Below are 72,089 nucleotides of genomic sequence, written 5' to 3' on the forward strand. Positions count from 1 at the left end.
CTGTTTTTATGCTGTTTTATACTGTCCTGGTGATCACAGCTTTGTACTGTAGCTTGAAATCTGGCAACATGATGCCCCCAATTTTGTTTTCCTTTTTCAACATTTCCTTAGCAATTTGGGGTCTCTTCTGATATTACTTTTTGTTTCTTTAATACTAATGGTCCACTTGTCTTCACTTGTTCTACATTATGCTGTGGTCTATTTACTAATAAGGAATCATATAGTGATTCATTAAGTATCTATCAGATTTGTTGCCACTTTGTCCAGTGAAAATTTTTCAGTAATTTTTGAAAATATGAAGGAGATATAGAAAAACTTTGGTTAAAGGATGCAAAAAACTATAATAATAATAATAATAATAATAATAATAGATAGAAGACATCATGAGAGTTTTTAAAAAATACTTCCATTGTAACCATCCGTAGTTTAGCCTCCATAATATCTGAAAATTCAGTTATATGATTTCAAATATTAAGTCAATTTAGATGAGATAATATCTAATTTATGAACGGAACTAAGAAAACAGTGTAGTGGCCTTATACTTTCTTAAGATAATAATAAATAACAAAACTTTTCATAGAATATGTTATTATATTTTTCTCCACACTTTTGTAAAGTCACTCTTTGGCCTTAGGCTTCTCTCTTCAAATTTCTCTCTTTTTTTCTCTCTCTCTCTCCATCTCTGTCTCTGTCCCTCTATCTCTCTCTTATGAGGAAAAGGAAACAACCTGATCAAAATGCTACAAAATTTCTTCATGATAGGACTGAAAGAGCTTTTAAAGTTATTCTTGTAAAATAAACATGCCAAGTTTCAATCATTCTATAACTTTTTCACAAATTATAACATACTTCTTAATAGATGAATAAAAAGTTGTTTCAGATTTTTTCTCACATTATGCCTTCACTGTACATAGAGAAGGTTCCCCAAAAGTTGCAATTTAGTTCTTTTTTTTTTTTTCTGTAGTATAGATCCTTAGGAATGTCAAAAAAAACATGAAGGTGGGCATCTGGGTGGCTCAGTGGGTTAAAGTCTCTACCTTCAGCTCAGGTCATGATCCCAGGGTCCTGGGATCGAGCCCTGCATTGGGCTCTCTGCACAGGAGGGAGCCTGCTTCCTCCTTCTCTCTCCTTGCCTGCCTCTCAGCCTACAAGTAATCTCTGACTGTCAAATAAATAAATAAAATCTTTAAAAAAACCATGAAGGTTATGAATTTTAATAAGGCAAAAATTTGATCAAACTTGATGTACACTACAGTAAAGTTTTTCATTAAGTAGGAAAAAATATACATATGTTTGATTTTGGCTTACTTGATATATTAAAAACTGAAACAGATGTATTAGAATATCTATTGTGATTTGGATTGCCAGTATCTTACTGTACTGTCAATTTGATTTGGATATCTTGGAGGTATATTAAAAGGTGAACAATGATTAATATTTGTAACACTTTCTTTAGTTGAACTGTTTATTAGCCTCTTTAAAGCCTCTTTAGTTAGGTTTATTCCTAGGTATCTTATGGTTTGGGGTGCAATTGTAAATGGGATTGACCCCTTAACTTCTCTTTCTTCTGTCTTGTTGTTGGTGTAGAGAAATGCAACTGATTTCTATGCATTAATTTTATATCCTGACACTTTACTGAATTCCTGTACAAGTTCTAGCAGTTTTGGAGTGGAGTCTTTTGGGTTTTCCACATATAGTATAATATCATCTGCGAAGAGTGATAATTTGACTTCTTCTTTGCCGATTTGGATGCCTTTAATTTCCTTTTGTTGTCTGATTGCTGAGGCTAGGACTTCTAGTACTATGTTGAATAGCAGTGGTGATAATGGACATCCCTACCAGGTTCCTGACCTTAGCGGAAAAGCTTTCAGTTTTTCTCCATTGAGAATGATATTTGCGGTGGGTTTTTCATAGATGGCTTTGATGATATTGAGGTATGTGTCCTCTATCCCTACACTTTGAAGAGTTTTGATCAGGAAGGGATGCTGTACTTTGTCAAATGCTTTTTCAGCATCTATTGAGAGTATCATATGGTTCTTGTTCTTTCTTTTATTGATGTGTTGTATCACATTGACTGATTTGCAGATGTTGAACCAACCTTGCAGCCCTGGAATAAATCCCACTTGGTCGTGGTGAATAATCATTTTAATGTACTGTTGAATCCTATTGGCTAGTATTTTGGTGAGTATTTTCGCATCTGTGTTCATCAAGGATATTGGTCTATAGCTCTCTTTTTTGATGGGATCCTTGTCTGGTTTTGGGATCAAGGTGATGCTGGCCTCATAAAATGAGTTTGGAAGTTTTCCTTCCATTTCTATTTTTTGGAACAGTTTCAGGAGAATAGGAATTAGTTCTTCTTTAAATGTTTGGTAGAATTCCCCCGGGAAGCCGTCTGGCCCTGGGCTTCTGTTTTTTTGGGATTTTTAATGACTTTTTCAATCTCCTTACTGGTTATCGGTCTGTTCAGGCTTTCCATTTCTTCCTGGTTCAGTTTTAGTAGTTTATATGTTTCTAGGAATGCATCCATACCTTCCCAATTGTCCAATTTGTTGGCGTAGAGTTGCTCATAGTATGTTCTTATAATAGTTTGTATTTCTTTGGTGTTAGTTGTGATCTCTCCTCTTTCATTCATGATTTTATTTATTTGGGTCCTTTCTCTTTTCTTTTTGATAAGTCTGGCCAGTGGTTTATCAATTTTATTAATTTTTTCAAAGAACCAGCTCCTAGTTTCGTTGATTTGTTCTAGTTTTGTTTTTTTTTTTTTTTTTTTGGTTTCTATTTCATTGATTTCTGCTCTGATCTTTATGATTTCTCTTCTCCTACTGGGCTTAGGGTTTCTTTCTTTTTCTTTCTCCAGCTCCTTCAGGTGTAGGGTTAGGTTGTGTACCTGAGACCATTGTTGTTTCTTGAGAAAGGCTTGTACCACTTTCTATTTTCCTCACAGGACTGCCTTTGTTGTGTCCCACAGATTTTGAACCGTTGTATTTTCATTATCATTTGTTTCCATGATTTTTTTTCAATTCTTCTTTAATTTCCCGGTTGACCCATTCATTCTTTAGAAGGGTGCTGTTTAGTATCCATGTATTTGGGTTCTTTCCAAACTTCCTTTTGTGGTTGAGTTCTAGCTTCAGTGCATTGTGGTCTGAAAATATGCAGGGAATGATCCCAATCTTTTGATACCGGTTGAGTCCTGATTTAGGACTGAGGAAGTGATCTATTCTGGAGAATGTTCCATGTGCTCTAGAGAAGAATGTGTATTCTGTTGCTTTGGGATGAAATGTTCTGAATATATCTGTGATGTCCATCTGGTCCAGTGTGTCGTTTAAGGCCTTTATTTCTTTGTTGATCTTTTGCTTGGATGATCTGTCCATTTCAGTGAGGGGAGTGTTAAAGTCCCCTACTATTATTGTATTATTGTCTATGTGTTTCTTTGATTTTGTTATTAATTGGTTTATGTAGTTGGCTGTTCCCACATTGGGGGCATAGATATTTGAAATTGTTAGATCTTCTTGTTGGAAAGACCCTTTGAGTATGATATAGTGTCTTTCCTCATCTCTTATTATAGTCTTCAGCTTAAAATCTAATTGATCTGTTATAAGGATTGCCACTCCTGCTTTCTTCTGATGTCCATTAGCATGGTAAATTCTTTTCCACCCCCTCATTTTAAATCTGGAGGTGTCTTCGGGCTTAAAATGAGTTTCTTGGAGGCAATATATAGATGAGTTTTGTTTTTTTATCCATTTTGATACCCTGTGTCTTTTGATTGGGCATTTAGCCCATTAACATTCAGGGTAACTATTGAGAGATATGAATTTAGTGCCATTGTATTGCCTGTAAGGTGACAGTTACTGTATATTGTCTCTGTTTCTTTCTGATCTACCACTTGTAGGCTCTCTCTTTGCTTAGAGGACCCCTTTCAATATTTCCTGTAGAGCTGGTTTGGTGTTTGCAAATTCTTTCAGTTTTTGTTTGTCCTGGAAGCTTTTAATCTCTCCTTCTATTTTCAATGATAGCCTAGCTGGATATAGTATTCTTGGCTGCTTGTTTTTCTCGTTTAGTGCTCTGAAAATATCATGCCAGCTCTTTCTGGCCTGCCAGGTCTCTGTGGATAAGTTAGCTGCCAATCTAATATTTTTACCCTTGTATGTTACAGACTTTTTTTCCCAGGCTGCTTTCAGGATTTTCTGTTTGTCACTAAGACTTGTAAGTTTTATTATTAGGTTATGGGGTGTGGGCCTATTCTCTTTGATTTTGAAGGTCATTCTCTGAACCTCCTGAATTTTGATGCTCGTTTCCTTTGCCATATTGGGGAAATTCTCCCCAATAATTCTCTCCAGTACACCTTCTTCTCCCCTCTCTCTTTCTTCTTGTTCTGGAATCCCAATTATTCTAATGTTGTTTCATCTTATGGTGTCACTTATCTCTCAAATTCTCCCCTCGTGGTCCAGTAGCTGTTTGTCCCTCATTTGCACAGCTTCTTTATTTTCTGTCATTTCTTCTATATCACTAATTCTTTCTTTTGACTCATTTATCCTAGCAGTGAGAGGCTCCATTTTTTATTGCACCTCATTAATAGCTTTTTTTTAATTTCAACTTGGTTATATTTTAGTTCTTTTATTTCTCCAGAAAAGGCTTTTATATCTCCCGAGAGGGTTTCTCTAATATCTTCCATGCCTTTTTTGACCCCGGCTAGAACCTTGAGAATTGTCATTCTGAACTCTAGTATATAAGATCTAGTATATAAGATCAAGAATTCAGAATGACAATTTCCAAGGTGCTAGCTGGGGTCAAAAAAGTCATTGAAGATAGTAGAGAAATCCTGTCTGGAGAAATAAAATCCCTTTCTGGAGAAATAAAAGAAATAAAATCTAACCGAGCTGAAATCAAAAAAGCTATTAATGAGGTATAATAAAAAATGGAGGCTCTTACTGCTAGGATAAATGAGACAGAAGAGAGAATTAGTGGTATAAAAGACCAAATGATGAAGAATAAAGAAGGTGAGCAAAAGAGAAACAAACAACTACTGGACCATGAGGGGAGAATTTGAGAAATAAGTGATACCATAAGACTAAACAATATTAGAAAAATTGGGATTCCAGAAGAAGAAGAGAGAGAAAGGGGGGCAGAATGTATATTGGAGTTAATTATTGTAGAGAATTTCCCTAGTATGGCAAAGGGAATAGGCATCAAAATCCAGAAAGAACAGAGAATCCCCCTCAAAATCAATAAAATTAGGTCCACACCCCATATTCTAATAATAAAACTTACAAGTCTTAGTGACAAAGAGAAAATCCTGAAAGCAGCCTGGGAAAAAAAGTCTGTAACATACAATGGTAAAAATATTAGATTGGCAGCTGACTTATCCACAGAGACCTGGCAGGTAAGAAAGAGTTGGCATGATATTTTCAGAGCACTAAACAAGAAAAACATGCAGCCAAGAATACTATATCCAGCTAGGCTATCATTGAAAATAGAAGGAGAGATTAAAAGCTTCCAGGACAAACAAAAACTGAAAGAATTTGCAAACACCAAACCAGCTCTACAGGAAATATTGAAAGGGGTCCTCTAAGCAAAGAGAGAGCCTACAAGTGGTAGATCAGAAAGAAACAGAGACAATATACTGTAACTGTCACCTTACAGGCAATACAATGACACTAAATTCATATCTCTCAATAGTTACCCTGAATGTTAATGGGCTAAATGCCCAATCAAAAGACACAGGGTATCAGAATGGAAAAAAGCAAAACCCATCTATATGCTGTCTGCAAGAAACTCATTTTAGACCCTAAGTCACCTCTAGATTTAAAGTGAGGGGGTGCAAAACCATTTATCATGCTAATGGCCATCAAAAGAAAGCTGGGGTGGCAATCCTTATATCAGATCATTTAGATTTTAAGCCAAAGACTATAATAAGAGATAAGGAAAGATGCTATATCATACTTAAAGGGTCTATCCAACAAGAAGATCAAACAATTTTAACCTCTAACATGGGAAGAGGCAACCATATTAACCAATTCATAACAAAATCAAAGAAACACATCAACAATAATACAATAATTGTAGGGGACTTCAACAACCTCCTCTCTGAAATGGACAGATCATCCAAGCAAAAGGTCAACAAGGAAATAAGGCCTTAAATGACACACTGGACCAGATGGACATCACAAATATATTCAGAACATTTCACCCCAAAGCCGCAGAACACACATTCTTCTCTAGTGCACATGGAACATTCTCCAGAAGAGATCACATCCTGGATCATATCATGTCTCAACTGGTACTAAAAGTTTGGGATCATTCCCTGCATATTTTCAAAACACAATGCTCCGAAGCTAGAAATTAATCACAAGAGGAAAGTTGGGAAGAACTCAAATACATTGGGGCTACAGAGCATCTTACTAAAGAATGAAGGGGTCCACCAGGAAACTAAAGAAGAATTGAAAAAAAATATGAAAATAAAAACACAACTGTTCATAGTCTTTGGATCACAGCAAAGGCTGTCCTGAGAGGAGATTATATAGTGATACAACCCTTTCTTAAGAAACAGGAAAGGTCTCAAGTACACAACCTAACAGTACACCTAATGGAGCTGGAGAAAGAACAACAAAGAAAGCCTAAACCCATCAGGAGAATAGAAATAATAAAGATCATAATAAAGAATAGAAATAATAATAATGAAATAGAAACCGAAAAAGCAATGGAACAAATCAATGAAACAAGGAGCTGGCTCTTTGAAAGAATTAATAGGATCAATAAGCCTCTGGCCCGACTTATCAAAAAGAAAAGAGAAAGGACCCAAACTAATAAAACCATGACTGAAAGAGGATAGATCACAACCAACACCAAAGAAATACAAGCAATTATAAAAACATATTATGAGCAACTATACGCCAGTAAATTTGACAATCTGGAAGAAATGGATGCATTCCTAGAGACCTATAAACTACTACAACTGAAGCAGGATGCAATAGAAAACCTGAACAGACCTATCACCAGTAAGGATATTGAAGCAGTCATCAAAAATCTCCCAACAAACCAGAGCCCAGGGCCAGATGGCATCCCAGGGTAATTCTACCAAGCGGTTAAAGAAGAATTATTTCCTATTCTCCAGAAATGGTTCCAAAAAATAATAATGGAAGGAAAACTCCTAAATTCATTTTTTGAGGGCAGCATTACCTTGATCCCCAAACCAGAAAAAGACCCTATCAAAAACAGAATTACAGACCAATATCCTTGATGAACACAGATGCAAAAATTCTCACTGACATACTAGCCAATAGAATCCAACACATTAAAAGGATTATTCACCACAACCAAGTGGGATTTATTCCAGGGCTGCAAACCTGATTCAACATCCACAAGTCAATCAAGGTGTTTTAATACATTAATAAAACAAGGAACAAGAACTATATGATACTCTCAATAGGTGCTGAAAAAGTATTTGATGAAGTACAGCATCCTTTCTGGATTAAAACTCTGCAAAGTGTAGGCATAGAGGGTACATACCTCAATATCATCAAAGCCATCTATGAAAAACCTACCGCAAATATAATTCAATGGAGAAAACCTGAGAGCTTTTCCACTAAGGTCAGGAACACAACAGGGATGTCCATTATCACCACTGCTATTCAACATAGTACTAGAAGTCCTAGCCTCAGCAATCAGACAACAAAAAGAAATTAAAGCATCCAAATTGGCACAGAAGAAGTCAAACTATGACTCTTTGTAGATGATATGATACTGTATGCAGAAAACCCAAACAACACCATTCCAAATCTGCTAGAACTTGTACAGGGATTCAGTGAAGTGTCAGGATATAAAATAAATGGACAGAAATCAGTTGCATTTGTGTACACCAACAACTAGACAGAAGAAAGAGAAATTAAGAAGTTAATCCCATTTACAGTTGTACCCAAAACTGTAAGGTTGCTCGAATAAACCTAACCAAAGAGGTAAAGAAGCTATGCTCAGAAAACTATAAATTACTCATGAAATAATTTGAGGAAGACACAAAGAAATGGAAAAATGTTCTATGCTCATGGACTGGAAGAAGAAATATTGTGAAAATGTCTATAATACCTATGCAATCTATATGTTTAATGCAATTCCTGTCTATATACCATCATTTTTTTTAAAGAAATGGAACAAATAATCCTAAAACTTATATGGAACCATAAAATACCCCAAATAGCCATAGGAATGTTAATAAAGAAAGCCAAAGTTGGTGGCATCACAATTCCAGACTTCAAGCTCTGTTACAAAGCTGTCATCCTCAAGACAGTGTGGTACAGCAAAAAACCAACACATAGATCAGTGAAACAGAATAGAGAGCCCACAAATAGACCCTCAACTGTATGGTCAACTAATCTTTGACAAAGCAGGAAAGAATGTCCACTGGAAAAAAGACAGGTCTATTCAAAAAATGTTTTTGGGAAATTGAACAGCCACATGAAGAAGAATGAAAATGGACCATTTCCCTTACACCACACACAAAAATAGACTCCAAATGGATGGAAGACCTCAATGTGAGAGAGTAATCCTTCAAAATCCTTGAGGAGAACATAGGCAGCAACCTCTTCGACCTCAGCCACAGCAACTTCTTCCTAGAAACATCACCAAAGGCAAGGGAAGCAAGGGCAAAAATGAACTATTGGGACTTCATCAAGATTAAAAGTTTTGCACAGGGAAAAAAAAAAGTTAATAAAACCAAAAGTCAACTGACAGAATGGGAGAAAATATTTGCAAATGACATATCAGATAACAGGCTAGCATCCAAAGTCTATAAAGAACTTAACAAACTCAACACCCCAAGAACAAATAATCCAGTCAAGAAATGGGTAGACAACATGAAAGATATTTCTGCAAAGAAGACATTCAGATTGCCAACAGACACATGAAAAAGTGCTCCATATTGCTCAACATCAGGGACATACAAATCAAAATCACAGTGAGATACCACCTCACACTAGTCAGATTGGCTAAAATGAACAAGTCAGGAAATGACAGATGCTAGCCCTTTAAAAAAAAGGGCTATTTATTTAATCAGCATAACAGGAATCTAGGGACATGTATGACTGCTATTTTCAAATATTTGCAGGGCTGGGATGGAGACGAGACAGCATTTAAAATTCTATGGAACAGCTACAGGCTCCCCATCACTGAACATGCTTAAGCAGGAGACTGGTGACCAGGTGTAAAGATGCTGAGAGACCAGCGGGAGCAACGTCTGCTCCACAGAACGAGTTTTGATCTCCAGTCCCCAGTTGAAGGCGAAGCCGGCCAGGCTGGTGCCACTGACGCCCGGCAGGGCCTGAAGAGGCAGCAATGGCCCTCGGCCCCTTGCGCAAGCAGGACGCCGCGCCACTGCGGGCCTGCCACCGGCCAGCCAGCACGCCCTCGCGGGGACAATGCACCCGCTATGCCCCGCCCCCACCCGGGCCATGCCCCCGGGGCAGCCACGCCCCCACGTGCTCGGGTCTACAGTGGGTCCTGCAGCCCCGCTAGCTCTGTATCGCTCCAACTCCCCCCCACCCCAGGGATCAAACCCTTTTTTTTTTTTAATATTTATTAATGATTGGGTATGTTTTGCCAAGGTGTTTCCCCTTGTGATATAAAGAATCCCAAGGCATTAAAGCCTTTTTTTTTTTTTTTTTAGATTTTATTTTTATTTATTTGACAGAGAGAGATCACAAGTAGGCAGAGAGGCAGGCAGAGAGAGAGGAGGAAGCAGCCTCCCTGCTGAGCAGAGAGCCCGATCTGGGACTTGATCCCAGGACCCTGAGACCATGGAAACCACTCTGGAAAGCAGTATGGAGGTTCCTCGAAAAGTTGAAAATAGAGCTACCCTATGACCCAGCAATTGCACTACTGTGATTTACCCTAAAGATACAAACATAGTGATCCAAAGGGGCATGTTCACATAAATGTTTATAGCAGTAAAGTCCACAATAGCCAAACTATGGAAAGAACCTGGATGTCCATCAACATAGGAATGGCTAAAGAAGAAGTGGTATGTATATACATACATGTATACACACACATACAGACAAACACACACACACACACACACACAATGGAATACTATGCAGCCATCAAAAGAAATGAAATCTTGCCATTTATGATGCCGTGGATGGAACTAGAAGGTATTATGCCGAGCGAAGTAAGTCAATCAGAGAAAGACAATTATCATATGATCTCCCTGATATGAGTAAGTTGAGAGGCAAAGTGGGGGGTTGGGGGTAGGGAAGGATAAAATGAAACAAGATGGGATTGGTAGGGAGACAAACCATAAGAGACTCTTAAACTCACAAAACAAACAGAGGGTTGCCAGGTGGAGGGGGTAGGGATAGGGTGGTTGGGTTATGGATGTTGGGGAAGGTATGTGCTATGGTGAGTACTGTAAAGTGTATAAACCTGGTGATTCACAGACCTGTACCCCTGGGGTGATAATACTTTATATGTTAATAAAAAAATGAAAAATTAAAGAAAGACCTGCTATCTATCTATATATATATATATGAATATATATATATATATATATAATTGAAATTAAGAAACTGATAGTCTGATAGTAAATGGTATCATTTTTAGATTTGTCTTGCTAATTTTTGAAATTATCTTTTGTACTAAGATCAGGTATTCTCCCCAACAACTTCATTAGGGTAAAAGCTGTAACTTGCTCAAAATAAAATGGTTAAGGGTGCTGGGTAGTTCAGTCCTTAAGTGTCTGCCTTTGGCTCAGGTCATGATCCCATGGTTCTGGGATTGAGTCCCACATCAGGTTCCCTGCTCAGAGGGGAGCCTGCTTCTCCCTCTCCCACTCCCCCTGCTTGTGTTCCCTCTCTGTCTCTCTCTCTCTCTCTGTCAAATAAAAAATAAAATCCTTAAAAACATAAATAAAGTGGTGACACTTCCTGGAAATTACTCATCAGCTTGGAGTCCTATACACACACACACACAAACACACACACATATAATTTAGATCTATAATTGAAAATTCATCTTCAAGTTCAAATGCAATATTTATTTTTAATAATAACTGTTTACAGGACAAATAAATTTACATGTGGATGTAAATTTGACAGTGAAAAAAATGAGACAAGGGATAGCATGTTAATCCAATAAAATGCACATTTAATAGAAAAAATCTTAATTTTTTGGTCAAAATTCATTGGTTTTATTGCAAATGAACTTTGCAAGTTATAAAGCTGCAAATTTTCTAACAGAGTTGTTTATACACTTTTATATGATGGAAAATGTAAGGAAAATGAGTTATTGGATTTTTCATGGTTAAATTTGTAAGGTGAGATTTTATTTCACAGCCTAAAAGGCTGTGAAAATCTCAGAAGAATGATGATCTGGATATACTATCCTTTTAAATATTTACCTTTTACAATAAATGATCATTTATCTTATAATATTTTTTCTTTTTACAAATCAATATCAAATTTAGAAGCCTAATTTTATGACTCGTTTCTTTTATTTATCTTACAAAGCAAAAATAGGCAAACACAAGTAAAACTCTTGTTTTGAAAAAAGGTTAACATCAAAGTTATTCATTAATTTATTAATAATAGAAAACAATTTGTTTATAATAAATAAGTGATAAATATAGAAGTAAGGTTTATTACTAATGTGACCATTTTTAAAGTATATTTGCTATGATGTAAATATGTGCAGATATGTATGAATATACAGGTGTATGAATTTTTTTACATTTAGTTTAATATAATTTTATTTTTTTGTGTTCCAAAATTCATTGTTTATGCACCATACTCAGTGCTCCATGCAATACGTCCTCTCCTGAATACCCACCACCAGGCTCACTCAAATCCCCATCCTTTTCCCCTCCAAAATCCTCACTTTGTTTCTTACAGTCCACAGTCTCTCATGGTTTGTCTCCCCCTCCAGTTTCCCCCAACTCATTTCTCCTCTCCATTTCCCCATGTCATCTGTGTTATTTCTTAGGCTCCATAAGTAAGTGAAACCATATGATAATTGTTAAATTATTTCCTCTGTTCAAAATCAATCATAAAATTAGTCCTAACATCTTTTGTTCTCTTACATTTTTTATTCCTTTAACAGAGTCACTTAAACATGTTTGAATGTTATCTTCTTCAGTAAAGATCAAAATTGCTTATCCCAACGTTTTCTGCTAATATACAGTTTCTACAATATCTTAACTCATATGTTTCCTTTACAAGCTTTATATACCTTTGTAAAACATTTTGCTATTTTTATGTACTCCTAAATTTTTCAATTTAATGTTACTGTGCATTAGTAACATAAATTTACAAGGGAGAAGATGTCAGAGAAATTATACAAGCATAAACACCATAACTCTAGGCAAATGATGAATGCCATGGTGTTCAAATTAGTGGACAATTACATTGAACAATTAGAAAATTTTAAGTCAAAACAAGATTTAAGTTAGCTTTGAAGATTAGTCATTTTTTGACTTGCCATACTTCAATTATTGGGACAATTGCGGGGCTAAGTAATGTGGATTTCAAAAACAGATAACAATAAGTTATCATGTATTATATTATTATTCAAAGGATTTGACATATATTTAAAATATCAGTATTGTGTGTTTCAAATTTCAAATAAAATAACTAGGAAAAAAAGCAGATTTATAGTTTTATAACATTTTGAATATGACATTGGAAATTATATTCTTCAGATTTTATGCATGAAACAATTGTATACATTAAAATAGGATATGATGTATTTTCCTAGTCCTGAAAAATAGAAATTCATTCATTCATTCATTTAATGCTATTTTATATCAACTTAAATTTTATTTTATTTCATTACAGTCAAATATGCACCAGAAGAAACAAAGAGTTAAGTCTTTGGAATAAAGCTCTTTTATTCAGTGATTAGATATATAATTTGCTCTGAAATATCTATTCACAAAAATCACAAGTTACTATAATTGTACTTTCAGACTACACACACATGCCTGTGAGAAAAATTAACCAAATTAACTAAACTGTGTCATAAATTTATATTCAGTTTCAGAAAGACATTAAGATTTATAAAATGGATATTTGATGTAATTTTGGGTAGTTAACTTACAGCTACTACAGAAAATAGTGAAACAGTGTTCTGTAATTAGTGACTTCATGAGGAGTTTACAACAATTTTAACATGATGCCAACCTTTAAAATAACCAGGGGCTGGGCACCTGGGTTGCTCAGTGGGTTAAAGCCTCTGCCTTCAGCTCAGGTCGTGAGCCCAGGGTCCTGGGATGGAGCCCCACATGGGGCTCTCTCCTCAGTGGGGAGGATGTCTCCCCCTCTCTCTGCCTGCTTGTGATCTCTGTCTGTCAAATAAATAAAATCTTAAATAAATAAATAAATAAATAAATAAGTGAAATGAAATAAAATAACCAGGGGCACTTGGGTGGCTCTGTTGGTTAAGTGACCAACTGGACTCTCAGTTTCTGCTCAGGTCATGATCTCATGGGTTGTGAGATCCAGCCCCATTTCAGGCTCTGCACTTAGTGGGGAGTCTGCTGAAGATTCTTGCCCTCTGCCTCTATAACATTCTTTCTTTATTCATGTACAACAGATGGTATTGTTATTACACACAAAAAAATTCTTCCTCAAAAAGTAGATAATCTTGGGCTATGTTGTTATGCAAAATTACTTTAGCGAAGGAGACAAGTGATAGTTGTTAGGCTGTCACAGTTTTGGCTGTGGAATGGGCTAGCTCTCCCGATGTTAGGGAGAGATTTCTTCTCATGCATTTCATTGACATTTAAGTCCAATCAATAGGAGAAAGGCTTTGCCTAGAGAGGCAAATCCAGTCATGTATGCTTCCTGGAAGTTTCTGTTTAAAGTGGCCAGAGAGGTTCAACAGAGTGGACCAATGGGAAGTTTCTAATTTGGTATGGGTGTTAACAGAGACAGTTAAGCCCCAGTAGGCATAGACCTCTGATTTTTCAGTTATCTTAACATTCCTATGACCTTGAAATGCTATCTACCTCAAACAAAAGTGAAACCAGGTGGAGTGTAAGGACTCTAGCCAACGTCTGGTTATTGATAGATTCATTAGCTTGAATTTCCTGATTGATCATTTCAAACCATGGGTCAGAGGAATTGAGATAACATTCTGAGAACTTTTCCCTTCTTAAGGAGGCCTTTTCTAAAAATCTCACAAAAAGAAAAATTTAAAAAAAAATAAAAACCTCACAAAGAGATATAAACTTATTTGTATCTCCCTTGGGTGCAGGGAAACAGACCATATCTAGATAAATGTGGAGGAACAAGGGTCATATAGCAGAAGTGAAAGTGTTTAGTTGAGCTAGTGTGGTTATGACTGCGGAAAGGTTGAAACAAGATATGGTAACAGCTGGTTGTAACAACCTAACCTAAGAGGTAACACCCATAAGCATGCAAGTAAACTTGTCAGTGGCATTTGGGATTAAAGAGACATTAGCTGCAGGTAAAACCAAAGGGTCTGTAACATTGTGAACAAATCAGAGTTTATGGTGACAGATCCAACAGTCAGAGATGTTTCTCTCTTTTGGAATGGACTGAAAATTTTATATCAGACCATTGTCTCTCCAAGAGAAAGAAGGGAAAAACAAAATAAGAAGCATCAGCAAGAAAACAGCAAGAGAATCATGGTTTGGTCATCTTGGGAAAGCCATCACCTTCTGCTGATGTATGCTTCAGTTACTAGAAGTCTTTACTTTCAGGTCACCAGTTGGTGTGCAGGACCAGTCTAGATTTGATACTTTCTTTAGATATGACATGTGAACCCAAAAGTTTATCCCCTGGAGTTTGGCAGTATAAGGATTGGTTAACAGTAATTGATAGAGGTCTTTCCAACCAGGTAGATGGAAGTTTTTCTAGAGATGTCTTTTCCAAGAGATGAAGTCTCAGAGTTGCAAAAAATGATATTTAAGGTCTCTGTTTACCAGGATCACACTGTAAAAATATTTCTCTATCAAAGCATGGTTATTTTCAACAGAAACAATTAGGTCTTTATGGTATTGAAATATGTATTCTTTTTTTCAGCTGTGGATTAAAAGAAACAAGGTCTATGTGAATTGAGCATCCTATTAGAAAAGATTTTTATTCAATTTATGTAAATAGACATTTGTCATGAAAAATAAGAATATTTGATAAGAGTTCCAGAATTTTTGAGGAATCTAGTAGGAAGAGGTAAGTGCTTCAAACTTTTTTGTAGAGATAAACTTTACCAAACTGTAGTAGTTATAGATGGCTTAAAGAAGAGGAAAAGGGCTCCTTTAAATTTGGAAAACAACACAGTAAAGCAATCAGTTTTCTGTTAGAGGTTGGGAAATTCTTACTTAGTTCAGTGTTATGACCTTAAATTTATCAAAACCTGTGTTCTAGAGTACTTGTCAAAGTCTTTTTCATGAATCTCTTTGAAAAGAAAACACTTAAAACAATCACCTTCAGGGCTGCCCGATTCCATTTTAAATGAGGTTTCCTTTATTTATGTTCAAAACAGGAATAGCTAGAGCCAAAAAGACAGATCCCAAAATAAAAACGGATAAATCAAAACGGAGCCTATAAACTTACTGTCCTTCCCCAGATTTTTATCACTTGAATAAGAAAAGTCATAGGGGAAAGAAGTGAGATAAATCAAGTTTTCTTTTGCTTTTTCTTCTTTTTCCTTTCCTTTTCTTTTTTCTTTTTTAAGATTTTACTTATTTATTTGACAGACAGAGATCACAAGTAGGCAGAGAGGCAGGCAGAGAGAGAGAGAGAGGGAAGCAGGCTCCCTGCTGAGCAGAGAGCCCAATGTGGGGCTCGATCCCAGGACCCTGAGATCATGACCTGAGCCGAAGGCAGCTGCTTAACCCACTGAGCCACCCAGGAGCCCATTCTTTTTCCTTTTCTTTTCTTCTTCTTCCTCCTCTTTTCCTTTGTTCTCTGGATAACACTTGAAGACCATTTGGATTTGGATTTGGTATTGACAGAGCTAGAAAAAAGTCCAACTTCACCAAAAGATGCAATATCTAAGTAATTTACCAATGTAGCAAGTGTATCACTTACAAGTAACTAATATTTATTTGAAAAGTTTATGCTGATTTTTCATATTGATTTCTTTTCTTAATTTCTTTGTATTCTCTCCCCTTTATTCCGGTAAGTGCTTCTTTTTTTGTAAGAAACAGCTTTGTCACAGGTGGTTCTGATGCTCATCATATTACCTCTTTCACCAAAGCCCAGAATTTGACGTGGGTGTTAAGCTAAGCAATTGTTTCTCTCCAGTATTTTTTTTTCCAAACAAAGAACATTAAAAAAATGTAATTTATTAATTTATATTAACAACTAATAGTTTACTTAATACTACACAAGCTTGCAAAATATTAACTTATCAAATACTCATAATTTCTAGTGTTCATTAAAACAAAAAATTTGATATATGAAATTGGAATATTTATACAGTTCTAAGATTATGCTTGCAAGTCTCCAGTTTACAGTATTTTATAAGTATAAATGAAAAAAAATTGTTGAGAGGAGAAGTCAGTTTCCTTTCATGCCTGTTTTATGTTGGGGGAAAATTGTCTAGTCCCAATTGTTTCCTTATATATAGGAATATAGTTACTTAGACTGTTATAATATAAGTGGGTTTGTAAATTTTACAGCTGTCCAATAATATCAGACAAAACTATATAATTCAGTTGTTGTCACTCCTAGTTCAATTCTCTCCTCTCTCCTGTTTATCTTTGAACACAGATATAGTAAAGTACTTATATATGTTTATAATCAATGACCCTTCCATCAAGGGTCACCTTTTACAGGACTGATACATTTTGAGACAAAATGGTCACTGCTACAGATCGCTAATTGAATTTCTAATCAGTCACCCAGGAGATTGAATAATTTAGTACAAAACTGTAACTTAACATGGTGATTTCTATGTTATGAAAATAAATATGCGAACCACTGGGGGGAGACAAGATGGTGGGGAAGTAAGAGGAGGCGCTGTTTCAACCTGTACCCTAAAGTGAGCTGATTATCTACCAAAGAACTCTGATCACCCATGAAATCAGCCTGAGATCAGAATTATACATGTCTGGATCTCTACAGGGGCAGAAGACCCAGTGGGCAGGTAAAGTGGAGTGGGAACATTAGACTGATATCGGAAGATAAACAAAAGGGGGAGGAAGCCACCAGAGGCACTGATTGGAAAGTAATACCTCAATACTAGAGTTCCCTGCCTCTGGGGACCAGCATTAACTTGGAGTCTGGTTGAAAGCACTCAAAAAGAGCAAAGGATTGTGGGGGGAAATTGTGGGAATTGGGGTGGTTAGGGAAAAGGGCTTAAGTTTCCTGACCCAGGACAGCCTCCCCTGGCGCTGAGCCAGAGAGAGTGTGGCAGAGAAACCAGGTCTTGGTCCCTGAGCCACCAGCACACCTGAGAATGCAAGGGATCTGCCTCCAGTGAGGGGCTGGGAGCCTCGCCAGATGGCAGAATGCCGGGCCTTGCTATCAGAGCCTGAGATGTGTACACCCCACACCCTCCCCTGGTAGAGGTGTGCACAAGTACCAGCCGGGAGCTCCCGGACCCAGAAGGACCAGGCACTCCCAGCCTGGCCCAGTGGGAAAATCTCAATGTGTGATCACTGCTTGGAACCTCTCTGGTGGTCTGGAGCTGCCCAGACTGTGCTGCTGCTGTGGTTTTGGATATAAGCAGGAGATCCTGCATCCCCAGGGACCGCGACTTGGAACCTGCTCTGCCAGCAGCCAAGGGTGCTCTCCAGCACCCACAGGGGAGCAGACTAAGGTCTCTTTCTGAAAGGGAGGTCAGGGTGCAGTTTGCTTTCCTCTCAACCTCCAAAAACCATCAAAAGCTGTCAAGGCGAGAGAAAACAGATGAACAAACATAAAAACCTCCAGAGAACAAAAGCCTGAAAAAACCAGTTTCCTCAGAGCCCACCATCTTGAGGGGGGTGGGAGGACTTAACTTAGGGAACATCATTTACTGAAAACCCAAGTGGCAGGCCCCTCCCTCAGAAAATCAACCAGGAAAGGAAAAAAAAAAAAAAGACAACAAGAGAACAACCGCCTCTACTTCAAAGATAGAACTTTTAACTCATTACCACTATTCTGTTTTTTTTCCTATATATAGATAATTTTTTAACCTATTTACCATCACAGTGAGATATCCAGTACATCAAATTCCATAATAACCTTCTAACCTGAAATTTTGTTATATACACCTGTGTTTTTTTTTTTTTTGCTTTTCTATTTTTTTTAACTTTCTTTAAATTTTAGTTGTTTAGTCTAATTTATTCTTTTTTATTTTTATTTTCTAATATTCATATAGAATTAAACTTCAAGGTAATCCCCTTTCCCCAATCAATGTTACCCCTATAGGTAAACAAATTTTTAATCCCCCTTTATCTTAGGAAAGTTGAGTCCTTTAACAAAGATATCAAGATACACCCAGAAAGAATCAAAATAACCTTCCTCACCCACACTGAGAATTTATAACCACTCTCCCATCTTTTTCTTCCACCAGTGTTACTGTGTATTTGTGTTTGTCCTGATAGTATATAAATCTTATACTTGGGGTTCTTTTTGATGGGGTTCTTCCTTTTTTGCTTATATATCTAAGCAAAAAAAATAATATATATATATATATATATATATATATATATATTTCTCTTGTCATATACTTTTATCGGTCTTTTTGTTCATCTGTTTGTGTTTGTATACTTCATAAATCTTACCTTAGGACCCATTTGGGCTGAGCCTTTTCTTTTATCTTCCCTTTTTTTCCTGTCTCTCTCTCTCTAACTTTTTTTTTTAATTTTTATTTTCTTTTTTCTCTCATTTGGGTGGGGAATTCTGATTGCTCAGAAGCGTTCCAGGGTGCACCTTGATTGCACCATGGTCGATACATCCAGCTACATCCATTCAGTCATCTCTCACCAAAATCACTAGGAGGAATGGCCCACAGAAGAAAAATACAGAGGTTGTGCCTTCTACAACAGAGCTAATGGCTATCAACATAGACAATATGTTGGAAAGGGAATTCAGGCTAACAATTATCCAGGCAATATCTAGGTTGGAGAAAGTCATGGTTGACCAAACGGAATTGATTAGGACAGAATTGAAAGCCACCAGGGATGATGTACACAATGTTAGGGCAGAACTGAAAGCCACCAGTGATGATGTTCAAAATGCTCTCAATGAGTTCCAATCTAACCTAAATTCTCTAAAAGCTAGGGTAACTGAGACAGAAGATAGAATTAGTGATCTGGAGGGCAAACAGATAGAAAGGATCGGGAGGAAGCCTGGAACACACAGCTTCAAAGCCATGAAAACAGGATCAGGGAAATAAATGATGCCATGAAACGTTCCAACGTCAGAATTATTGAAATCCCTGAAGGGGAGGAAAAAGAAAGAAGTCTAGAAGATATAGTGGAACAAGTTGTCCATGAAACTTTTTCCAATCTCACGAACGGAACCAGCGTTCATGTACTAGAAGCAGAATGGTTTCCCCCCAAGATTATAGATTCTTGGAAGTCCTCAAGATGCCTCATACTAAGAATGAGGAATTATAATTGTAGGCAGACCCTCTTGAAAGCAGCTAGGACAAAGAAGCTCCTTACATACAGAGGAAAGTCCATCAGAATAATGTCTGATCTGTCCACAGAGACCTGGCAAGCCAGAAAGGGCTGGCAAGATATATTCAGGGCACTAAATGAGAAGAACATGCAGCCAAGAATACTTTATCCATCAAGACTGACATTCAGAGTGGATGGAGAGATAAAGAGTTTCCAAGACCGGCAAGGCTTAAAGACTATGCAACCACCAAGCCGACACTGCAGGAAATATTAAGGGGGGTTCTATAAAAGAGAAAGTATCCTACAAATATCATTGAACAGAAATATAGAGACAATCTACAGAAAAAAAAAACTTCAAAGTAATACGATGTCAATAAAAACATATCTATCAATAATCACTCTCAATATGAGTGGCTTAAATGCATCCATAAAAGGACACAGAGTTGCAAATTGGATAAAATGACAGGACCCATCCATATATTGTCTACAAGAGACCCATTTTGAACTTAAAGATACACCCAGACTGAAAGTGAAGGGATGGAGAAGCATCATTCATGCCAATGGGCCTCAAAAGAAGGCCAGGGTAGTGATTCTCATATCAGATAAATTAGATTTTAAACTAAGGCTGTAGTCAGAGATACAGGATGACACTACATAATCCTTAAAGGGACTATCCACCAAGATGATCTAACAATTGTAAATATCTATGCCCCCAAAATGGGAGCAGCCAATTACATAAGAAAACTATTAATCAAGATAAAGAGTCATATTGATATGAATACATTAATAGTAGGAGATCTTAACATGCCTCTCTCAGTAATAGACATATCATCGAAGCAGAAAATCAATAAAGAAACAAGAGCATTGAATAACACATTGGACCAGATGGACCTCATAGATATATATAGAACATTCTACTCTCAAACAACAGAATAATCATTCTTCTCAAGTGCACATGAAACCTTCTCCAGAATAGACCACATACTGAGCCAAAAATCAGGACTCAACTAATACCAAAAGACTGAGATTATTCCCTGCCTATTCTCAGATCACAATGCTTTGAAACTGGAGCTCAATCACAAGGAAAAGTTCGGAAGGAATTCAAACACCTGGAAGCTAAAGACCACATTGCTTAAGGATGCTTGGATCAACCAGGAGATCAAAGAAGAACTTAAACAGTTCATGGAAATCAATAAGAATGAAGACACTTAGGTCCAAAACCTTTGGGATACAGCAAAGGCAGTCCTAAGGGGGAAATACATAGCCATCGAAGCCTCCCTCAAAAACACTGAAAAATCCAGAATACACCAGCTGTCTCTACACCTTAAAGAACTGTATAATCAACAACAAATAAAACCAACTCCACACATAAGAAGGAAAATAATCAAGATTAGAGCAGAGATCAATGAGGTAGAAACCAAAGATATAGTAGAATGTATCAATGAAAATAGAAGCTGTTTTTTTGAAAGAATCAATAAGATCGATAAGCCACTGGCCACACTAATCAAAAAGAAAAGAGAGAAATCTCAAATTAATAAAATTATGAATCAAAAGGGAGAGATCAAAACTAACACCAAGGAAGTAGAAACAATCATCAGAAATCATTACCAACAGTTATATGCCAATAAGCTAAGCAACCTAGATGAAATGGATGCATTCCTGGAAAACTATAAACTCCCAAAATTGAACCAGGAAGAAATTGACAACCCAAATAGACCCATATCTAGTAATGAGATTGAAGCAGTGATCAAAAAAACTCCCAAAAAACAAGAGCCCAGGAACTGACGGATTCCCTGGGGAATTCTACCAAACTTTCGAAGAAGAAATATCACGTATTCTCCTGAAGCTGTTTCAAAAAATTGAAGCAGAAGGAAAACTTCCAGACTCTTTTTATGAAGCCAGCATTACCCTGATCCCCAAACCAGGCAAAGACCCTACAAAAAGGAGAATTTCAGGCCAATATCACTGATGAATATGGATGCTAAGATTCTCAAAAAGATCCTAGCAAACAGGATCCAACAGCACATTAAAAATATTATCCACCATCACCAAGTGGGATTCATCCCTGGATTACAAGGATGGTTCAACATTTGCAAACCAATCAATGTGATATAACAAATCAATAAGAGAAGAGAGAAGAACCACATAGTCCTCTCAATTGATGCAGAAAAAACATTTGACAAAATCCACCATGCATTCCTGATTAAAATGCTTCAAAGTATAGGAATAGAGAGAACATTCCTCAACTTCATAAAATCTGTCTATGAAAGACCCACAGCAAATAGCATCCTCAATGGGAAAAAGTTCGTAGCCTTCCCGTTGAGATCAGGAGCACAACAAGGCTGCCCACTCTCACCACTCTTGTTCAACATAGTATTAGAAGTCCTAGCAACAGCAATCATACAACAAAGAGAAATAAAATGTATCCAAATTGGCAGTGAAGAAGTCAAAGTCTCTTTCTTCACATATGACATGATTCTTCATATAGAAAACCCAACAGACTCCACCCCCAAACTACTAGAACTCATAGAGCAATTCAGTAACATGGCAGGATACAAAGTCTATGTACAGAAATCAATGGCTTTCTTATACACTAACAATGAAAATACAGAAAGGGAAATTAGAGAATCGATTCCATTTACTATAGCACCAAGAACCATAAAATACCTGGAATAAACCTAACCAAAGAGGTAAAGGATCTGTACTCGAGGAACTACAGAACACTCATGAAAGAAACTGAAGAAGACACAAAAAGATCGAAGACCATTCTATGCTCTTGGATCGGAAGAATAAACATTGTTAAAATGTCTATACTGCCTAGAGCAATCTATACTTCTAATGTCATTCTGATCAAAATTCCACCAGTATTTTTCAAAGAGCTGGAACAAATAATCCTTAAATTTGTATGGAATCAGAAGAGACCCTGAATTGGTAAGGAAATGTTGAAAAACAAAAACAAAACTGGCGGCATCAACTTACCTGATTTCAAGCTTTACTACAAAGCTGTGATCACCAAGACTACATGGTACTGGCATAAAAACTGACACATAGACCAGTGGAACAGAGTAGAAAGCACAGGTATGGACCCTCAACTCTTTGGTCAAATAATCTTCAACAAAACAGGAAAAAATATACAGTGGAAAAAAGACAGTCACTTCTATAAATGGTGCTGCGAAAACTGGACAGCTATATGTAGAATAATGAAACTCGACCATTCTCTTACACCATACACAAAGATAAACTCGAAATGGATAAAATATCTCAAAGTGAGACAGGAATCCATCAGAATCCTAGAGGAGAACATAGGCATAACCTCTTCGATGTCAGCCACAGCAACTTCTTTCAAGATATGTCTCCAAAGGCAAAGGAAACAAAAGAGAAAATGAATTTTTGGGACACACACAAAACAGATAATCATATAAAAAAGTGGACAGAAGATATGAACAGACACTTCTCCAATGAAGACATACAAATAAATGGTTGTCAGATACATGAAAAAATGTTCATCATCACTAGCCATCAGGGAGATTCAAATTAAAACCACATTGAGATACCACCTTATACCAGTTAGAATGGCCAAAATTAGGAAGACAGGAAATAACATGTGTTGGAGAGGATGTGGAGAAAGGGGAACCCTCTTCTACTGTTGGTGGGAATGGAAGTTGGTGCAGTCACTTTGGAGAATAGTGTGGAGATTCCTCAATAAATTAAAAATAGAGCTTCCCTATGACCTTGCAATTGCACTCCTGGGTATTTACCCCAAAGATACAGATGTAGTGAAAAGAAGGGCCATCTGTACCCCAATGTTTATAACAGCAATGGCCATGGCCGCCAAACTGTGGAAATCACCAAGATGCCCTTCAATGGATGAATGGATAAAGAAGATGTGGTCCATATACACGATGGAGTATTATGCCTCCATCAGAAAGGATAAATACCCAACTTTTGTAACAACATGGATGGGACTGGAAGACATTATGCTGAGTGAAATAAGTCAAGCAGAGAGAGTCAATTATCATATGGTTTCACTTATTTGTGGAGCATAACAAATAGCATTGAGGACATGGGGAGATTGAGAGAGTCCCAAGTCAAAGGGAGTTGAGGGAAATTGGAAGGGGAGATGAACTATAAGAGAATATGGACTCTGAAAAACCACCTGAGTGTTTTGAAGGGGCAGGAGGTGGGAGGTTGGGGGAACCAAGTGGTGGGTATTAGAGAGGTGCACATATTGCATGGAGCACTGGGTGTGGTGCAAAAATAATGAATACTGTTACGCTGAAAAGAAATAAAAAGAAAAAAAAAGAAAAGAAATACGCAATTACAGAAAGAGAATCAATTTCAGATAAAGAAAATGAGGAAAACCAAGAACTAAAATACATACAATAGTTAATCCTTTAAAGGAATCATTCAAGAGAAGAAAATATATTTTCTGTGTAGAGGAGTAGCAGTTCTAAAATCCTGCACACAGACACAGAAACACACACACACAAAGAGGTGTATTTGAATAATTCTTTTTTGCCTAGAAACTCTTCATGTTTAAGTGAGAGCCATATAATGGAAGTATTGAAAGTGATACAGGGTTTCTCTCTAAGAATATTGAGAAAACACTGAAGAATATTAATAAAGTAAATAGAATATATATATATATACACACACACACGTGCATTTGTACATATATGTACAATATATTTAACAATAACTCAGGACATAACTTGGAGAATGGTTTGAGGGGAAGAAAAATGTCTAACAAGGAAAATGTTGAGCAAAACAAATATAGAGAATAATATTATGATTAGAAAAATATATAAACATTAATACAGGAATGATTAAATTAATATGATACTATTATAAAAATTTTTTGCTAAGTAGCTTTAAAATTTAAATGAAATAAACACACTTTTTTGACAAAGGAATGTACCAACCTGACTAAATAAAGAATGGGAAGACTGAGGCTTCATGTGATACACAGAGAAATGCTCTAATCCTAAACATGTCTACATCCTAATTCTCAAGTTTAACAAAATATGTATAAGATCTATGTGAAGAATACTATAAACTCAGAAAAGCAGAATCAAAAGCAACTAAATAGATGAAGTTATATTCCATGAATATGGATCAGAAGACAATGTTAGCATGATATAAATTCTTCACATTTGATCTATAAATTCAAAGCAATCTCAACAAAAATCCCAGAAATCTTCTCTGTGGATATTGAAAAACTAATTCAAAAGTTCATAGGACAGGCAAAAATCCCAGAATAGCCAACACAATATTAAAAAAGAAGAACAAAATTGGTTGACTGACACTACCCAACTTCAGGACTTAAGACAATGGGATATTGGTGAAAGAATGGACAAATAGATCAATGGAACAGAAAAGGGATCCCAAAAAACAAATCCACATTAATATAGTCAACTGAACTTCGGTAAAGAAACAAAGGCAATTCAAGGGTGCATGGTGCTGCAACAACTGGAGTCCACATGCAATCACAGCAAAACAGTGAATCTAGACACATATCTTATACCCTTCACAAAAATGAACTCCAAATGGATCACAGATATCAAAGTAAAATACAAACCTGTAAAACTTTAGAGGAAAACAGGACAAAATCTAGATGACCTTGGGTATAATAATGAATTTATAGATCAAACACAAAAGGTATGATCATGAGAAAAAATAATAAACTGGACTTATAATTAAAATGAGAACTTTTTCTCTATAAATACAATATCGAGAGAATAAGACAGGGGCACCTAAGTGGTTCAGCAGTTGAGAGTCCGACTCTTGATCTCAGCTGAGGTCTTGATATTGGGGTTGTGGGTTTGCACCCATGCTGGGCTCCATGCTGGGTGTGGAGCCTACTTAAAAAAAAAAAAAAAAGAGAGAGAGAGAGAAAGAGAAAGTCACATACAAGGAGAAAATATTTACAAAAGACATATATGTTTAAAGGACTGTGAAGAAGGACTATTATCCAAAATACATTAAAAATAAATTCTTAAAACTGAAGAATTAGAAAACAGTGTGATTTAAAAATGTTCAAAAACCTTAAAAGACACTCTCCAAAGATACAAAGAAAGCAAATAAACATATGAGAAGATATTTCACATCATATGTCATGAAAAATGCAAATGAAAACAACGAGATACTCCTACACATCTGTTAGAAAGGCTAGATTCAAAATAATGACAACACCGAATGCTGGTAAGAACGTGGAGCATGAATGAAGGAGCCCCCTTCATTGCTGGTAGAGATGCAAAAGGGCGTGGCATTTGAAAAGACAGTTGCAGTTAGTTACAAAACTAAACATTTTATTACCTAATGATTAAAAAATCAGGCATTTTGATATTTATCCAAAGGAATTACAAATGTATTATCCACATCAAAACCTGCACACAGATTTTTATCATGGTCTTATTTGCATTTTGTAAAACGTGGAAATAACAAAGAAGTCTTTTAGTAAGTGAATAAATGAATAAACTATAGTACATCCAGACAATGGAATATTATTAGGTGCTAAAAAGAAATGAGCTTAAAACTTTTGAAAGGCTTGTAGAAACTTTAAGTTCCTATAACTAAGTGAAAGAAGCCAATCTAAAAAGGCTACATTCAGTTTGATTCTGACTATATTACATTTTATAAAAGACAAAACGAAAGAATACACTAAAAGGACAGTTGTGGGTAGGGATTAGAGAGCAGGGAGGGATAAAGGCAGACCATGGAAGACTTTTGGAAACTACTCTGTATGATACAATCATGGTAAATATAGGCCATTATACGTTTTTTTTTTTTTTTTAAATTCATGGGTATCATGAGTTTTGTATAAGCTTGTGTAATACCAAGAGTGAACTATAATATCAACTGTGGCCTTTGGGTGATAATGATGAGTCAGTGTAGGTTCATCAGTTGTAAAAAGTGTACTACTCTGGAAGAGGATGTTGATATGCTGGAGGCTATCCATGTGTGGTGCAGAGGGTATAGGAAATCTCTATACCTTTATTTCAGTTTTTCTGTGAATCTGAAATTGCTCTATAAAGGTAAAGTTCTGAGAAAAAAAAAAGAACATAACAGAAGTGATGCTGCATAATTTCCAAGGTTATATTATAAACAGTTACAGGGTTTCTGCATGGCCTTTTCTCTCTTGGAGTGGTTGTTTTGAATCCAAGTATCACGCTGTAAGGAAATCCAAACCACTCCTTGAGATTTCACAATCTAATGCCTTTGAACAAAGAAACTGAGGTCCCAGTTTGACAGTAACCATCAACAATCAGACAACTGAGTGCATGAGTCTTCAGATGATTCCAGTACCCAATCTTTGGTTCTTCAGCCTGAGGCTACAGAGATCACAGAGCATATATAAGGAATCCCCACTCTGCCTTTTTCAATGTTCTGATCGATAAGAACAATATATAAGTATTTAAGGACAATATATTTGGGGATAATTTCCTACAGTGACTGAAGTATCTCCTTTTGACACTGACAATCATCATTCTTAGTTTTTACTTCTCTAAGAACCTACCTTGGATTCTTGTTCAATGGTAAAGGGATTGACTCACATAAAACCTCAGCATGTTTATCAGTTCCTCAAGTCATTATACAAAATCGGTAAAAATAACTTGGATTCAACTCTGACTACTCACAGTTACACCTCTGTAACTGAGAATATCTGGAAACAAACAAAGAAACCCACCTCAGCTTTGATGACTGGTCTCATCTTTAATTAATGACCACCAAGTCAGGTGGGCCCTTTATATTTGTTCAGAACAATTAAAAAGAAGTCACTTTATTCCATCACAGGGAATAAATAACATGTATGTTGTAGATTCTATCGAACACAGTTAACATTACAATTTATGTTTAGACCTTAGCTGAATTTGTTGTACTTTCTGATCCATTCTTTTTCACAACTCTTCTTGTAGGAATAAAATTTAAATAAATTCTGTTTTGTAAAATGTATCTTGATTTTATAGTATTAGTAGTAACAAGTCTAGAGCACCATTCTATGGTTTCCCTGTGTTTTTCTTTGTTTTTTGTTTTACCCCTTTAAACACATTAAAAGTAAAGCAATGCACTCAATTTATAAATTTTTGTGTGTTTTCATTAAAAGAAAACTATATTGCCCAAAGAAAAATAGATTTGTAAAATCTCACTTAAAGGCTTATATGGCAATATAATATTGTATCAAGTAATCAAACATTGTAGTAAATTATTAGTGCAATTTTTGTAGATGAAACTTCTGCCTCTATGCAGCATGTTAATTCTAATATATTTGAGAATCAAATTATTCAGTGACAATGATGGTTTTTCATAAAAATAAAATAAATAAAGCATCTTCAGTAATGCAGCAAAAGTAAATGACCCACATGATTTAGTAACAAAATAAAACATTAAAGTATAGAAATGATTATTATATATATTTCAAATATAAATATATATATTTTTATATATATATATATATAGTGCTTCCTTATGTAAGTGCCAGATCACATGAAGCATACTGGATCTCTGATATTTGACTGGGGGTTTTCACTTATACCAGAGAATGTTTATATGTATACATTCAGAAATCAATATTTGATCTTCACTTTCTTTGTATTTTATTCTCTATAATAAACCACATGTACTAGAATCCCTTACATTTCCAATTAGAAGACAAATTTTCTGAAAGTCTATATAATAAATTATTACAATAGAGACATCTCACTTGTACAGGTGGGATGCCAGGGAAAGACAAATAGTCTAAAGTAAAAAATGATAAAGGGAACCCACAGAGATATACATCAGACAAGTCAAAAGCTTCTTGGTTCAGTGAAGGCTCCTGGCAAAATCATTTAACACATAGTTTTAAAGTATTACAGAAAAAAAAATGTACTCTGCTTTATATAGAAACTGTGGTCTAGTGATGTATTATATATTGTTTGATTGATTTCTTTTAAAATTAGCAGTATATTAGGCTGAAATGGAGAGCCAATAGAAGTGTTAACATAATTTATACAGGCTGCAAATGTTAAGTAGTTTTATTCATTGTGGGAATAAATCTATCCCTCTGTTTGAAACTATCAATTAAGTTGATGGCTAAAATTCATTAAAATAGATGTATAGCATGCTATTCAAGACAAGTAAATGCTTCATCTATCATTGCTAAGTAAATGATTGTAAGGAAAAAAATGATATGGAAAAGATGGCACTTTAGCTTTCAATTTATAACAAATTAGAAACAAAGTATATGGTTAATTTACATTGTAAATACTAAGCACAAAGTCCCCATAAACATACCTAGAGTTCTCAAACAACATGTTTCCTTAAATTACTTTACTATTTTCATTAACAAATCTATAGAATCTTAATTTGTATAAGCACATTTGAAGCAGAAATTATTTAAGAAGAGGCAAAAATTCAATCAGTATTATTTTCAGTTAATAAAATGCAGATGAAACCATATATTTATTTCTTGTGAAATTATTCCCTTTAATAGTTTCAATGTTTGACAGGCTAGGGAAGAAGTATTGTGACAAAAAATGTAATAAAATAGACATTGAAAATCTGTACATAATTTAAGTATGACTATTATCACCATTTTATACATTAAATTAAATTCAGAAACGGTAACTATTCGTCCATAATCACTAGCTACTGTTCTAAGTCAAAATTGCAACTCATATATGTGCCATTCTAAAACATGTGCACTTTCCCATCCTCTCACGTTAAAACCATTTTGGATAATTGATAAGATTTACAATTGGATTGAAGCCATCAGAAAAAGAAAATCTTCAAAATTTGTAGGAAAAATAGTATATTTCACAAAACTTCACTATCACTTAAAAAAGGAAATCATGATGATAATTCACTGTAACACCTTACATAAATATTATCCATTAATTCTTTTTTATGTGTTTTTTAAAAGTTTTGATTCACAGACCTGTACCCCTGGGGATAAAAATATATGTTTATAAAAAATAAAAAATTAAAACTTAAAAAAAAAAGTTTTGACTATAATGTTATCAAAATTTTATTTTCTTACAGCAAATGTTGATTCTTCTTTAAATTTACCTCATTGATTTGTGAGAAATAAAAACAGTACTGATAAGAATTTTGTTTCTAAATCTAGACTTCTCTATTTCCTTTTCTTCTTATTTTTCCTCCTTTTTTGCCCCTTCACATCTGTCTCCATCTCGTTCTTCTTTCCAAATTTCTCAAGAACAAAGAAATATTTCAAATGAGGAATATATGCAATTGCCATATATTGCATATGTGGAATATATTGCAATTGAAGGTTATTGATTTCAGCAGGCTTTAAAATATTATTTAAAGATGATTATTGGGTTCCTATTTTATTACTTGTACTATTTATTTTAGAGAGAAGATATTAATTATCACCTTAAAAACTCATACTTCTATTGTTTTATTGTTACAACACTCATTTAAAAATATCTTTCTAGCAAACCAAAATATCACTGTCTGTTGACAACATGCATAGTTCCTTCTACTAGGTTGACACCGAATATGTATGTATTGGATTACTGTTCAAAACATTTGCTGCTCCTCTTAGGGAAGGATTATGCTGCTGCCCCTATCAATGTCAATGTTGGCAGTGTAATTTGCAGTGACTCTTTCTGCAGAAGGATAATCCTTCCATCCCTGCCCAATTACCTCAGACTTAGTCATTGTGATTTGTGATGATCCTCCCAGAAAGAGAACTGTACATCCTTGGAGTCTGAAATCAGGAGAGGTCACGTAAATCATTTTAACCAATAAAAATTTTGTGGAGGTAATATGTGTCACTCTAAAACCTTTAAACTCACAGTTAACCTTTATCTCTTTTTTTCGCCCTGTCAAACAATTGACATGTCCAACAGAGTATATGCTTCTTCAGCCTGGACCTCGAGGGAAGATATTTTGGAACAGAGATGCATTAACTTCACAATGGACATTTAGCACATGATAGAACTAAATTTTCTTTTCATAAACCAGTGAGCCTTAGAGATGCTGGTTAACACAACATAGCATATTATATCCAGACTAATGAATGTTATAACTGAAGTTTATTAAAATAAAAGTTGGAACAAAATAAAAACTAGCTTAATAAAGCACAACATTCTTTATGATGAAGTGGTAGAACCCACTTTATTGTGAAGGTCAGATTATTATTTTATGATAGTATACATATGATGAAAAATAACTTTTTTGATCTAAGAAATTTATCTAGAAATCCCTTTTTATGGCATTGTGATTGAATTTTGTTCATGTTGTAATCAGTTATGTTGGTACTTTAAGTCAGAGATGATGATTCTATAAATACACATCATTTCAATCACACTGATCTTAGAGATTGTGTTAGCCAGGGTTATCCAAAGAGACGAAATTTAATAGTGTATATATAGACAGTTGACCCTTGAACAGCAAGGGTTTGGACTGCACAGGTCCACTTATACAGTACAATACTGTAAATACATTTTCTCTTTCTTATGATTTTCTTAACATTTTATTTTCTCTGCCTCACTTTGAGACAAATCTATAGAGACAAGCCTATTGCATCCTTTTTTATCATTTCATTTTTCCCCCCAAATAACCCCAAATGTTAACAATTCCTCTCAATTTATTTTCTCATTTTATTTAATTTTTAATTTTTATTTTTAAAAAGATTTTATTTATTTATGTGACAGACAGAGATCACAAGTAGGCAGGGAAGCAGGCAGAGAGAGAGGAGGAAGCAGGTTCCCTGCTGAGCAGAAAGCCTGTTGAGGGGCTCCATCCCAGCACCCTGGGATCATGACCTGAGTGGAAGGCAGAGGCTTTAACCCATTGAGCCACCCAGGCGCCCCTATTTTCTCATTTTAAAAATTCATCCAATATTGGGGCGCCTGGGTGGCTCAGTGGGTTAGGCCACTGCCTTTGGCTCAGGTCATGATCCCAGGGTCCTGGGATCGAGTCCCGCATCAGGCTCTCTGCTCAGCGGGGAGCCTGCTTCCTCCTCTCTCTCTGCCTGCCTCTCTGCCTACTTGTGATCTGTCTCTGTCAAATAGATGAATAGATTCTTAAAAAAAAAAAAAAAATTCATCCAATATTAAGTGAGCATATACTGCAAGAAATATACTTTCCTGGGCATGGTGAAAAGGAATAGTGTGTATTGAGAAAGATTAGGAAGTCATTGCTACTTTCACCCACATTCTGAAATATGATAGAAACTTTTTTTCCTAAATATGCAGCAAAAGTATTCTTTTGTAAATAATCAAATTTGTAAATAATCAAATTTGTAAATTATCAAAAGATTATTTACATAAGTATTAGTAATGATCCTGCTCTTTGTCCATAAGAAACAAATTACTTTTGTAGTTTGTTTTTAATTTAAGTTGAAGAACTATAATTTCTATCCTTACTATTTCTGTGGAGAAATAGACTCCATTGCTGTCCATGTTTCTCTTACATATTTGTAAATATGTGAAAACGTCATTAAATTAACAAAGTGAATTTCCATTACCTGTGTGCCTCAAAATGTCATGTGGTGATTTGAAATTTTTAAAAGAGAATTATCGAAAACATCTCTCTCTCTCTCTCTCACTCTCTCTCTCTTTTTACTAGTTTATAGATCCAACCTAACCACAGTTACATCAAAATGTCTTAGGCCAGTGAGAAACTTTAATTATTTCTTTGGAATTCTGAGAAAACTTTTTAAAATTATCCTGAATGCACTCCTGTTTTATTTCATTATAGAATTCAATTTATATTGACAGTTGCATCTTAGGACTTTGTGTTGTTTTCAAAGGAGTATTTCTTAAGTAAATATCTTTAAAATACATTCTACACCTACAAAATCCTAATGATAAATGTCCTATATCCAAGTTTTATCTAAAAACAAGGGAACAGAGCATCATGGAATACTCATTTGTAAGAGCAAATATGTGTTCCCCCACAAGAAGAGCACAAGTTTATTTACAGTCAATTTATAATATGTTGTCATAATCCTCTTTACACAGTTTTCTGCAAACAGGATTTAACACTGCTGGATGAAATTAGTTTACTGACTTCTGTGGTGTAAGATTGATTCTGTTGATAGGTAATCAGATATTTATTCAGCTTTCACTGTGGTTTAAAAGAAGTTGCCTCAATTGATGCAGGTAAGATAAGATTCAAACTATACAAGAAACTAAAGGTCTAATTTACTTAAAAAAAAAAAAGATCTAATTTTGTGACTTAAATTTCTTTCATTGTTTCTGTGTATAGGATTTTTATCAAGTTTACAAATAGGAGGGGCACCTGGGTGGCTCAATGGGTTAAGCATCTGCATTCTGCTCAGGTCATGATCCCCGGGTCCTGGGATTGAGCCCTGCCTTGGGCTCTACTCAGCAGAAGTCCTATTTCTCCCTCTCCCTCTGCTGCTCCCCCTGCTTGTCATGTTCCCTCTCTTTCTCTCTCTGTCAAACAAATAAATAAATTTTTTTTAAAAGTTTACAAGTAGGGTAATCATACCATTAATCATATATGTGCAGTGTTACATCTGAGAGTGAAAGAAGTCTTCTTAATAAGTAGGATTTTAAAACAGATGTAAATATGTAGGTTCCTGGGACCTGGGAAAATAGGACATAAGTTCAATTTATCTATAAGTGACCTAAATAGAGATGCCACTTCCTTAACCATGATATCCTCAGCATCTGATCTGGCACAAAATGGACACTTAATAAATAGTACTCAAATTAAATGATTGATAATTTTTTTTCAAAAAATAAAAATTATGCCATCTTTATAATCATTTATTTTTTACAACATTTACCTATTAAACCTGTGATTCAAATTCTATTAGCTCTGACATTTTAGGTAATAGTCATTATAGTAATTATTTTAGGACAATTTATATCCTGTGAAATAGTCTTGACTGAACTATATTAGTAAACCCTTATCCTTTACTGAAATCATTTATATATCAAAAAATATATGTACATAAGCCTTAAATTTCTGGATGAAAGTGTGAACCCAGTGACAGAAGTGGAACAGTGGAAAGTTTGGTTACTTACCATTAAAGTGCCAGTGTCAATAATTAGGAAATTTGTAAAGATGTTTATTCCTGCTTCATTGCTTAGGATGGTATCAAGGAATCTGATAATTTGAAATAAGATAAATGACATGCAAATAATTAGTCTAAATGTAATATATGATATTGTGCATATAATTAAAGTTTAAATGGTACATGTGATCTTGTTAACACAGTTTTCAATTAAGGTCTGTGTTTATAAAATTCTAATAACATGATATTTAATAGGAAGGCTTTGAAAGTGGTTTTTGAATAAAAAATATGATGGTTACCTATTTCATAAATGGGTAACAAGTTTATGGAATTATAATGTCAGCTATAGTTTAAGAAAAGTAAAACTTCATTCTCAAACTTCTTATAAAAATTAAAATGAACAGAATTATTTTTTATAACATGTCCATGGGACATTGGTAGTAAGCCTAATTAATGAAAAAAAAAACTGACGACGTTGAGATTTTTAAAAAGTTAGTTAAAATACAATCCCAATTCATTCCTGTCATACCACAGTAAATTAAGGGAGGCAATGTAAAATTCTACTAAGGTCAATGGTGTGATACCAGGGGAGCTGGATTTTTGTCTCAAGAGCTTATCTCTTCACTTTTAGCTAATTACTTAATTTTCATTTCATCTGTTTCTTTAACAGAAAAATTAGGGATAAATAAGCATTTCTAAAAATCCATTCATGACAACCACTGGCATGTGTAATTGTCTTTTAAAAAATAATGTTGTGCCTTGGGATTAAGTCTAGGATATTCTGAAAGATTGATAATTCACATTACCTTTACAAGAAGCATTGTTGAAATAAAAAAAAAAATGCTTAATTTGTTCATAGTAAGAACCAGACTTTAGCAAAACTTTTTTCTTAAATCCCAATTTCTAGGAATTGCTTTTTTGGGGAGTTATGAGCAAAGCAATATTTAATCATTTAACCTAAGTATTATGAAGTATATTGTATGTGTTAAATCAATAATCTGGTTTATATGTATTTCCAGTGTAATGGGAAAAATTCCTATTTTTATACAGATTAAAAGTTTTTATGTTTTATAGTAACTCATATTAAATTTCTATTTCAAATCACCCAACTTACTGAATTGGGTTGATGCTGGAAGATAGAATGACAAGAGTTAAATGTGCAAATTAACAATACTATCTCATATCTTTTCAATAAATGAAATTTAATATGATTATTAACATTTCAGATAATTCCCATGTGACAATTGTCTTCTACCTTTGTAAGTTGAAACACCTTCTCAGGACGCCTGGGTGGCTCAGTGGGTTAAAGCATCTGCCTTTGGCTCAGGTCATGATTCCGGAGTCCTGGGATGGAGCCTCACTTTGGGCTCTCTGCTCAGCTGGGAGCCTGCTTCTCCCTCTCTCTCTGCCTGCCTCTCTGCCTACTTGTGATCTCAATCTCTGTCAAATAAATAAATAAAATCTTTAAAAACAAATAAACAAACAGAAAACCTCCAGGAGATATGGCCCCAATCTACTGACTCCCTACTGCTTGTTTCATGCCCATTTTCATTTGATGTAAGCAAGATTTTGTCTATTCTTTGAAGTTTTGTCAAAGCCTATAGCCTCTCAAGACTCCTGTTAATAACAATCAATGGCCTACTGGAAACAGTGATATGCTCTTTCATAACAGTCGGGAGCTGGAAGGAGCTTGAGACTGTCATTTCTTCTTTCCTGGAATTTTGCCCTATTATGCCACTTCTCACAATGGACATATAGGAATACAAAGAAATATTTATGACTTAACATGCAGATCATGCAATACCACATAAATAAGACTAATAGACCACAAAAGAGCAATTTACAGGATATTCAATATTTAAGGGGAGTATATTGAGGATTAAGCAAAATGTTCTGTTTAGTATTTTATACACACACATACACACACACAAACAAACACACACACATAATTTGGCTCTACTTTTGAAAGCCTTTTGTGTTATTACCTGTTTTCTACTTGTAGAAATTATTTTTTCAATAAAAATGTACAATAAAACAATTGAAAAGACCATATTGGAGAAGTAGTCTTCATGGGGAAAAAAAGCACTGCCAGGTAAGCCAACTTGGAATTAATACTTATAATTAATACATAAAAATAACAGAGGAATAACTTCTTAATTATTCTTTTAAAAAAACTGTCACCTAAAAGTTTTTATTTTTATTATGATCTCATTTTTTTCTGTGTACTGTTTTTTTTTCTTTAATTTTTTTATTAACATATAATATATTATCTGTTTCAGGGGTACAGGTCAGCATATCATCAGTCTTATGCAATTCAGAGCACTCACCATAACACATACCCTCCCTAATGCCCATCACCCAGCCACTCTATCTCCTCAACCCCTCCCCTCCAGGAACCCTCAGTTTGTTTCCTGAAATTAAGTGTCTTTTATGGTTTGTCTCCATCCCCAGTCCCATCTTGTTTCATTTTTCTCTCTTTCCCCCATGACCCCCGTCCTGCCTCTCAAATTCCTCATATCAGAGACAACATATGATAATCGCCTTTCTCTGATTGATTTATTTCGCTTAGCATAATACCCTCTAGTTCTATCCACGTCCTTGCAAATGACAAGATTTCATTTTTGATGGCTGTATAGTATTCCATTGCACATATATATCTTCCTTATCCATTCATCTGTTTATGGACATCTAGACTCTTTACATAATTTGACTATTATGGACATTGCTGCTATAAACATTCAGGTGCACATGACCCTTTGAATCACTACATTTTTATCTTTATGGTAAATACCTAGTAGTGTGATTGCTGGGTTATAGGGTAGCTCTATTTTCATTCTATTAATGTAAAACATGGAAATACTTCTGTTTGTTGATTTCAAAAATATATAATTGAGCTACAATTCATTTTCATCATTCATAGAAAATGTGATTTTGAGCCTTCTAGTAAATGTATAAGCATCTGATTAGTTATCAAAGCGTTTCACCAGCTAATAAGATTTGTGGTGGTGGTTGTGTTGGAAATGGTAGCAGTGCTGGTGGCAGTTTAGGTTTTATGTTCACTTGTTTGCTGGTTTTGCTTTTTGTTTTTGTTTTGATTTTATCCCTCCTCCCTATACCTTTAAAAATAATTCACCAATACTTAACATTTCATGCATCAAATATAATTGATAACACAGGAAACATGACTGAAATCTAAAGGAAGGACTTCAGAAGAGACTTTTTTATTTTACTCTTTAAAAAAATATTTTATTTATTTATTTGAGAGAGAGAGAGAGAGCATGAATGGGGGGAGGGTGAGGAGAAGCAGATTCCCTGTTAAGTTGGAAGCCTGATGCCTAGGACCCTGAGACCATGACTAAGCTGAAGTCAGGTGCTTAACCAACTGAGCCATGTAGGCTCCCCAAGATTGTTTTACTCTTATCTAGATTACTTAGGTATACATTCTTAGTTCTATGGCTCTTTGATTAGTCTGGCTTTCATCAGAACAGAACCTGAGGCAAAATCCAATTTCACTTATGGTGTTAGGGATTGAGGTGAGGAGACCAAGAAGGAGGGAAAGTAAGTATAGGATTTGTTCTTGAGTTGATAATTACTATAGGAGACTAGTTCTTGTTTGTGTTGGTCCTTCTGAGGAATTCTATCTAAAACATCCAAAATTGTTCATGATGAAAACTAAAAGTGGAAATTTTACATTCCTTTCCAGCTCATTGTGGGTTGTTTCCTTGTGTTAAGGATACCACATTTTCATTTTGTGCATTTATGAGGGCCAAGGAAGTGTGGTCTGCTTTATGAACCACAATGTGATGTTAGAGAAGCTTTGTGAAGAAGAAATGATGGCATATGTTTGAATCTTTATCAACAGAACTAATAAAATCTTGCACAGAAAAACATGCATGTTATCTAAGGTTGTAATCAGAATCAAGGCTGAGAAGATGTGAGGCAGTGAACAGCAAAGGTTTAATACTGTCTGCCCTATCAACTGTTCAGATACTCAACTGCTTTTCATTAAATCCAAGCAATGACCACACACTCAAGGTGATAGCAGCTAACTACAGTCTCCATGCAGCAATCCATGCGGGAGGTTAACAGGCTGCAGCACCAGCTATGGTAATGGTGTCTGAAGGTGCTCTTGATATTATCCTCCTATTCCCCTTCAGCTGCCTTTATAGTCAATAAACGTTTTAGTTAGGCTATGGCAATGGCCAAGAATTTCTCCCCAAGGTCAGTGACCCTGAATTGTCTTGCTCTTGATAAGTTTTGCTTCCTTCAATTGGCTATGCATAATTTTTATCAGACATGGAAGTCCAAAAATAACCCATTAATTTTCTCTTCCCATTGTTTAGCAATTTATTCTAGTTCCTTAAAAGATTAGATGTACCAGTAGATCCTCCTTTTATTTTCTTCATATTTACTAGAATGAGAACCCTGATGTGATCAGGTATAAGTTAGAACTTCAAGTTTAATAAAACCTTAATCTTTCTGCTGGTACAAATTTCTTTCCAAGCACCCAGTACCTCTAATCTGGCACAGCCAGTATTTATCAGGGTAGGAAGTAAAATTTGTATAATTGAGTCAGAGGGAGTGATTGATTGCCATTAACTCCTTAAATCATAATGTTGGGAAACCTGGAACCACATTAGTCATAGCAAATTGTTGGTGATTGGTGCCTTAGTGGTGAGATGGGCTTAAAATTAAACGTACGTGTGTGTGTGTGTGTGTGTATCCAATATATACATAAGTGTGTATATAGCATCCCAACTTGCAAGATGTGCTCTTAAGTTAGTGCCTTAGGTGAGCATTTTGTAGGTCTTTAATCATTCCTTTGGACCAGAAGAATTCAGTTTTATGAAACATGATGTGGCCAGTGGATTCCATGTTCCCTCACCTATAGACATGTAGGTGTGAGACAATTTTGTGAGGAATTTCAAGGCTATAAATAACAATTCTTCAAATATGTTGGTAGTACAGGCAAAGGCACCGTATATAGAAAAGACAAATCCACTTGGTTAATTTAAAAAAGAAATCCACAGATAGCTATATATTGAGACACTTCTCTTTCTCTAAAAACCAAATGATCAAGTATCCTGCCTAGTGATCTGCATGCTAGGAAAATATTCTTTCACTATTATTCTTTAGATTCACTCTGATTATGGCTTCAGTGTGATAGCAATTTATCTTCAGCTTATTCTAAAATGGGAACCTGATTCATCTGTCAACTGGTTCTGAGTTTTTTCATCATTCATCAGTTGCCATAGTGAAACTTCATGAGGTTGGGCATCAGTACAACACAGTTGGATGATGTGGTAGATTAGACCACTTGCTCATGGTATTTACTTGTGCCTTCTTTGTACATGGAGTCCTTATCTCAAAAGTAGCTCATATCTTATTTGATCATTATATCTGATAATACCTACATTTTGATGATCAGCTCCTTTCATATATTCACTTGAGGCCACTTGATCAGAAGCTCTGTGTTTATTAGAGTCCATTAACTTGTGAGGCTCTGCTTTTACACTGTTACAGCCTCAAGGGTCTGCCTTATGAATATTCTATTGCACCTTGTGTTGGAATCTGTATAACAACCTTCTCTACAGTTGATATCTTTAACATTGTTGGGTTGGCTGGCTGGTATGTCTAAGCAGCAGTGCAATTTTACCCACAGCCTTGACCCAATACAGGACCCTCTCTTGCAATATATTCAACTCAAAACTGGCAACATTCTGATTCACCTAAATGAATCTAAACAGTTATTTCCAAGAATGGTGTATACTACCTCTACAATCAAAAGATCCAGCAAAAACTGAGTGCTTCTTCCTTACCTTAGGGATCACAAGGAAAAACAATGTATTAGCTCTCTAGAGGGGAGGCTCTAACATGCCAGGCATAATTAGGCTTGTAAGCTTTACCAACTGGTGAGATCTCTAAATTTTCTAAGTTATTTCTCTATTAAGTTATTCAGGTCAAACATCACTTTCTGTTCAATAGAAACAGTTAACATGGTGTCACCATTTTAGTGACTGTGAGAAGCAGTGAGATATTATGTAAAATACAAAAATGACCAAAGCCCCTGTGTCTTATATTGTGAGAAAGAGCAAAATATTTAATAAGTCTTCAGAAAATAGATTGGTGGTGTCCTTCTCTTCCGAGTAAAACAAAACAGTCTTAATATTTCGTTTTGATGGAGTTTGAGAAGAGGCTCTGCTCATTTGTTTTCTAGTCTGTTTTCTTTCTTTTGTTCAGCCTGGATAATTACTACTGTTATATCTTCAAATTCACTGTGTTTAGAGACTTTTATTGACCAAAAAAATATTTTCTATGGCCCTTACTAATTAAGCTGAACTCTGTACTTTAAAAGCATTTATTCAGTCATCAATTGTACTATGTCTATTTTTTGGTAAGAGGAGGCCCAAAATATAGGATAGCATTTTTATTATATTTCATACCACTCATTTATTCCCAGGCTCTGCCTATGCTTTCCCTATTTTATGGAATTTTTTTTTCCCCTGAGGTTATTTTTTTTTTCCTTTTCTTTTTTTAACCTGTAAATGTTTCTCAGGGCTCAATTCTCAGTTCATTTTACTTCTACTCTCAATTCTTTAATGCTCATGCCTTTTTCCCCATCTTCACTGTGATTTCCATTTGCTCAAACATGTGGGCTACATTTCCAACAACCAACTAGATATTTGCTTCTAGTTGTTCAACAGAAAATTAAACAAAAAGAATTTTAAAAATAAACCTATATCATATTATCTCATAATTTTCTCATTTGAACAGAGAATGCAGAATTCTCGTAGTGGATTTTTTTTTGTTGTTGTTGTTGTTAAGTGCTTAAGAAAGGAAAGACCAAGATAAACTCAAGTCTCTTCATATATAAAATACATTGTATACAGGAGCACCTAGGTGTCTCAGTGGGTTAAGCCTCTGCCTTTGGCTCAGGTCAAGATCTCCGGGTCCTGGAATTGAGACCCGCATCGGGCTCTTTGCTCAGCAGTGAGCCTGCTTCCCCTTCTATCTCTGCCTACTTGTGATCTCTCTCTGTCAAATAAATAAAGTCTTTAAGTATGTGTGTGTGTGTGTGTGTGTGTGTGGTACAGCAGGCAAAGCCACCCTTGATTTAACATTATGAATTGTGTTTATTAAAGCAGTTAGTTATTTTTAATGTCTTTGTTCAACATTGGCTATACCCCCTCCTTTTTTTTTTTTTTTTCTCTTTTAACATCTTGGTAACTTTGCATGCTATTATTCTTGCCAAGCAGTTTGTAGCAGTGTCATATTGCTAGAGGTCATAATTCAATATATATTTTAAGTGTTTACACTTTCTCTCTTTGCTAGTCATCCCTGTTTCACCTCTTGAAAACAATGTTTTACAGGAACACTTTTTGGATTTTATTTGTATTTATTCCCCATAAATCTTCAGCCTAGCAGGCAAGTGAACTAATAACCATCTCTTTATTGCCTACAGACTGGCTTACATCCAATACCTCATTGTTAGCTGTTCTGTTTAGTCTTTTCATGTTATTTGTTTAATAGTATAATTTTTAAAAGACCTGCTGAACACTGCTGTTTTTGATGTTTCTCTTAATAGAACTACCACATGCTTACAAGAAGATATGTTTCGAAGGTCAGTAACAAAATCATGCGAATAAACCAACTGAAAATAAAAGTGTGTTGTTTAGGCAAAATTGTAATTCTGAGAAAATAAGAGAATTTTCATCATAGCTAAACAAATAAAGGACATATAGCTGTTTTCTGTTTTTTGAGAAAGAACTTTTTAGATTCCTGTATTTTGATTCCTTATATTTAAGTCCTTTTTTTTTTTTTAAGATTTTATTTATTTATTTGACAGACAGAGATCACAAGTAGGCAGAGAGGCAGGCAGAGAGAGAGGAAGAAGCAGGCTCCCTGCTTAGCGGAGAGCCTGATGTGGGGCTTGATCCCAGGACCCTGGGATCATAACCTGAGCTGAAGGCAGAGACTTTAACCCACTGAGCCACCCAGGTTCCCTGGGATAAGCTTATTTCATAAATGAGAAGTTTTCTTCCACACAGTTTATTCCAACTTCTTTTTTATTTTAATACTTCTGCTATTTGATATAAACAACTAAATATTGGAAATAGTATTGCGACTAGCATACTAAAAAAACCCTCAAGATTTATATTCTTATGGTTATTCTCTATTCTATGAGCTTAACTTTTACCAAGTTATTCACAAAATTACATTAGTAACAATACTGTTATTTAACACAGCTGACAGGATCGTCTTTGGCACATAAAAATTGGTTGGAGTTCAATATTCTGTGAAATGAATGCAATATTACTCCCACATTACTAGAATGAAAAACTATAAAATTAAAGCCTTGCATAAGCTCATGGAGTATAAAAAGATTTAGAAACAAGAGACTCAAATGATAATTATCAATACACAAAACACTTCATTAATTACATAGAAATAATAAAATTTTTAAAATGGTGAAATCTGAAAACTGATGAAGGAGAAAGGGAGAAAAGTTTGCTTTAATCTCCTTTTCTTAAGAATGCATTATAGAAGAAAAAAAATGTAAGAACTTAGGAGGTGATTTTCATGTCTTACTGTAGTCAATTGACTTCCATGGCCCTGTGGCTATATGAATGCTGATGACTAAATCCATGTGGGCTATAAAACACCATTAAAAGGTCACTCTTAGTTTCTGCTCCATATTTAATATCTCTTTGATAATGATGCAACTGTTGACTTATTTGCCTAAAAATTCATAATTTCTATTAAAAGATTGGCTGCCAAAATTTATATTATAAATATTATGTAAACTATATATAAATATTTAAAAATATATATAAATATATAAATATAATATAAACTATATATTATACTATAGTGTAAGTACTATCAAACAAATATATTTATTATTTAGTTTGCAGTAGATAATATTATTGATTAAATAAATATCAGAATCCCATTATACAAAATCTTAGGTCAATATAATGTTTTCACCATTTCCTCAATATATCTTATAAACTATAATATTTAAATCGTTTTACAATTTTAAAGTATATAAAATTAAAATATTTATTTTAATTACCTAGTTTTGAAAATCTCAACACACAGCAATATAGGATGTGAAAAAATGGTTCAGACATATTAGTACACACAGGACAATTAAGATGTACTATAAATATGCAAGGGTTTAGGTCATTGGTGGCAATAATTACAACTGTACTACTTTACTAATGATTTTGCTATCTAAAATGTTCACTTAGGGGGCACCTGGGTGGCTCAGTCAGTTAAGTTTGTTCCTTGGGCTCTGCTCATGATCCCTGGGTCCTGAGATCAAGCCTGCTGTCAGGATCCCTGCTCAGTGGGGAGCCTGCTTCTCTTCTTCCTGCCCCCTGCTCCTGTTCTATCATGCTTTCTGTCTCTCTCTCTCAAATAAACAAGTAAAATCTTTAAAAAAATAAATAAAATATTCACTTTGAAACAATGAATTATCTTTATCTATTAGTATATTTATACATCTGATGAGTGAGTGAGAGACAGGGAGATGGAGAGAGAAACAGAATTATATTAGTTTATGAAATTTAAAAAAAAACACTAGGTATATAATTTTGGTGAATAACAATGTTGTGGAGTTGATATTATATATATAAACATGGATTGTGTACAATTTGTACACAAATAAATACAAATTTGTACACACAAATTTATTTATGTATATATATAATATACAAAATATCCATGCTATCATAAACTAGAATTTCACTCAACAATCAAAGATCTTAATAAAGTGGAATTCTCTGGGGGGGAGGAGTCAAGATGGCAGAGAAGAAGCAGGCTGAGACTACTTCAGCTAGCCGGAGATCAGCTAGATAGCTTATCTAAAGATTGTAAACACCTGAAAATCCATCAGCAGATCAAAGAGAAGAAGAACAGCAATTCTGGAAACAGAAAAACAACCACTTTCTGAAAGGTGGGACCGGTGGAGAAGTGAATCCAAAGCGATGGGAAGATAGACCCCAGGGGGAGGGGCCGGCTCCCGGCAAGCAGCAGAGCAATGGCACACAAAATCAGGACTTTTAAAAGTCTGTTCCGTGGGGCGCCTGGGTTGCTCAGCGGGTTGAGCCGCTGCCTTCGGCTCAGGTCATGATCTCGGGGTCCCGGGATCAAGTCCCGCATCGGGCTCTCTCTGCTCAACAGGGAGCCTGCTTCCTCCTCTCTCTCTCTCTGCCCACTTGTGATTTCTCTCTGTCAAGTAAATAAATAAAATCTTAAAAAAAAAAAAAGTATGTTCCACTGAGGGGCATCGCTACAGAGGGTAAACTGGGGCTAAGCCCACGTGGGGTCAGCGTGGCCTCAGGTCCTGCAGGGTCACAGAAGGATCGGGGGTGTCTGAGTGTCGCAGAGCTTGCGGGTATTGGAACGGGAAAGCCGGCTACAGAGACAGAACCGACAGTAAGCTCACAGCTCGGTGTTACCTTGAAGCATTCGCAGGCTCGGTGAGCTCGGAGCGCGGCTGGAGGTCAGGCAGACGGGAGTAACTGGGCGCTGTTCTCTGAGGGCGCATTGAAGAGTGGGGCCCTGGGCTCTCGGCTCCTCCAGGCCGGAGACCAGGAGGCCGCCATTTGTATTGCCATCCTCCTGAACTCTATGGAAAGTGCTCAGGGAACAAAAGCTCCTGAAAGTAAACCCGAGCGGATTACTCACCCTGGCCCTGGGTAAGGGTGGTGCAATTCTGCCTGGGGCAAAGACACTTGAGAATCACTACACCAGGCCCTTCCCCAAGAAGATCAACAAGAAATCCAGCTGAGACAAAGTTCACCTACCAAGGAGTGTGGTTTCAATACCAAGGAGAGCAACAGAATTCCAGAGGAGGAGAAAGCAAAGCACGGAACTAATGGCTATTTCCCTTTCATTTTTTTTTAGTCTTGCTGTTAATTTAATTTTTTTCTTTTTCATTTTTTGCTTTTTTCTCACCTTCTGGTAAAATTTTTTTTTAACTTTTACCTTTTTCTTTTTTAAAGTTTTTTAACTAGTTTATCTGATATATATATTTTTTCTTTTTTATATTTTTCTTATTGTTTTCTTTTTAAATTCTTTTCCTTTTTTTTTCCTTTTTTCTTTTTTTTTCTCTTTCTTCCTTTTTGAACCTCTTTTTATCCCCTTTCTCCCCCAACACGATTTGTGATCTCTTCTAATTTGGTTAAAGCATATTTTCCTGGGGTTGTTGCCACCCTTTTAGTATTTTACTTGCTCCTTCATATACTCTTATCTGGACAAAATGACAAGATGAAAAAATTCACCACAAAAAAAAGAACAAGAGGCAGTACCGAAGCCTAGGGACCTAATCAATACAGACATTGGTAATATGTCAGATCTAGAGTTCAGAATGACAATTCTCAAGGTTCTAGCCGGGCTCGAAAAAGGCATGGAAGATATTAGAGAAACCCTCTCAAGAGATATAAAAGCCCTTTCTGGAGAAATAAAAGAACTAAAATCTAACCAAGTTGAAATAAAAAAAGCTATTAATGAGGTGCAATCAAAAATGAGGTTCTCACTGCTAGGATAAATGAGGCAGAAGAAAGAATTAGTGATATAGAAGACCAAATGACAGAATAAAGAAGCTGAGCAAAAGAGGGACAAACAGCTACTGGACCACGAGGGGAGAATTTGAGAGATAAGAGACACCATAAGAGGAAGCAACATTAGAATAATTGGGATTCCAGAAGAAGAAGAAAGAGAGAGGGGAGAAGAAGGTATACTGGAGAGAATTATTGGGGAGAATTTCCCCGATATGGCAAAAAACGAACAGCATCAAAATTCAGGAGGTTCAGAGAACGCGCCTCAAAATCAATAAGAATAGGCCCACACCCCATCACCTAATAGTAAAATTTACAAGTCTCAGTGACAAAGAGAAAATTCTGAAAGCAGCCCGGGAAAAGAAGTCTGTAACATACAATGGTAAAAATATTAGATTGGCAGCTGACTTATCCACAGAGACCTGGCAGGCCAGAAAGAGCTGGCATGATATTTTCAGAGCACTAAACGAGAAAAACATGCAGCCAAGAATACTATATCCAGCTAGGCTATCACTGAAAATAGAAGGAGAGATTAAAAGCTCCCAGGACAAACAAAAACTGAAAGAATTTGCAAACACCAAACCAGCTCTACAGGAAAGATTGAAAGGGGTCCTCTAAGCAAAGAGAGAGCCTACAAGTGGTAGATCAGAAAGGAACAGAGACCATATACAGTAACAGTAACCTTACAGGCAATACAATGGCACTAAATTCATATCTCTCAATATTTACTCTGAACGTTAATGGGCTAAATGCCCCTGTCAAAAGACACAGGGTATCAGAATGGATAAATAAACAAAACCCATCTATATGTTGCCTCCAAGAAACTCATTTTAAGCCCGAAGACACCTCCAGATTTAAAGTGAGGGGGTGGAAAAGAATTTACCATGCTAATGGACATCAGAAGAAAGCAGGAGTGGCAATCCTTATATCAGATCAATTAGATTTTAAGCCAAAGACTATAATAAGAGATGAGGAAGGACACTATATCATAAGCAAAGTGTCTGTCCAACAAGAAGAACTAACAATTTGAAATATCTATGCCCCCAACCTGGGAGCAGCCAACTATATAAACCAATTAATAACAAATTCAAAGAAACACATAAACAATAAACAATAATAGTAGGGGACTTTAACACTCCCCTCACTGAAATGGACAGATCATCCAAGCAAAAGATCAGCAAGGACATAAAAGCCTTAAACGACACACTGGACCCGATGGACATCACAGATATATTTAGAACATTACATCCCAAAGCAACAGAATACACATTCTTCTCTAGTGCACATGGAACATTCTCCAGAATAGATCACATCCTTGGCCCTAAATCAGGACTCAGCTGGTATCAAAAGATTGGGATCATTCCCTGCATATTTTCAGACCACAATGCTCTGAAGCTAGAACTCAACCACAAAAGGAAGTTTGGAAAGAACCCAAATACATGGAGACTAAAGAGCATCCTTCTAAAGAATGAATGGGTCAACTGGGAAATTAAAGAAGAATTGAAAAAAATCATGGAAACAAATGATAATGAAAATACAAAAGTTCAAAATCTGTGGGACACAACAAAGGCAGTCCTGAGAGGAAAATATATAGCAGTGCAAGCCTTTCTCAAGAAACAAGAAAGGTCTCTGGTACACAACCTAACCCTACACCTAAAGGAGCTGGAGAAAGAACAAGAAAGAAACCCTAAGCCCAGCAGGAGAAGAGAAATCATAAAGATCAGAGCAGAAATCAATGAAATACAAATCAAAAAACACTAGAACAAATCAACGAAACTAAGAGCTGGTTCTTTGAAAGAATTAATACAGGGCAGACTTATCAAAAAGAAAAGAGAAAGGACCCAAATAAATAAAGTCATGAATGAAAGAGGAGCGATCACAACTAACACCAAAGAAATACAAACAATCATAAGAACATACTATGAGCAACTCTACACCAACAAATTTGACAATATGGAAGAAATGGATGCATTCCTAGAAACATATAAACTACCACAACTGACCCAGGAAGAAATAGAAAGCCTGAACAGACCCATAACCAGTAAGGAGATTGAAAAAGTCATTAAAAATCTCCAAACGAACAAAAGCCCAGGGCCAGACGGCTTCCCGGGGGAATTCTACCAAACATTTAAAGAAGAACTAATTCCTATTCTCCTGAAACTGTTCCAAAAAATAGAAATGGAAGGAAAACTTCCAAACTCATTTTATGAGGCCAGCATCACCTTGATCCCAAAACCAGACAAGGATCCCATCAAAAAAGAGAGCTATAGACCAATATCCTTGATGAACACAGATGCGGAAATACTCAACAAAATACTAGCCAATAGGATTCAACAGTACATTAAAAGGATTATTCACCACGACCAAGTGGGATTTATTCCAGAGCTGCAAGGTTGGTTCAACATCCGCAAATCAGTCAATGTGATACAACACATCAATAAAAGAAAGAACAAGAACCATATGATACTCTCAATAGATGCTGAAAAAGCATTTGACAAAGTACAGCATCCCTTCCTGATCAAAACTCTTCAAAGTGTAGGGATAGAGGGCACATACCTCAATATCATCAAAGCCATCTTTGAAAATCCCACCGCAAATATCATTCTCAGTGGAGAAAAACTGAAAGCTTTTCCGCTAAGGTCAGGAACACGGCAGGGATGTCCAATATCACCACTGCTATTCAACATAATACTAGAGGTCCTAGCCTCAGCAATCAGACAACAAAAGGAAATTAAAGGCATCCAATTCGGCAAAGAAGAAGTCAAATTATCACTCTTCGCAGATGATATGATACTATATATGTGGAAAACCCAAAGGCCTCCACTCCAAAACTGCTAGACCTTATACAGGAATTCAGTAAAGTGTCAGGATATAAAATCAAGGCACAGAAATCAGTTGCATTTCTCTACACCAACAGCAAGACAGAAGAAAGAGAAATTAAGGAGTCCATCCCATTTACAATTGCACCCAAAACCATAAGATACCTAGGAATAAACCTAACCAAAGAGGCACAGAATCTATAGTCAGAAAACTATAAAGTACTCATGAAAGAAATTGAGGAAGACACAAAGAAATGGAAAAATGTTCCATGCTCCTGGATTGGAAGAATAAATATTGTGAAAATGTCTATGCTACCTAAAGCAATCTACACATTTAATGCAATTCCTATCAAAGTACCATCCATCTATTTCAAAGAAATGGAACAAATAATTCTAAAATTTATATGGAACCAGAAAAGACCTCGAATAGCCAAAGGGATATTGAAAAAGAAAGCCAACGTTGGTGGCATCACATTTCCGGACTTCAAACTCTATTGCAAAGCTGTCATTATCAATACAGCATGGTACTGGCACAAAAACAGACGCATAGATCAATGGAACAGAATAGAGAGCCCAGAAATAGACCCTCAACTCTATGGTCAACTAATCTTCGGCAAAGCAGGAAAGAATGTCCAATGGAAAAAAGACAGCCTCTTTAATAAATGGTGTTGGGGAAAATTGGACAGCCACATGCAGAAAAATGAAAATTGGACCATTTCCTTACACCACACACGAAAATAGACTCAAAATGAATGAAGGACCTCAATGTGAGCAAGGAATCCATCAAAATCCTTGTGGAGAACACAGGCAGCAACCTCTTCGACCTCAGCCACAGCAACATCTTCCTAGGAACAACGCAAAAGGCAGGGGAAGCAAGGGCAAAAATGAACTTTTGGGATTTCATCAAGATCAAAAGCTTTTGCACAGCAAAGGAAACAGTTAACAAAATCAAAAGACAACTGACAGAATGGGAGAAGATATTTGCAAACGACATATCAGATAAAGGACTAGTGTCCAAAATCTATGAAGAACTTAGCAAACTCAACACCCAAAGAACAAATAATCCAATCAAGAAATGGGCAGAGGACATGAACAGACATTTCTGCAAAGAAGACATCCAGATGGCCAACAGACACATGAAAAAATGCTCCATATCACTCGGCATCAGGTAAATAGAAATCAAAACCACAATTAGATATCACCTCACACCAGTCAGAATGGCTAAAATAAACAAGTCAGGAAATGACAGATGTTGGCGAGGATGTGGAGAAAGGGGAACCCTCCTACACTGTTGGTGGGAATGCAAGCTGGTGCAGCCACTCTGGAAAACAGCATGGAGGTTCCTCAAAATGTTGAAAATAGAACTGCCCTATGACCCAGCAATTTCACTACTGGGTATTTACCCCACACTTCGTTTAAAAGATGAATTTTAATTTCAGAATCAATTACATTTTTAAATAAACACTAAAAACATGAAATAATTTAGATTTCATATATTATTGCAATTTTATGTCTAGTGTTAATAGATCTCTAAAAGCTAAAATTTTCATAACAAGTTACCAGAGAATTCCACTTTTTTTTAAAATTTATTTTTTATTTATTTTCGGCATAACAGTATTCATTATTTTTTCACCAAACCCAGTGCTCCATGCAATCCGTGCCCTCTATAATACCCACCACCTGGTACCCCAACCTTCCCACTCCCCACCAGTACAAACCCCTCAGATTGTTTTTCAGAGTCCATAGTCTCTCATGGTTCACCTCCCCTTCCAATTTCCCCCAACCCCCTTCTCCTCTCTAACTCCCCATGTCCTCCATGCTATTTGTTATGCTCCACAAATAAGTGAAACCATATGATAATTGACTCTCTCTGCTTGACTTACTTCATGCAGCATAATCTATTCCAGTCCTGTCCATGTTGCTACAAAAGTTGGGTATTCGTCCTTTCTGATGAATGCATAATACTCCATGGTGTATATGGACCACATCTTCCTAATCCATTCATCCGTTGAAGGGCATCTTGACTCTTTCCACAGTTTGGCGACCGTGGCCATTGCTGCTATGAACATTGGGGTACAGATGGCCCTTCTTTTCATGACATCTGTATCTTTGGGGTAAATACCCAGCAGTGCAATGGCAGGGTCATGGAGAAGTTCTATTTTTAATTTCTTGAGGAATCTCCACACTGTTGTCCAAAGAGGCTGTACCAACTTGCATTCCCACCAACAGTGTAAGAGAGTTCCCCTTTCTCCACATCCCCTCCAACACATGTTGTTTTCTGTCTTGCTAATTTTGGCCATTCTAACTGGTGTAAGGTGATATCTCAATGTAGCTTTTTTTTATTATTTTTTTATTTATTATAAACATATATTTTTATCCCCAGGGGTACAGGTCTGTGAATCACCAGGTTTACACACTTCACAGCACTCACCATAGCACATACCCTCCCCAATGTCCATAATCCCACCCCCTTCTCCCAAACCCCCTCCCTCAAGCAACACTCAGTTAGTTTTGTGAGATTAAGAGTCACTTATGGTTTGTCTCCCTCCCAATCTCATCTTGTTTCATTTATTCTTCTCCTACCCACATAAGCCCCCATGTTGCATCACCACCTCCACATATCAGGGAGATCATATGATAGTTGTCTTTCTCTGCTTGACTTATTTCGCTAAGCATGATACGCTCTAGTTCCATCCATGTTGTCACAAATGGCAAGATTTCATTTCTTTTGATGGCTGCATAGTATTCCATTGTGTATATATACCACGTCTTCTTGATCCATTCATCTGATGATGGACATCTAGGTTCTTTCCATAGTTTGGCTATTGTGGACATTGCTGCTATAAACATTCGGGTGCACGTGCCCCTTTGGATCACTACGTTTGTATCTTTAGGGTAAATACCCAGTAGTGCAATTGCTGGGTCATAGGGCAGTTCTATTTTCAACATTTTGAGGAACCTCCATGCTGTTTTCCAGAGTGGCTGCACCAGCTTGCATTCCCACCAACAGTGTAGGAGGGTTCCCCTTTCTCCACATCCTCGCCAACATCTGTCATTTCCTGACTTGTTTATTTTAGCCATTCTGACTGGTGTGAGGTGATATCTAATTGTGGTTTTGATTTCTATTTACCTGATGCCGAGTGATATGGAGCATTTTTTCATGTGTCTGTTGGCCATCTGGATGTCTTCTTTGCAGAAATGTCTGTTCATGTCCTCTGCCCATTTCTTGATTGGATTATTTGTTCTTTGGGTGTTGAGTTTGCTAAGTTCTTCATAGATTTTGGACACTAGTCCTTTATCTGATATGTCGTTTGCAAATATCTTCTCCCATTCTGTCAGTTGTCTTTTGATTTTGTTAACTGTTTCCTTTGCTGTGCAAAAGCTTTTGATCTTGATGAAATCCCAAAAGTTCATTTTTGCCCTTGCTTCCCCTGCCTTTTGCGTTGTTCCTAGGAAGATGTTGCTGTGGCTGAGGTCGAAGAGGTTGCTGCCTGTGTTCTCCACAAGGATTTTGATGGATTCCTTGCTCACATTGAGGTCCTTCATTCATTTTGAGTCTATTTTCGTGTGTGGTGTAAGGAAATGGTCCAATTTCATTTTTCTGCATGTGGCTGTCCAATTTTCCCAACACCATTTATTAAAGAGGCTGTCTTTTTTCCATTGGACATTCTTTCCTGCTTTGCCGAAGATTAGTTGACCATAGAGTTGAGGGTCTATTTCTGGGCTCTCTATTCTGTTCCATTGATCTATGCGTCTGTTTTTGTGCCAGTACCATGCTGTATTGATAATGACAGCTTTGCAATAGAGTTTGAAGTCCGGAAATGTGATGCCACCAACGTTGGCTTTCTTTTTCAATATCCCTTTGGCTATTCGAGGTCTTTTCTGGTTCCATATAAATTTTAGAATTATTTGTTCCATTTCTTTGAAATAGATGGATGGTACTTTGATAGGAATTGCATTAAATGTGTAGATTGCTTTAGGTAGCATAGACATTTTCACAATATTTATTCTTCCAATCCAGGAGCATGGAACATTTTTCCATTTCTTTGTGTCTTCCTCAATTTCTTTCATGAGTACTTTATAGTTTTCTGACTATAGATTCTGTGCCTCTTTGGTTAGGTTTATTCCTAGGTATCTTATGGTTTTGGGTGCAATTGTAAATGGGATGGACTCCTTAATTTCTCTTTCTTCTGTCTTGCTGTTGGTGTAGAGAAATGCAACTGATTTCTGTGCCTTGATTTTATATCCTGACACTTTACTGAATTCCTGTATAAGGTCTAGCAGTTTTGGAGTGGAGGCCTTTGGGTTTTCCACATATAGTATCATATCATCTGCGAAGAGTGATAATTTGACTTCTTCTTTGCCGAATTGGATGCCTTTAATTTCCTTTTGTTGTCTGATTGCTGAGGCTAGGACCTCTAGTATTATGTTGAATAGCAGTGGTGATATTGGACATCCCTGCCGTGTTCCTGACCTTAGCGGAAAAGCTTTCAGTTTTTCTCCACTGAGAATGATATTTGCGGTGGGATTTTCAAAGATGGCTTTGATGATATTGAGGTATGTGCCCTCTATCCCTACACTTTGAAGAGTTTTGATCAGGAAGGGATGCTGTACTTTGTCAAATGCTTTTTCAGCATCTATTGAGAGTATCATATGGTTCTTGTTCTTTCTTTTATTGATGTGTTGTATCACATTGACTGATTTGCGGATGTTGAACCAACCTTGCAGCTCTGGAATAAATCCCACTTGGTCGTGGTGAATAATCCTTTTAATGTACTGTTGAATCCTATTGGCTAGTATTTTGTTGAGTATTTCCGCATCTGTGTTCATCAAGGATATTGGTCTATAGCTCTCTTTTTTGATGGGATCCTTGTCTGGTTTTGGGATCAAGGTGATGCTGGCCTCATAAAATGAGTTTGGAAGTTTTCCTTCCATTTCTATTTTTTGGAACAGTTTCAGGAGAATAGGAATTAGTTCTTCTTTAAATGTTTGGTAGAATTCCCCCGGGAAGCCGTCTGGCCCTGGGCTTTTGTTCGTTTGGAGATTTTTAATGACTTTTTCAATCTCCTTACTGGTTATGGGTCTGTTCAGGCTTTCTATTTCTTCCTGGGTCAGTTGTGGTAGTTTATATGTTTCTAGGAATGCATCCATTTCTTCCATATTGTCAAATTTGTTGGTGTAGAGTTGCTCATAGTATGTTCTTATGATTGTTTGTATTTCTTTGGTGTTAGTTGTGATCGCTCCTCTTTCATTCATGACTTTATTTATTTGGGTCCTTTCTCTTTTCTTTTTGATAAGTCTGCCCTGTATTAATTCTTTCAAAGAACCAGCTCTTAGTTTCGTTGATTTGTTCTAGTGTTTTTTGATTTGTATTTCATTGATTTCTGCTCTGATCTTTATGATTTCTCTTCTCCTGCTGGGCTTAGGGTTTCTTTCTTGTTCTTTCTCCAGCTCCTTTAGGTGTAGGGTTAGGTTGTGTACCAGAGACCTTTCTTGTTTCTTGAGAAAGGCTTGCACTGCTATATATTTTCCTCTCAGGACTGCCTTTGTTGTGTCCCACAGATTTTGAACTTTTGTATTTTCATTATCATTTGTTTCCATGATTTTTTTCAATTCTTCTTTAATTTCCCAGTTGACCCATTCATTCTTTAGAAGGATGCTCTTTAGTCTCCATGTATTTGGGTTCTTTCCAAACTTCCTTTTGTGGTTGAGTTCTAGCTTCAGAGCATTGTGGTCTGAAAATATGCAGGGAATGATCCCAATCTTTTGATACCAGCTGAGTCCTGATTTAGGGCCAAGGATGTGATCTATTCTGGAGAATGTTCCATGTGCACTAGAGAAGAATGTGTATTCTGTTGCTTTGGGATGTAATGTTCTAAATATATCTGTGATGTCCATCGGGTCCAGTGTGTCGTTTAAGGCTTTTATGTCCTTGCTGATCTTTTGCTTGGATGATCTGTCCATTTCAGTGAGGGGAGTGTTAAAGTCCCCTACTATTATTGTTTATTGTTTATGTGTTTCTTTGAATTTGTTATTAATTGTTTTTATATAGTTGGCTGCTCCCAGGTTGGGGGGCATAGATATTTCAAATTGTTAGTTCTTCTTGTTGGACAGACACTTTGCTTATGATATAGTGTCCTTCCTCATCTCTTATTATAGTCTTTGGCTTAAAATCTAATTGATCTGATATAAGGATTGCCACTCCTGCTTTCTTCTGATGTCCATTAGCATGGTAAATTCTTTTCCACCCCCTCACTTTAAATCTGGAGGTGTCTTCGGGCTTAAAATGAGTTTCTTGGAGGCAACATATAGATGGGTTTTGTTTATTTATCCATTCTGATACCCTGTGTCTTTTGACAGGGGCATTTAGCCCATTAACGTTCAGAGTAAATATTGAGAGATATGAATTTAGTGCCATTGTATTGCCTGTAAGGTTACTGTTACTGTATATGGTCTCTGTTCCTTTCTGATCTACCACTTGTAGGCTCTCTCTTTGCTTAGAGGACCCCTTTCAATCTTTCCTGTAGAGCTGGTTTGGTGTTTGCAAATTCTTTCAGTTTTTGTTTGTCCTGGGAGCTTTTAATCTCTCCTTCTATTTTCAGTGATAGCCTAGCTGGATATAGTATTCTTGGCTGCATGTTTTTCTCGTTTAGTGCTCTGAAAATATCATGCCAGCTCTTTCTGGCCTGCCAGGTCTCTGTGGATAAGTCAGCTGCCAATCTAATATTTTTACCATTGTATGTTACAGACTTCTTTTCCCGGGCTGCTTTCAGAATTTTCTCTTTGTCACTGAGACTTGTAAATTTTACTATTAGGTGATGGGGTGTGGGCCTATTCTTATTGATTTTGAGGCGCGTTCTCTGAACCTCCTGAATTTTGATGCTCGTTCCCTTTGCCATATCGGGGAAATTCTCCCCAATAATTCTCTCCAGTATACCTTCTTCTCCCCTCTCTCTTTCTTCTTCTTCTGGAATCCCAATTATTCTAATGTTGCTTCCTCTTATGGTGTCTCTTATCTCTCAAATTCTCCCCTCGTGGTCCAGTAGCTGTTTGTCCCTCTTTTGCTCAGCTTCTTTATTCTGTCATTTGGTCTTCTATATCACTAATTCTTTCTTCTGCCTCATTTATCCTAGCAGTGAGAGCCTCATTTTTGATTACACCTCATTAATAGCTTTTTTTATTTCAACTTGGTTAGATTTTAGTTCTTTTATTTCTCCAGAAAGGGCTTTTATATCTCTCGAGAGGGTTTCCCTAATATCTTCCATGCCTTTTTCGAGCCCGGCTAGAACCTTGAGAATTGTCATTCTGAACTCTAGATCTGACATATTACCAATGTCTGTATTGATTAGGTCCCTAGGCTTCGGTACTGCCTCTTGTTCTTTTTTTTTTGGTGAATTTTCCGCCTTGTCATTTTGTCCAGATAAGAGTATATGAAGGAGCAAGTAAAATACTAAAAGGGTGGCAATAACCCCAGGAAAATATGCTTTAACCAAATCATAGGAGATTCCCAAATTGTGAGGGGGGAGAAAGGGGATAAAAAGAGGTTCAAAAAGAAAGAAAAAAAAAAGAAAAGAATTTTAAAAAAGAAAATGAATAAAGAAAAATATAAAAAAGAAAAAATATATATATTAGAAAAACTGGTTAAAAAATGTTAACAAAGAAAAGGGTAAAAGTTAAAAAAAAAATTTTAGCTGAAGAAGCAAAAAGAAAAAATGAAAATGAAAAAAATTAATTTAACTGCCAGACTAAAAAAAATCACAGGGAGAAAGCCATGAGTTCTGTGCTTTGCTTTCTCCTCCTCTGGAATTCTGCTGCTCTCCTTCGTATTGATACTGCACTCCTTGGTAGGTGAACTTGGTCTTGGCTGGATTTCTTGTTGATCTTCAGGGGGAGGGGCCTGGGGTAGTGATTCTCAAGTCTCTTTGCCCCAGGCGGAATTGCACCGCCCTTACCAGGGGCCGGGCTGAGTAATCTGCTCGTCTTTGCTTTCAGGAGCTTTTGTTCCCTGAGCGCTTTTGGTAGAGTTCTGGAGGACGGGAATACAAATGGCGGCCTCCTGGTCTCTGGCCCAGAGGAGTCGAGAGCCTAGGGCCCCACTCCTCAGTGCGCCCTCAGAGAACGGAGCCCAGTCACTCCCATCTGCCTTACCTCCGGCCGTGCTCTGAGCTCACCGAGCCTGCGACTGCTTCAAGGTGACACTGAGCTGGGAGCTTACTGTCGGCTCTGTCTCTGTAGCCGGCTTTCCCGTTCCAATACCCACAAGCTCTGCGACACTCAGACACCCCCGGTCCTTCTGTGACCCTGTGGGACCTGAGGCCATGCTGACCTCCCGTGGGCTTTGCCCCGGTTTATCCTATGGGGTGACGTCCCTCAGCAGAACAGTCTTTTAAAAGTCCTGATTTTGTGTTCCATTGCTCCGCCGCTTCCTGGGAGCCGGTCCCTTCCCCCGGGGTCTATCTTCCCATCACTTTGAATTCACTTCTCCGCTGGTCCTACCTTGTTTTTCTGTTTCCAGAATTGCTATTCTTCTTCTCTTTGATCTGCCGATGGATTTGCAGGTGTTTGCAATCTTTAGATAAGCTATCTAGCTGATCTCCTGTTGGCTGAAGTAGTCTCAGCCTGCTACTTCTCCGCCATCTTGACTCCTCCACACATACACATTTTTAAAACAATGTGGACACATTAAAATCTCTTCCAATTTTCCTTCCGCATTATTGGCTCTTAAGATGGATTCACTTATTTGTGAATTTAACTTCTGGTGTTATATTCCTAAATTTCTGTATATATAGTTAATTTCCTTAATAGTTTTTTCCCTTTTAAACCTCTGCTTAGATACATGATCTACACAGATGCTTTCATTTAGTTGCCATTTTCTTACCTATAAAACTTACCTTTTACATCCACTTATTTATTCACACGTTTATAAAGACATTATTACCAGAATATTTATAGGAGAATATAAGCTCCACTAGGACAGAAACTATGTTCTAAATATACTATATCACCAATGCTTAAAACATGCCTGAACATTGTAGGTATTTATTAAGTGAATGAATGAATGAAGTAGCTAGACCTTGTTACTTCTTTTCTAAAACTATGTAATTACCTTACATTTACTTAATTTGAAGCTATCTTAAGCACAGTCTTTAGAACACTTTCTAGAAGCTTCAGTTCACTTTAACAGATATCTTGACTTTTGAAACTTAAACCATATATTTAAAAAAAAAATCTATGTACTAGATATAGTGCTTTCTCCTACAGACTTAACAATGTATCCTTTGTTTTTAAACTCTTGGTATCAAGAGTTTTGAGGTTTGCAAGACTTTAAAAATCTTTAGTTAACTTCTAATATGTAGGTCCTTTTACATTAACCAACAATTTGATCTTCAAAGTAAATGCCTTTTAAAAAAATATCTACAATCCATACATATCAGTTGGTTTAAGTGAATATGAAATAAAGTTTAAGTCAGTTACAAAATACAGTTGAGTTAGTAAGTTATTGGATATAATCATAATGACAATCAATTTTAGTAAGTTTCTTTCATGTTTCCACCAATGGTATTGATGTATTACTCAGGGTTCTCCAGAAAAAGAGAACCAAAGGCAATAAAAGATAGATAAATAGAAAAATAAGATAGCTATTATCTAATTTAATAAGATAATATTGTTAATATTATATATAATATTATATATTATTATTATCTATCATTAGATAGATATATGATGGTAGATAGATAGATGATGATAGATTGGTAATAATGACTTTTTTATAAGGAATTGTTTCACACAATATGGAGAGGAAGCTGGCAGTTTCAAAAATCTACAAAGCTAATGTCTTAGTTTGAGTCCAAAGACCAGAAGCTACCGTCAAAGCAGGAAGAGCTGAAGCTCTGTTTGAAGAACATCAGGCAGGAGAATTCTCTCTGATTCAGTGAATAGACTCTTGTTATATTCAGATCTTGAATTGATTGGATAAAGTTCTCATACTTTAGGGAGGGCAATCTACTTTACTCAGTCTTCTGATTTAAATTTTCTGTTAATCTTTTCTAAAAACACACCCTCACAAAAACATCCATAATAGTGTTTGACCAATATCTGGGCACTTCATGGCACAGTCAAAGTGACATATAAGATTAATAATCATGGGATCAAAGTAATACTAGCTTTTTAATTGAATGCTCTATTCCCAACATTGCTGAACATTAATAGTTCTGACTTGGTCTATTTTTGTTTTTCAGATTTCTGCAATACAGGACCTAATTTATGAGCCTCTTAGAAATCCCATGTGTTCATCTGCCCTTTGTGTCCTGATTGCTTGCTAAGTGGAGAGTCTAGTGACCTGTTTTGTTTTCTAGTCCCTTAATACTGCTTCCTGCATTGGCCTTTCTGAAGTGTTGTCAGCTTCCATTTATAGGCAGGATCCTTAGGAACTCCAGTGTCCCCAGACTGCCACAAATTAGCCCACAAGGTCTGTGACTTTCCCTGTGGCAGTCTGTAAGGGTTAGCAATACAACCAGGAAGTGTGTGTTAACAGCACGAAGGAAAAACTTTAACAAGGAATAAGAGGCAGGAGATCAGAGGGAACTATCATGAAACAACTTGCTCTTTTTGTTTAAGGGTGCTTGTGCCCACAGCATGGAACTACTTTCTATTTGGATGTCATTGCATGGCATTCTACTGGGTCCTTTGAGAAAAAGAGCATTTGATCATGAAACAACATGAAATGTGTAAACTTAGCTCCAGTAATGAGTTGGAACCTTAAGAACCCGTAAAGCATAAAATCAGGTGGAAGCAGACAAAATCCAGGATACAGTGGAAATGAACCCTTCAGGATAGATCTTGAGGAAATCCAAAAGGCAAGAGTAAATTGCATGAGCAGATGGCCCAAACCCCATATAATATACCACTCATATATGGGTGATTCATATATGGGTGCCTCTCTATAAACCTATGACGTAATAGAGAGATTTCTTACCTGATGGAGAAGAAGAAGATTCATATCAAGTTTTCAAACCACTAGTTATAGCTGCAAAAAACTGCTGTTGTGTTACAACCCCACTCACAGGTCAGCAGAAAACAACATTGATAGAAGAAATCATTCCGGTGGGCAGATCTACTAGTGTTACCCTTGGACATCCACTCTGTATGGGAAACACTAAGTTACAGATATTCACTGACTCCTGGTTACCAGCAGCTAGCAGCAGAAATTGACTCAGAACTCTATTTCTAGAGAAGCCAATATTGTATCCTGATGGCAGTAGGCTATATTGGAGCACTTTCACTGTAAAAGAGGCAGCTAATTATCTTTATTGCAATGGACTCACACAAAGAATATGGATTGGACTCAGACATCCCTATAACCAGGGCCTCTGAGGGCATGTTCCCTTAAGATGTTATCCTATACCATATTAGCACCTATTTTCTTAAAGAATCATTTTTCTAACCCCCCAAATTTGAAATTAATGAGCTTCTGACTATCCAGTCCTTGAGTATATATAGTCCATCATCAGACATAGTCTGCCTAGAAAAAGAGTGGAATAATATTTATAAGATTTAAGTAAGATAACAGATTGTGTATTGAGTAGTATAAATGTTAACACTGTCTTCTTGGAATACATGAATTTAAAAATCAAAAATTAGAAGCCAGAATAGAAGCGAGGTTATTCTCTTTCTCTATCACTATGAATGACTCACTTGAACAATTGAACTGCCCATCCTCACAACCCTTGTCTGCAACAGATAAGACATCCTCACTCCTAGCAGGGAAATACTTTCACTAGGTGAAATCCTATTGGGGATAGGAAGAAATTCATTGAAGTCGAAGCTGAGGCTGTCACCTGACACTCAGTGCTATCCTTGGGAAACTGGTTTGTATTTCAAACCCAGTAGAGCAACCAAGAGCTAGTGATACCAAAAGTAATATCCTCAATCAATTCTAACTCAGAATGTCTGATGATGTTCATTGCAATTCTAGTCCATCCTCATTATATCTTGATATATTGAAGTCTATGGAAAAATAGCCAAGTTTATCACCACCAAAATGTATGTGTATATGTATGTATGTATGTATGTGTGTGTGCATGTATGTGTGTATATATATATATATATATATATATATATATAACATAAATAAGATAGGAGATTATAATTCCCATTTCTGCACTCGGTCACCAAGTTAGTATTTATAATTCCCCTCTCAAAAATAATTTCCATGTTCACGTTTTCAGCACTTTAGCTTATCTATGTCACTGTCTGATTGAAAACAAAAACATCATTTCTGTGGGATCTGAATTATATGTTTCTACCTGTATCCTAACATTACTTGTTTTCCTTGGACATAAAGAGGTATTTCATTAAATAGGCTAAATTCTACTTAATTTCTTCTCTGGCATTATCTGGGAGTAAAAATTCTCTTTATTTCAAAGCCAGAAATAAAGCCCTAACCAAAACAGTAACCTCATTATCTAGTTACTAACCCATTGGCATTAAGAGCCTGAACTTGCCAAAATGACAGCCTCTGCATCCTGTTAAATAGAGTGATGGTAGTGTTTCCTGACAGAGGGAGCTGTAAATATTGTTATTATTTTTTTTTATAAAAGATAAGTATTATTTCCATGGTTACAATTTTACAATAGTTCCACATCTTCAAATATCCAGATGACATTAGATTTTTCCAATTTTGTGTTTGTATTGTTGTTATTTGTGAGGTTTTTCATTTGTTTGTTTGAATCAGGACTCAAATAATATATGTACACTAAAATGACTAATAGCCACTTAAGTTTCTTTTCTCTAACTCATTTATTTACCAATCTATATCTCATTTCTTCATCTCTCTTTCTCTCTCTTTCTCTTTTCTAGTGGGTTAGGAATTTCAGCTACAAGGTACATACCCCACATTTTGTGTGTGGTATTTGGAAAACAGTACCATTCATTTTTTGCTGGTTTATAATACTTATTATTCTTCATGACATTACTACACATTATTTCCATGTTTTCACTATGAATTTGTGAAATATAACCATTCTAATTTTTTTCATCCTACAGCTGGATAATGGGGAATATAATGAGACCAAGACATCAATGGGTATCAGCTTATTACCTTATTTTTACCTTAAAATAACTATGTTGGTTAGAAGAAATGCTGTGTAAGATATGAAAAGGTTGTGGATGTCCACAGATGGTGGTCCTGAAAGAAGTATGGTAGATATGTATATGCTTTGCTTGTGGCAAGAATACAAATGAAGGTTCATATGCTATAGATCTAAATAATTAGAAGTGACAAATCAAAATCAATGACAGTTGACCCATCTTCCTGACAAATATGCCTTCATAACAACCTGGAAAGCTATGTGTGAGTATAATATTCTCTGATTCCTTGGAGTTACATGTCAGAATTCAGTGGGTCTGAACGAGGTAGTTCCCAGAACCTGTTACTTGGTCCCCAGTCTGCAGAATGCCTAGTTTCTCTTTACTGCCTCCCTCATTTTTGCACTGCTAACAGCTATTCATGTGTTGACAACCTAGTTCAATTCAACTAACCAACAAAGTTGAATAGGTGAAAGAAACTTATATATTCAGAACCATTCACATGTCTTCCTGGCTTCAGCAAATTTAATTTTTAGCAAATTGATCTCAAGAAATCTTTGGAGTTATTTCTCAGAGCTTAAAAGCTGGTTGGACATGATAAATATTCTTAAAAAATAAAACCTTTCCCAAATATTTTGGATTATTGCCTCTTATACTTAATGAGTAACTTAGGACATCAAAATATCATATAGCTTAGTCCACCAGTGATTTAAGATTCAGCCATTTGTAAAAGTACATTCTTTTTTTTTTTTTTCAATACTCTCGGAATTCTCAGGATTCATTTGTATTCTTATGTTATAGTTTTATATAAGTTAATACTTTTTAAGTGGGCTTCTCCTTCCTGGTTTCATTCTCTTCTCATTTTCTCACCACCTACACACACATGCTGGGATATGGCTCACCTTACTAGGTATACACATAGTGAGAAATCATTGTTAGTACAGGAGAACTAAGTTCATGTCACAAGACAACATATTCAGCAAGGATTATCTAGTTCTGCTGCTACTTTTCCAAATTAACTTGTGGCCCAAGTTATATACCTTACCATTCAAGCAAGAAAATGCTTTTCTCATAATAAAGGGGAAAATGTCTTGTTTTAACTGACAAGGAAAGATCAGTGGGAATTGGTGTTTTCCTTTGTTTGTTTTTCTTTTTTTTAAAATTCTGAGTTCTTATACCATCTGTATTGCATTTCTCAGGGTCCCACTCTTTTTGTAACAATGAAAGGAAAGTCTCACTTTTCAGGCTATATCTCAAATATTAAAATAAAGTATCTACAGGAATGATTACTTTCTGTTTTAGTCTTATATGATGTGAAGTACTATCAACAATAGCTAACCCAGGCTACTGTATTTTTCTTGTTTTTCATATAGTCTTAGGGTATTTGCCATTCTAATATTTAAAGCATAATTCTCAATGAGGTCATCATTCCAGATGACAGTTTGTGACAAAGAATCATCTTCCATTTCATGCTATGGTTCCTAGATTCCTACTCCTTAGCAATACACAGATTTTCCATTTAGCCCCAACAATGCTAGATCCTACTCCCTAACTCTCCCATCACCTTCTCTTAGCCCCTTCATTATCCTTCCCTGGTAACACTTCTTGAATAAGAAAAAGCCTACTATGGTCTATTTAAGCAGAAAAGGGAATTGATTAAAGTTTAGATAACTAAATTAGTAAAGAAGACTGGAGAACCAGTCTTAGAAAATCTTCAGGAAGGGAAAAAGGTAACCAGTCAGAGCCACACAAAATCTGTTACGTTCAGAGCTTTCAGCAAAATTATAACCATGGAACTCATTCAGTGAGAAGTTGGCTCTTAATTTTCTAAGCCCCAGATACCAGATCTTACTTCCTGGCACTGGATCTTTGGTGACATATTATCCTCACTGTCAGTGCTGTTCTAAGGAACCTTGATTTGCTGCCAAGATAGCTTCTTGAGAAAGGACTTCCCATCATTCCTGCATCTTTGCCAGACTGGCTCTTGATTCACAGTGGAGAATGGTTGTGCTTGTTCAGTAAAGTCTGTATCAATGAGCCTGGTCATGCAACTCTTTAGAATTATTAGTTTCCAAAATGGAACAGTATTCTAGGAAAAGCATCATGGATTATACAATGCTGGAACAATAAATCAAAAGATGTTGAATATAGATGATATTCTACCCATCTAACCCCTCAACATCAGCATATTCTAGTTGTACAAATAAGAAACACTATTTAACAACAGAAGCCTATCTCCTCATATAATCATTTGCTTATAATAAATAAAATCAATCTACTCCGTTTGTTAATGTGCTTATTTCCATTCTGCCCGAGAAAATGCAGAATTTATTTCCTGTTACCGGAATGACATTTTAATTTCAATTTAACAACATTCCCCAGAAAGCCTTCCCTGAAGCCCCCAACTAGAGCAAGGCAACCTGGTCCATCTGCTCATGGCACTTGTACTTCTTTATAGCATCAGTTAAACAAGAAATTATGCGATCATTTTCTGTGTATCTTACTTACTGGAATATAAGCTCCAATCTGTATTGATTTTGTTCGATAGGGACTTTTTTTTTTAATTTATTTTTTCTTTATTTGCGGCATAACAGTATTCATTATTTTTGCACCACACTCAGTGCTCCATGCAATCCATGACCTCTATAATACCCACCACCTGGTACCCCAACCTCCCACCACCCTGCCACTTCAAGTCCCTCAGATTGTTTTTCGGAGTCCATAGTCTCTCATAGTTCACCTCTCCTTCCAAATTCCCCCAACTCCCTTCTCCTCTCTAACTCCCCATGTCCTCCATGCTATTTGTTATGCTCCACAAATAAGTGAAACCATATGATAATTGACACTCTCTGCTTGACTTATTTAACTCAGCATAATCTCTTCCAGTCCAATCCATGTTGCTACAAAAGTTGGGTATTCATCCTTTCTGATGGAGGCATAATACTCCATTGTGTATATGGACCACATCTTCCTTATCCATTCGTCCATTGAAGGGCATCTTGTTTCTTTCCACAGTTTGGCGACCGTGGACAAAATTGCTGCTATAAACATTGGGGTACAGATGGCCCTTCTTGTCTCCACATCTGTATCTTTGGGGTAAATACCCAGTAGTGCAATTGCAGGGTCATAGGAAGTTCTATTTTTAATTTCTTGAGGAATCTCCACACTGTTCTCCAAATAGGCTGCACCAACTTGCATTCCCACCAACAGTGTAAGAGGGTTCCCCTTTCTCCACATCCCCTCCAACACATGTTGTTTCCTGTCTTCCTAATTTTGGCCATTCTAACTGGTGTAAGGTGATATCTCAAGGTGGTTTTAATTTAAATCTTCCTGAGGGCTAGTGATGAAGAACATCTTTTACATGTGTCTGATAGCCATTTGTATGTCTTCATTGGAGAGGTGTCTGTTCATATCTTCTGCCCATTTTTTTATATGATTGTCTGTTTTGTGTGTGTTGAGTTTCAGGAGTTCTTTATAGATCCTGGATATCAACCTTTTGTCTGTACTGTCATTTGCAAATATCTTCTCTCATTCTGTGGGTTGCCTCTTTGTTTTTGTTTTTTTTTGTTTTTTTTTTTTTTTGACTGTTTCCTTTGCTGTGCAGAAGCTTTTGATTTTGATGAAGTTTATTTTCACTTTTGTTTCCTTTGCCTTTGGAAACATATCTTGAAAGAAGTTGCTGTGGCTGATACTGAAGAGATTACTGCCTATGTTCTCCTCTAGGATTCTGATGGATTCCTGTCTCACGTTGAGGTTTTTTATCCATTTTGAGTTTACCTTTGTGTACGGTGTAATAGAATGGTCGAGTTTCATTCTTCTACATATAGCTGCCCAGTTTTCCCAGCACCATTTATTGAAGAGACTGTCTTTTTTCCACTCTATATTTTTTCCTGTTTTGTCGAAGATTATTTGCCCATAGATTAAGGGGCCATATCTGGGCCTTCTACTCTGTTCTATAGGGACTTATAATGCTAACGCAATGATATACACAAAATAGTAGCTCCATAATTTTTTTTTTCAGTGTTCCAAGATTCATTGTTTATGCACCACGCCGAGTGCTCCATGCAATATATGCCCTCCTTAATACCCACCATTTGGTAATATTAGAGTGTTAGACTTATACCTAATGTCTCTTGGCCATATTTGGATGACTTTACCCAAGAGTTTGCCACAGAAAATATAGTCTCAGTGAGTTTATCTTCTACTAAAGCAATTAGAGTTTTAGAATCATAGAATGAAGGATCCAGGGCCCCAAATTGTGACAAAAGAGTATAGTTTTTGAAGTTATGGGGGAAATTTGGAATCTAGCACAACCAAAGAAAGGCAAGATATGATAATTCTATTAAAAAAGGTTTTTATTTCAAATATTTTAAAGATTGTAGAGAATAAAAAATATTCGAATATATTGAAGTAAATCAGTATTTATTAATATATTAATATTAAATAATCTATATTTTATTTTGGCCTAAAGGAAGAAGAGGTAACATGTCAGCATTTATCAGAATATGATTCTGTGTGTGAATAATACAGGAACTTACTAGTAGTAAAAAAGTAAAATCTAATTATCAACTTAGCGGGAGTATTTCATTCATAATTCTGGATTCATTTTTTTCAGAATCATCATTTGTAATGTTAATAGATTTGTTAATTCTTACCTTCATAAAAGCAAATGTCAATGATATTATTTGAAATAAGGTAACAGGCATGGATAGGTAAATTTTATTTAATTATTTATTTACTTCTTCAGCAATATAATTTGATGCTATAGCCAGCCATCATTTCCTTCCAAATTCTTACATATGAATGAATTCCTCATTTTAAACATTGTGGGGGGACCTCTGGAAAAAATAAAGAAATCTGACAGGTTTCTTATGAATTTGGCAAACACTCCATACTAAATGTATTAGATACAGTTTTTTTTGTTTTTAATGAAAAACCTTTAATATTGTTTAAGTTGGTTAAAACTTATATCTAAAGACTTGCCCATGAACATACTTTATTTTATATTTTGTGTCTTCCTAAATATCAATCTGTAATCCATTGCAGGTTTTTCACATTTTACCCCTTTTAAAATATACCCCTATATTTATAACTTTGCAGATTATAACTTTGAAATAATTCCTTATAAATTTTGAGAAATATATTGATAAAACTTGCTGTCATATATTTTAAGTATGGATGATGGCATGAAGATGCAATATTGATTTCAGTTCACATATAAATTATCCAAGATTCTTAATGCAACTTTATTGCCATCTAATTATTTGAGAAAAATTCTTTGTAAATATTTGCAATGTTTCAATGATATTATAATATCTGCCCTTTGGCAGACAGTTATTAACTCCAGATTTTACCTTAATAAATTTTCTATCTGTCCATTGGATCCAATACCTTCTGCCATCTTAGGAATTTTGTATTGCTTTGCTCTATCACTCTGTCTTTTGCCAGGAAGGGTCAGCAATCCCTGGACCGATGGATGAACGATTACTCCAAACTTTGCTGTAAAAGAGAGAAGGCAAGAGGGCCAACACACTGAGACAGATCCTTTGCTCTTCTTTGTTCCCACTTTTATTGGTCCTTCAGGATACTCACAAATCCTTATCACTGTTTCTCAAGCACGTGATGTGTGACAAGGGGTCTTACTGAAACCAGGAGGATCTGTTTACTGGAAAGATATGATATGCTAATCTGCCTGTTCTACTAAACATAGCCTACTGGACAATGCGTACATCTCTTCCAATCACAGGGTGTCTCTTTGGGCTAAGAAAGCTTCTGGAAGGCAACTCCCTGGCATTCCAATGTTAAGAGTTGTTGCACAGGCCTCAGCATTCCAAAGGCCCACCCCCTTCTCTGAAAACTTCGTTCATCCCCAGTGGTCTCCATGTGACATTTTGGCAAGCCAGATATTATGGCTGAGTTCATGCTCTACATTAACCCCAACAGTCTCTCTCTTTTCCCTCTCTGTCTTCGTCCCTCTCTCTTTCCATCCCTCCCTACCCTTTCCTTTCTTTTTCCCTCTCTTCTGGCCAATGCCTTCCTGTAAACTGGATCCATTCTATGGGTTTTAACATATGCAAGCATTAACCAAAAACCTTTAAAATTTAAAACTCAGCCCTGGTGCATTAGTTATTTCCTTTCCTTTCTCCCCAACAGATAAAATTTTGGGAAGATATTTCTTCATTTTTAAGAATTTCTATTTTCTTCCTGTATCACTCAAGTCAGTCTGTCACTCAGATGTTCTTATTAATGCGGTTCTTATTATGGTTATGGCAGCCTCTAAAATATCCAACAAATGAGAGATTTTTTTCAGTGCTCACATCATCTGATTACTAAACCACGCTTGAAGTCACTGCCTTCTTCCAAAAATGCTTTATTTCTCTGGTTTCTGAAGACATTTTCCTAGCTTTCCTCCTCCATCTCTGTGCCATTTTAGTGATATTTTGTAAGTATTTTTTCATCAGCTGGCCACTGGTAGTCACTCTGACTCAGTTGTAGGTCATAAGTTTGTATTTCATGCTACCTCTGCCTCAAGGTTATTTAACCTATGCTAATGGATTCAACTGCTCAGAAGACTCACAATTTATATATTCAGTTAGGACATCTCTATGACTTCTACACCCAATTATTTAATTGCATTTGCTTGAAAGAGTCCTAAAACTCAAAAGTATTCAACTTTCATGGTTGGTAAATGCTATCATCATCTATCCACTTAAAAATCCATCACCCCAGAAGTCATCTTTGACTCTTTCTTTCCCTTAAATGTGTATATTCAATTTACAATTTAGTCTTATTGATATTATTCCATTGCTATCTCCAACAGTAGCTTCAATGTTGGTCAACTTACATCTAATGTGCTCAATTAAAATACATTCCAGGAATGATCTTTTATCTAAGAAAAAAATGTAGATTCTACTAAGTAAAAATGAAGTTCCCTGCATAAAGTATGTAAACAGAATTTAATAAAACCAGTTTGTTCTTACTTTTAGTATTACTTTATCAATGTCCATCTCTATTACTTGAATAAAACTCATTGAAAACAAGGCCCAAATAATTTTTGAGCCATTATTTTTTTGCCAAAAATTACTAGGGACTAATTAAGCATTTTTTGAAATAAATAAAACATAACTCCATTTCTTCCAAATATTTTCCCAAACCATTTGAGGATTAATGAAAATAGTTTTTCAATATCACAGAGTCAGACCTTTGATCAAGTTTTGTGTTTTTTTCTTTATTTTTGATTCTTATATTATCAAAGAACATTTACTTCATTGTTGTCTCTATTTTATCACATTTCGACTTCTCATTTGACATGATATGGGATCCCCACAAATACTGATATTGATAGAAATACTCTATGATTATATTTATATGTGGGAAACACAATACAGAAGTACGTATAACTGGGGCAACAAAAATAAATATAGGGTGAAATATTTATATTTTGGATGGACTTACTTCAATCACAATCTTATGTTTAATAAAAAATGTTATTAGATTTCAATGACTACAAGAATAGTTTAAGCTTAATGCTCAGAACTGTTTTAGGCAGTTTATATAATATTAAAGCTAGATAAGGTGAAATTTAGATAAATTACATAATTTGCCAGAAAGGATAATGAATGGAAATGAAGATCTTGTAAAATGTTTCTATTAAATCCCGCAGTCTATGTATTTGAAGATATCTGTACACTGTGTACTTCCCATCTTATATGAGTACCTGCCATTTGATAATTCATTAATCTCTTTATCATCATGGTGAGCATAAATTAAAATAATTATTAAATTGAAATAATAATTGTGATCATGATGATGATTTATTTTTATTTTTTCCAGCATACTAGAGGTAATTATTTTATAGGCAATAAATTCAATCACGGTGTTTACTAATGCATCTTGTTCCAAGTACTAAGAGAAAGCCAAACACGTTTGCTATGAGTATTTAAAAACAGAATTAAATAGGAGCTTCTTATAAATCCTTAACTTTAAGCACAAAGTACTCAAAGTCATAGTCCTTGATAATAACAAAAGCAAGATCACAGAGGATTGGATTGACAATAGCTGGACTCAGAAGAAATACATTAATGTGCAAAGAATGTCTTCAGATAGGGTGAAAAGAAGAGAAGTCAGGGGGAAAAACACATTTATAATACACTGTGCAAAATCACTAAAGCAATAGCTTTGGAAACCTTACATCTGCAGAAAATCTTGTGGGTCTGAATTCAATCCAAACCTGTCAAAAATATTGATGAAAAAATGTGTCTTTATATTTAAGTAAACATGAATGTAGGAACCTGCTCCTAAATTCAATTTTTTTCTGTAAGAAAGGTAAAACTTTCCTGAAGGTGCATTGTTTAGGCATGAAGATTTAATTATGACACTGATGATGCCAACAAAATTATTTTTGCACTAAGGCATTGAGATAGCTATTGACAAATAACAAGTGTATGGAAAATTATAATCATGTTTCTGCAAATTGCTGTTATAGCTATTTTCAATAAATAATTAGTTTCAATAAACATAGCTTCTTTCAACACAGATTTGATCACAGCTGTTGTCAATATCTAAACTATAGTATGCTGCTAAAACAGAAGTTTGACATGTGTTAAATTTCTAAATCTATTCCACTGTGTTACTTTACTTCAGTTACCCAAGTCATGCTTAAAATTAGGCATACTTGACTATTGTGCCTACAAAACAGAATCAGAAAATATAATTAAATTTGTTTTGCCAAACAATTCTTGTCTAAATCACATGAACTAATAGATATACACATAACATATATTAGAGACACACCCTTGACAAATATGAGCAACTAGTTTCTGGAGTTTTTTTTTAATTGACATACTCCTGCTTGACAATAAAGACATATTTTCATCTTCAACTTTAAATAAACAGTCTAAAATTATCCACAGTCTTATCTCCTTGCTATGGATTATTAAAAGTTCTTAAGTTGTTAAATCAGTTTAAATGACTAGAGGTTATAGACAGTCCTTGGCCATATTGTCTCAAAATAAATTTTATTATGAATTGTTTGCAATTCACAAATTATTATCACATGCAATTCACAAATTATTAAACCATATTACTACTTAGAAAATTCATGTAGCTTTTTGAGATGTAACATCATAATAAATAAAGAGAAGAGTTCCATTACATTAAATCTTAATATCTTGGCCTGATATTATTCAGCCATATAAAAGAAGAAAATCCTGTCATTTGTCCCAATATGGATGAAAATTGAAATGAAATGAGTCAGACAGAGAGAGACAACTACTGTGTGATCTCACTTATATGTGGACTCTTAAAAAATATATATATAAACTCGGAGAATAAATTGATGATTGTGTTAGGTGGAGCTGCGAGATTTGGAGAAGTGGGTGAAGGGGGCCAAAATGTCCAAACTTCCAGTTATGAGATAAATAAGTCTTGAGGATGTAATGTACAGCATGGTGACTATAGTTAAAAATACTGTTTTGTCATGGACGGGGGATTCTGGAGGAGATTATGCTGAGAGAAATAAGTCAAGCAGAGAAAGTCAATCATTATATGGTTTCACTTACTGGTGGAGCATAAGGAATAACACTGAGGACTCGGGGAGATGGAGAGAAGTGAGTTGGGAGAAATCAGAGGGAGAGACAAACCATGAGATACTGTGGACTCAGAAACAAACTGAGGGTTTTGGAGGTGAGGGGGGTGGTGGGGTTAGGTGAGCCTGGTGGTGGGTATTATGGAGGGCACATATTGCATGGAGCACTGCGTGTGGTGCATAAACAATGAATCTTGGAACAATGAAAAATTTAAGTTAAATTAAAAAAATACTGTTTCATATTTGAAAGTTTTTGCTAAGAGAGTAGATCTTAAAGTTTTCATCACAAGGAAAGACAGTTGGGGCTGTGAGTTGGTGGATGTTAGCCAGCACCTCCACAGTCATTTCACAATACATACATGTATCAAATGATGTTGTGCCCCTTAATTTACACAATGGTACATGTCAATTATTGCTCAAAGTTGGAAAAATGTTTTGCCTTGGAAGCATTTCCAAAGAATGGTGTTAACAGAGTAACTGTCTTAATCTCACCCTAACAGAGTCAGTTCCTGAGTATGCCTGTCCCATCTGGGAGTAATGAACATTGTCAAAGACATTTTGACTAGTTTTCAGACACCAAGCACTCAAATTATGATATTAAATATAAGAATTAGCTGAGAGAAGTTCAAATTACCAAAAGGGAGAGAAGGAAAAGGAAACATGCCAATTACTTTCTTTTACTAAATATCTTAATATGTAGTAACATAACTGACAATGGCAGAACCTGTGATCAATTACTCCCATTTTTCTGTGAAAAAATTGCTGGCTCCTAATCTGGATTAAGATAAAGAGAGATATCTACAGGGTTTTTTTTTTTTTTTTTTATGTTGGGCAACACTGGGGAAGCTCATGTGAGAAGAAACTATACTAAAGAAGGTATCTCCCAGGAAATCAAAACTATTAAATGCACAAAATAAATATTAAAAGTTTTTGCTTCTTAATTAGCCAGTTGTCATTCTAAATACATTTGAAAAATATTTTTGAAAATCCCAGCATGTTAAAAAATATTTAAACAAGGTGGTAAAGAGAAACATACAGAAATATGAACACACTTTTAGGAGAAATTTTTAGAGGAAAATAAGCAAAAAACAAAACAAAACAAAACAAAAAAACAAAAAAAAACCTTAGAGCAAAGAGTGGGTTTTCTGTTTCTGAAGTAGATTACCATTTCTGAAGTAAAGGTCAAAAGATCATTTCATTTCATTTAGTGGAAGCAATTTTCGGTGTGGATTCCTGACTCCCAGCATCTATATATGAAGAATCTCAAAAGCAGTTTTAAAAAGTATGTGTTATGTATTCAGTCGGTGTTTCATAAATGTTCTTACATTGCTGGGGCAACTTTTAGCACCAGTCTTTGTTCTTGCTCATTCTTAGAAATTCCAAGATTAAATTATTTTTGATTAAATTAATATGAAGTGTATATCTTCTGTTTCATTATTACTGCTATTTTTAAATCATAGGTTTTAAAATGTCA

This window comes from Mustela putorius, unplaced genomic scaffold (genome assembly GCF_011764305.1).
Source record: "Mustela putorius furo isolate JIRA1106 unplaced genomic scaffold, ASM1176430v1.1 tig00003866_pilon_pilon_pilon, whole genome shotgun sequence".
NCBI lineage: Eukaryota > Metazoa > Chordata > Mammalia > Carnivora > Mustelidae > Mustela > Mustela putorius.